Here is a 72,089-nt window from a genome sequence, read left to right on the forward strand (position 1 = left end):
GTCACTGTCTAGGTGTCATTTTTGCTTAAATGTTAATATTCAACAACAGACGGGGCACACACTGACATGCATGACCCATTTGACATGTGGGGCCGAGTGCTTAATTCGCCCAAAAAAGAGGCGCGAGGCGGGACTCGAACCCACGACCTCGCGCTTGCTTCGCTCGCTTGCTACCGCTGGGCTAGAGAGGGACAGTTGCTCAGGTATGGGAATTTATCTATACATTATATAAAACTACGGCTCTCTCGTATCATTGACAAGTGGGACCTTCCGACCAGGTGGCATCGAACAGAGCAACACTGACAGGCGGGAACCATTTGATAGGTGGGTGAGCCACTGACAGGTGGGTGAGTGAGCGTTTAATTCCCTAAAAAATGTGCACTTTAATTCCTAAAAAATGTGCGCTAGCGGGGACTCGAACCCACGAACTGGCGCTCGTTCGCTCGTTCGGTACCGCTGGGCTAGAGAGGGAATGTTGCTAATGTGTGGGTAATTTTCTATATACTATACAAAACCAGGGCTCTCTCGTATCAGTGACAAGGTGTACAATGGGTGGCATCGAACAGAGCAACACTTAGCGTTTTTCTAGGTCTTCTGACCAGGTGGTGGCGGGCGGCGGCGGAAGCAACTAGCAGGGGTCGCTCGGACGAGGGCGGGGCCGGTGGGCGGCGGGCGGCGGCCAACGGGCGGGGCCGGCAGCCGAAGCAACCAGTAGGGGCCGCTCGCCTTGCCCACGACCTCGCTGCAGGTGACCCCGCCCATGGCCTCGCGGCGGAAGCAACCAACAGGGGCGGAGGCGGGGGCGGGGGCAGGGCCCATGATAGGAACGGCGACCTCGCCACTCGCCTCGCCCACGCATGGGGGACTCGTCGCCTCCGAGCATGGGGGAGTCGCCACCGCCGCAAGCAGACCTCGCCCACGTATGCACCCCTCTCCTTCCCCCCTCCTCTTCCCCCTCTCCTCTCTGTTGATGTCAATGATTTGATGTACCCCCCTACTGGACCTCGGGCCGCGCACCTCCTGGCCTTGACCACGGCATCGTGACCTGGCATACCAGCGACGGCTGTCGCCGCATTGGGAACGGGACCCATCGGCGCAGAGCAACAAGCTATCGCGTAGAAAGAAAGGGGAGGCCGAGCCTTAACGGGACGCGCGTTCATAAAATTTTCACAATAAGGAAAATAGGTACAAAGGCATTGCGGATCCTTACATGCCCCCACGGGGTGATTCATGATTCTTCGCAGGAAACAAAAGCTAATGCTAAGGGGGATCCTATCTACATCCTCCCATGGCGGATGCCATCATCAACAGTGGGCCGCGGGAGGCCGGCGCCAACCCCATCCAGTTCAGCGTCGGCGGCGGCCGGAAGCCGTAGCCTTGCCCTGGGCACGGCGAGAGCTCGGGGGTACGTAGCTGTCGTCACTCGTCTTCAGAGTCTCCTGGTGCTCAGGAAAACTGCTGGATTCCCAAGGGCAGCTGCTGCTGGGGTAGTCGCGGGCGGAACACGCATCGGCCTCGTGCTACTCTCCAGAGCAGCACTCCAGGCGGCGGCCCTCGGCGTCAAAGACCTTGAAGAGAAGCTTGGAGGCAGGGTCGTACTCGAGGTGAATCGCGAGGGCACCACTCGCGCGACAGATCCGCGCAATCTCGCCGCAGCCGCGAGTCATGAAGATTTTGCCAATGGGAACCGCTTCGATCTTCGCTCTGATCACCGGAGCGCCACAATCAGCATGCTGCAGTCAGAGCTCGAGAGGCCCCCTCAGCGGCATCACGTCAGAGAAGAACCATGTGAAGCGGATCCAGGAGTTTGGAGACGACCACGTCCAATCAACCGCCACGCGTCAACCGAGGCTGCAGGCTTTTGGGGCCTGCGGCGCTTCGAGCTTGACCCTTGGCTTCGCCGTGAAGCCAAGCCCGCGCACACCTTGGGACCGGGGGCTACTGTCGGTGTTCTGGGAACGGGGGTCCCCAGACTTGCCTGCCTGCGGCCCACGGCGGGGCTGAGCCAGCAGGCCGTACGGCCCATCTTCACCAACAAAGCACTGAAGACCCTCGCGAGGGGCCAAGCCTCGCGAGGTGGACGATGCAAGACCTCCTCCGGAGTGGCCTAGTTGGGCAGGCTCACGCAGAGCGGAGATATCAAGGTGGGGCGAACCTCATGAGGCTTTCGTGACGTGAGCCGTGACGATCAACACTAGGCGGGCGCCAGCGCGCATAGCGTCCTTGTTTCCTCTTTGGTGCAAAGGGGGCAAGCGCAGCCGCGAAGTACCGAGGCATCAGGCAAAGGTTGCCATTTCAGTGCAACAAGACCAAGACCAAGGACTGCAAGACAGAGGTCATCTGGAGCCCGGCGCAGCGTCACCACCAGAACTTTGTGCCGGCGAAGACTACTTTTGTCCGGTTAGCTTGTACTAGCTGCCCCCTTCAAATTAGCCCGCCATTGTTGGCTCCCTTCCTGCTTGATATTTGGGAAGAGGACCAGGGCCTCTATAAATAGGACTAGCCACCACAGCGGAGAGGAGGAGACACACAAGCTCACCGAGTCCGAGAACGCCTCAACCTCAGGAGGCCGTTCTTCCCTTGCATTGTTCATCATCAGCCCAAGAGGCAATCCACCACCACCACACTGGAGCAGGGTGTTACACCGCAACGGTGGCCCGAACCAGTATAAACCCTGTGTCGATCTGTGTTGTGAGTTCGTCGAGTTCATCCGTGAGATCCTAGCAAGCTAGAGCGTAGATCGGTTGGAGGGATAGACTTCGCGTGCACCCCAGTGTTCGAACCTTAAGGGTTTGCCGGGACCCCCAACCCCGACAAGGTCTATCGTTCCGATGCCATAAAAATCAACAACTCCGAAGGCGCAAATCCGAAGGTGGTGAGCGGTCAAAGAATCAAACATTATATCTCAGGTAATCCCATAAATGTTGAAACTAATATTATTGAAACCGTAACCTTGGAGGAATACATAAGGGACACTTTCCGGAACGTTTTAGACTCCGAAAAGGAATAGGTATGTGGTACGGTAAGTAAACAGACTCCGAAAAAGTTCTAATGGCAATTTTTCTCCGTTTTGGAATATTTAAGAAAATAGGAAAATAAGAAGCATACCGGAAAGGACACGAGGCTTCCACGAGGGTGGAGGGCATGCCCCTGCCTCGTGGGCACCTCGTGTGCTCTCCGGACTCTGTTTTCTTTCACGATACTTCTTTTGGTCGGTAAAAAATCACTATATAATCTCCCGAGGGTTTTGACCACCGTATCACGCAAATATCTCCTATCTTTGTTTTGAGCTATTTTTCTGACAGATCTAGGTCGCCATGTCGTCTTCAAGTACCCCAAGGACAAGTTATTCGAGAAGGTCATCAACCCCTACCTCGTGGAGGTGCCGCAACACCCTCAAACCAATGAGATGCGTGAGGGGTTGTTGCACATTCGTGATGTTGAGGGACCAAGGAGGACCTGAAGCACGGAGACAAGGCTCAAGGCATTGGAGCAACAAGTTTTCAAGTGCCAGGAGATGGTGGAACATGGACTCGACCCCAACCATATAATGATCATGGAGTTCACCAACAACCACAAGCTAGATGACAAGAACATTGGGGAGGCCATCTTCAAGCTTCATGAGAAAATCGAGCACCTCCAAGCCCAGATCTATGACCTGCAAAATCAAAACTGTGAGTATGAATATAGATTCAAGAGGATGAGTGTGGCTACAGATTTAAGGATCCCGGAGACTCGATCATCCTTCTATGATGGCGAGTTGATGCCTTGGAAGAGGGACAACAAGCCTACATCATCAACAACTCCATCTCCTTCACCGTCAAAAGAGACATAATCACATGGGTATGGGCACTCCCCTTGGAAACTGCCCAGCTTGGGGGAGTGCCCCGGTATCGTATCACCATCACTTTTATCTTTACCATTTTTCTTAGTTCGATCCTTTTGATAATATCTTGATCTAGTTGAATAAAGTTTTAGTATGATCTAGTTGTGAGTTTTGCTTTATGATCTTCTTATGTAATCGAGTCCGTGAGTTATATATAATATGATTAGTGTTGAGTCAAGGGCGTGATTATTTTTCTATGATCTTGAGGGAATAAAATAAAAGAGTAGAAATAAAAAGGAATAAAGAGATCATATAGATCTTATGGAGAGTAATGAGCTCACATATAAAGAGTATGATGAATAAAAGTTGTTGAGAGTTGACAAACATAGTTTTGGTCATCGTTGCAATTAATAGGAAGTAATAAAGAAAGAGAGCTTTTCACATATAAATATACTATCTTGGACATCTTTTATAATTGTGAGCACTCATTAAAGTATGATATGCTAAAGAGTTGACATTGGACAAGGAAGACAACGTAATGGGTTATGTTCTCTTACATCTGAGATAAATTATATTGTCATGGATCATCCAACATGTTGAGCTTGCCTTTCCCTCTCATGCTAGCCAACTTCTTTGCACCAAGTAGAGATACTACTTGTGCTTCCAAATATCCCTAAACCCGTTTTTGCCATGAGAGTCCACCATACCTACCTATGGATTGAGTAAGATCTTTCAAGTAAGTTGTCATCGGACGGAATAAAAATTGCTCTCTAAATATGTATGATCTATTAATGTGGAGAAAATAAGCTGTATACGATCTTGTGATGTGGAAGAAATAAAAGCGACGGACTGCATAATAAAGGTCCACATCACAAGTGGCAATATAAAGTGACGTTCTTTTGCATTAAGATTTTGTGCATCCAACCATAAAAGCGCATGACAACCTCTGCTTCCCTCTGCGAAGAGCATATCTTTTACTTTTATCCTCTACCTTATATAAGAGTCATGGTGATCTTCACCTTTCCTTTTCACATTTTATCCTTTGGCAAGCACAATGTGTTGGAAAGATCCTAATATATATAGCTAATTGGATGTGAGTTTTCATGAACTATTATTGTTGACATTACCCTTGAGGTAAAAAGTTGGGAGGCAAAACTATAAGCCCCTATCTTTCTCTGTGTCCGATTAAAACTTCATACCCATAAATATTGCGTGGGTGTTAGAAATTTTGAAAGACTAAATGATAGTTGAGTACGTGGACTTGCTGAAAAGCTCTTATATTGACTCTTTCCTTTGTTATGATAAATTGCAATTGCCTCAATGACTGAGATTAGAGTTTGTTGGTTCTCAATGAAGTTTATGATTCACACTTGAAATTGTGATTGAATTGTTACTTTAGCCTAAGAGATCATATGACAATATATATATATATATGTAGCTGTTCTAAGAATGATCATGATGCCCTCATGTCCATATTTTATTTTTATCGACACCTCTATCTCCAAACATGTCGACATATTTTTTGATTTCGGCTTTCGCTTGAGGACAAGCGAGGTCTCAACTTGGGGGAGTTGATACGTCCATTTTGCATCATGCTTTTATATCGATATTTATTGCATTATGGGATGTTATTACACATTATGTCACAATACTTATGCCTATTCTCTCTTATTTTACAAGGTTTACTTGAAGAGGGGGAATGCCGGCAGCTAGAATTCTGGGCTGGAAAAGGAGCAAATATTAGAGACCTATTATGCACATCTCAAAAAGTCCTGAAACTCCACGGGATTATTTTTAGAATAAAAAAATACTAAGAGAAGAAAGCACCAGAGGGGGGCCACCCACCATCCACGAGGGTGGGGACGCGCCCTACCCCCTAGGCGCGCCCCCTGCCTCGTGGGCCCCCTGGTGTCCCTCCGATGCCAATCTTTGGCTATATGGAGTTCGTCGTCGAGGAAAAAATCATAAGCAAGCTTTCGGGAAGAAACTCCGCTGCCACGAGGCGGAACCTTGGCGGAACCAATATAGGGCTCCGGCAGAGCTGTTCTGCCAGGGAAACTTCCCTCCGGGAGGGGGAAATCATCACCATCATCATCACCAACGATCCTCTCATCCGGAGGGGGTCAATCTCCATGAACATCTTCACCAGCACCATCTCATCTCAAACCCTAGTTCATCTCTTGTATCCAATCTTTGTACCCAAACCTCAGATTGGTACATGTGGGTTGCTAGTAGTGTTGATTACTCCTTGTAGTTGATGCTAGTTGGTTTACTTGGTGGAAGATCATATGTTCAGATCCATTATGCATATTAATACCCCTCTGATTATGAACATGAATATGCTTTGTGAGCAGTTACGTCTGTTCCTGAGAACATGGGAGAAGTCTTGCTATAAGTAGTCATGTGAATTTGGTATTCGTTCGATACTTTGATGAGATGTATGTTGTCATCCCTCTAGTGGTGTCATGTGAACATCGACTAGATGACACTTCACCATTGTTTTGGCCTAGAGGGAGGCATTGGGAAGTAATAAATAGGTGATGGGTTGCTAGAGTGACAGAAGCTTAAACCCTAGTTTATGCGTTGCTTCGTAAGGGGCTGATTTGGATCCATATGTTTCATGCTATGGTTAGGTTTACCTTAATACTTCTGTTGTAGTTGCAGATGCTTGCAATGGGGGTTAATCATAAGTGGGATGCTTGTCCAAGTAAGGACAGTACCCAAGCACAGGTCCACCCACATATCAAATTATCAAAGTACCGAACGCGAATCATATGAACATGATGAAAACTAGCTTGACGATAATTCCCATGTGTCCTCGGGAGCGCTTTCCTTCATATAAGAGTTTGTCCAGGCTTGTCCTTTGCTAGAAAAAGGATTGGGCCATCTTGCTGCACCTTATTTACTTTTATTACGTGCTACTCGTTACAAATTACCTTATCGCAAAACTATCTTTTACCGATAATTTCAGTGCTTGCAGAGAATACCTTACTGAAAAACTGCTTATCATTTCCTTCTGCTCCTCGTTGGGTTCGACACTCTTACTTATCGAAAAGGCTATGATAGATCCCCTACACTTGTGGGTCATCACACAATGTAAACATCACCTGCACACAAATAACAAATACTCACAACCCGGCGTGTAAAAGGGGTTGTCAATCCCTTCTGGGTAGCGGCAATCGATAGAACTTCAAATAATCATGACGATATCCAGGCAATCGATGTCCAAGATTAGTAGACCAACTCATGCCTGCATCTACTACTATTACTCCACACATCGACCACTATCCAGCATGCATCTAGTGTATTAAGTTAATGGAGAAACGGAGTAATGCAATAAGAACGATGACATAATGTAGGAAAGATCTATTTATGTAGAAAAAGACCCCATCGCTTTGTCCTTAGTAGCAACGATACATACGCGTCGGTTCCCCTTCTGTCACTGGGATCAAGCACCGTAAGATCGAACCAACTACAAAGCACCTCTTCCCATTGCAAGATAAATAGATCAAGTTGGCCAAACAAAACCCAAATATCAGAGAAGAAATACGAGGCTATAAGAAATCATGCATATAAGAGATCAAAGAAACTCAAATAACTTTCATGGATATAAAAGATAGATCTGATCATAAACTCAAAGTTCGTCCGATCCCAACAAATACACTGCAAAAAGAGTTACATCATATGGATCTCCAAGAGACCATTGTATTGAGAATCAAACAAGAGAGAGGAAGACATCTAGCCACTAACTACGGACCCGAAGGTCTACAAGGAACTACTCACGCATCATCGGACAGGCAGCAATGGAAGTGGTGAACCCCCTCTGTGATGGTGTCTACATTGGATCTGGTGGTTCTGGACTCTGCGGCGGCTGGAATTAATTTTCGTCGACTCCCCTAGGGTTTCTGGAATATTGGGGTACTTATAGAGGAAAGAGGCAGTCTGGGGGGCACTCGAGGTGGGCACAACCCACCAGGGTGCGCCTGGGCCTCCTAGCACACCCTAGTGGGTTGTGCTCCCCTCGAAGCACCCCCCAGGCGCTGCCTTGGCACATTGGGTGTCTTCTGATCCATAAAAAATCTCCGTGAAGTTTCATCGCATTTGGACTCCTTTTGGTATTGATTTCCCGCGATCTATAAAACATTCAAAAAAACAACAACTGGCACTTGGCACTATGTCTACAGGTTAGTACCAAAAAATGATATAAAATGACTATAAAATGACCAAGATTGATAGTATGACAACATGGAACGATAAAAAATTATAGAAATGTTGGAGACTTATCAGCATCCCCAAGCTTAACTCCTACTCGTCCTCGAGTAGGTAAGTGATAAAAACAGAATTTTTGATGTGGAATGCTGCCTAACATGTCATATCATATTCTTCTCTTTATAGCATGGACATTTGGATTTTTATATTTTTCAAAGCAATAGTCTAGTTTTGACATGATAACTTAAATAATCAAGCATATCAACAAGCAACCATGTCTTTTAAAATATCAACGCTAAAATAAGCTGTCAACAAGCAACCATGTCTTTTAAAATATCAACGCTAAAATTATTTTCGCGAGCACAAAATTTTCTATTTTTTCAGCAAGATCAAACAACTATCACCCAAGAAGATCCTAAAGGCTTTACTTGGCACAAACACGAATTAAAACAAAAAACACAATCATAACAGTAGCGTAATTGTGCAAACACTCAAGTACATAAATAAAAATATAAAAATAAATTTTATTCATTGGGTTGCCTCCCAACAAGCGCTATCGTTGTACGCCCCTAGCTAGGCATAAGATTTTATTGATGCACATGAAAGATAATAACTGAAACACAAAGAGAGCATCATAATACATGTGACAAACACATTTAAGTCTAACATACTTTCTATGCATATGAATTTTATAGGCAAACAAATTATCAAGACAAGAAATAACTAGCATATGCATAAGAGAGAAATAAAACATTGACAATCTCAACATAATGAGAGGCAACCTAGTAACATGAAAATTTGTACAACCATATTTTCCTCTCTCATAATAATTACATGTAAGCTCATAATAAAATTCAACAATATAGCTATCATAGAAAATTTTCTCTTCATGATCCACATGCATGCAAAGTTGACAATCTTCCAATATAGTGGGGTTACCATTGTGACGCCCGGATAATAAGGCCACAGTAATCCCACGTTAACGATGTCACGTCACCACCATTACTGTTTAGATGCCGCGTTAGTTCGAAACCGATTCGAATTCAAATGCAAAATTAGTCAAAGAATGAAAGTTTTCGAACGGTAAAACTAAAATGTTCCGAGTGTGTCGGATATTTCATAAGTAATGTGGGTGATGAAACTACACTTTTATAAAATAATGTAATGCAGCAAAGTAATTAAAACATCATTTAAAATAATTAATCAATACTTCTTATTCGATAAATAATTGTAAACTAAGTTAAAATAATGTTGGGACAATTTATCTCAGCGGGTTTTGGTAAGATACTAATTTACAATTAAGTTTTGTAATATTCCCAAGTCATTTGAGATCTAAACTAAAACAAAATAGTAAATTAAATAAACAAAAGTCAAAAGAAAAATAAAAGACAAAGCTCCCCCCCCCCACATTGGGCCTCGGCCCAGCTGGCTATCCATCCAGCCGGCCCAGCCGACCACCCTGGTGCCCACTGACCTACTAAACCACCGACACCCCCACCGACACCACAACCCCCTCCCCCGAAATATCTCCTGGATCGGATCGGGAAGGAGCTCCCGATCCCGATCCGTCGGCGCCCCGCCCGCTGGTCGGCCACTGCCTGGCCGGCCATCGTCGCCACCACCTCGCCTCCTCCCCGTCAGCCTGCCTCCTCGCCTCCTCATCCCTTTCCTCGACAGAGCGCTGTCCCCGTCCGCCTCCTCGACCCCCGCTGCCAAAACCCCTACGGCCACCATGAGCCCCTCCTCTCCTCCTCTCTCCCTTGTGCCTGACTACGCCTCTGCGCGCTCACCCACGCGTGGCCGCGCCAGACACCGCGCCCCGCCCCTCACGCCCGCTCTGGCCACCGCCTTGCCACACCGCTAGGAGCCGCCCGAGCCTTGCGCTGTGCCCCGTGTCCTTCCCTCTCCCTCGTGTGGCACTGTCGCTGCCTCTGCCGCTCCTCTGCTGCTGCTAGCGCCGCCGCCCCTACTGCCTTTGCTCCCTGCGCTGAAACCGCTGCTGCTGGCTGCCCGCGCCGCCCGCCTCTACCGCGCGTGCCCCACCCCCGCGACCACCCCAGCTCGACCACGCCTGCACCGGCCACCCTCTGCTCCCCGCCCGCGCGCACATGCCCCTCGCCTCGATGTGCTGGGCCGCGCCCACGCGCGCTCACCGCAACCGCTGCGCCCCGCCTCGCCGCGCCTAGCCCCTGTCGCTGCCAAGTGAGGCCGCCGTTGCCTCCCCCCCCCCCGCTCGCCATGCCCGACCTCCCTCCTCGGCGCCCATCGCACCGCTCTGGCCTCCTAGCGCGGCTACCCCCTACTTCGGCACCGTCCTCGCCTGGCGGCGCCACCGCTCGGTGCTCGCGGCCCCCACCGCCTGCTTCGAACCGCACTCGCCGCCCTCCCTCGTCTTCTCGCCATGGCCGTGCTCCGGTGAGTCACCCGTGGCGCCCCGGCTGGCTCCGCCGGGACTCGCCGATCGGGTTCCCACGGCCGGCGCCCGTAAACCCCACACCCGCTAAGGCCTTTGGCCCTATGACAAACGGGGCCCAGTCTAGAACATTTTAAAAAAGAGAATAAATAAATAATAATTAAAATAAATAATTAATTAATTAACTAAATTAATCCTGATTAGATTAGCTAATTATTTAATTAACCTCCCTAATCTACTAATTGACATGTGGGACCCACACGTCAGTTTGACCCAGTCAACACCTCTGTTGACTGGTGACATCATGTTGACGTTAGCAAGCACTATTCTGGATAATGTTGAATTAAAGTAATTAAATAAATCCTAAAAATGATTTAAATCTTTTATAATTAATATAAAATAAACCGTAGCTCGGATGGAAAAACTTTGTACATGAAAGTTGCACAGAACAACGAGACGAATCCGGATACGCAGCCCATTCGTCCACCACGCATCCCTAGCATAGAAAACGAGCAACTTCCCACCTCCGATTCAATTGTCCAAAAACGCGAACCACCGGGGATACTTTCACGGATGTTTTCCCCCTTGCCGGTATCACCTCCTACTGCGTTAGGGCCCACCTAGCACCGCTCATTGTCATGTCATGCATCGTTATGCATCTATTTGCATTGTTTTCATTCTTTCTTCCCCCTCTTCTCTCCGGTAGACTACGAGACTGACGCCGCTACTGGTGCCCCGATCGACTACGCTGTCGACGACCTCTACTTGCCAGAGTAACCAGGCAAGCCCCACCCCTTGATCACCAGATATCGCCTATTCTTCTCTCTACTGCTTGCATTAGGTAGTGTAGGATGTTACTGCTTTCCGTTAATCCTATTCTGTTGCATAGCCTGTCATTGTTGCTACAGTTGTTGATACCTTACCTGCATTCCTAAATGCCTAGTATAGGATGCTAGTTTATCATCAGTGGCCCTACATTCTTCTCCGGCTGCCATGCTGTAGTATCGGGCCGTGATCACTAGGGAGGTGATCACGGGTATATACTTATATACATATACATGATACATGTGATGACTAAAGACGGGTCAGCTCGTAGAGTACCCGTGAGTGATTCACAGATTGGGGGCTGAAAGGACCTTTGTCCCGACGGCCCTCTGGGTGGATCTTTGTGGCGGAGCGACAGTGCAGGTTGAGACCACCCAGGAGAGAGGTGGGCCTGGCCCAGGTTTGTGTTCGCGGTTACTTCAAGATAACACGCTTAACGAGATCTTGGTATTTGATTTGAGTCTGGCCACTGGCCTATATGCACTAACCAACTATCCGGGAACAATTATTCGCACTTGACGTCGTGGTATCAGCCGAAGCCTTCGTGACGTCAGCAACTGAGCAGCATGCGCCGGGTTGGACCGCGTAACGCAACTTCCTTTGTAATGGAGGTTGCTAGGTCTGCTCACCGACCGTGTACGCAACGTGCAGGTGTGCAATGGGTGATGGGCCTAGACCCCTGCGCCATAGGATTTAGACCGGCGTGCTAACCTCTCTGTTGTGCCTAGGAAGGGCTGCGACATGTTGATCTTTCGAGGCCGGGCATGACCCAGGAAAGTGTGTCCGGACAAAGGGGATCGAGCGTGTTGGGAAATGTGGTGCACCCCTGCAGGGAAGTTTATCTATTCGAATAGTTGTGTCCCTTGGTAAAAGGATGACCCGGAGTTGTACCTTGACCTTCTGACAACTAGAACCGGATACTTAATAAAACACACCCTTCCAAGTGCCAGATACAACCGGTGATCGCTCTCTCATAGGGCGCCGAGGAGAGGATCACCGGGTAGGATTATGCTATCGATGATACTTGGTGAACTTACCATCTACTCTCTTCTACATGCTGCAAGATGGAAGTTGCCAGAAGCGTAGCCTTTGATAGGACTAGCTATACCCCTCTTATTCCGGCATTCTGCAGTTCAGTCCACATATACTACCCCTTTCATTTGATACCAATGCATATATAGTGTAGCTCCTTTCTTGCGAGTACTTTGTATGAGTACTCACGGTTGATTTGCTCCCCCTTTTCGCCCTTTCTATACCCGATTGTCGCGACCAGACGATGGAGTCCAGGAGCCAGATGCCACCGTCGACGATGACTCCTACTACACTGGAGGTGCCTACTACTACGTGCAGGCCACTGACGACGACCAGGAGTAGTTTAGGAGGATCCCGGGCAGGAGGCCTGCGCTTCTTTCGATATGTAACCCTGTTTGTGCTAGCCTTCTTAAGGCAAACTTGTTTACCTATGTTTGTACTCGGATATTGTTGCTTCCGCTGACTCATCTATGATCGAGCTCTTGTATTCGAGCCCTCGAGGCCCCTAGTTTGTAATATGATGCTTGTATGACTTATTTTATTTGTAGAGTTGTGTTGTGATATCTCCCCGTGAGTCCCTGATCCTAATCATGCACATTAGTGTGGATGATTAGTGTACGATTGAATCGGGGGCGTTACAAGTTGGTATCAGAGCCGACTGCCTGTAGGAATCCCCTTCCACACTCCTTGGCCGAAGTTGAGTCTAGTCATTTAAAATTGTTTTACTAACATGGTTGTGCGGCCCATGGGTCCACGTCGCCATTGGGTGGTATTAAGATCTTTTATTCCTCGTCTATACTCTGGGACTCTGATCTCTCTTCTATTCTGGTTAAATGAATTTTGCTAAATCTAACATTAGGATCTCGTGATCACTTTCACCCGGAGAACACCTTAATACCGATGGTCGTCTGCTGCACCAGAAGATTTTGAAGATAGTCTCTGATATTCTCTCGAGACTTTGTGCCCTTTGCTTTTGCAATTCCCTACCACCAAAATATCCCTATGGATAAATACGTACACTTCCCATTCATACAATCATTCCCCGTTAATCCTGTTATTACAAGATACCCCGGAATTCTCTCTAATGTTCCGATAATACTTTGTGCCTATTGCCTTGCAGTTTTTTGCCACATGAATACCCCTACGGATAATTTCTCACACTTACCGAGTATCCACTCATCCCTAGTTGATTCATGTATGTCACCAATCTTCAAAATACCATTCGATCTTCCGAAAATCCTCAGTAGCCTATTGCTCTTGAAATTCTTGCTTGCTTGCATTATGGTTAATCCCATAAGTCTCGTAATCTTATTGGCATACCTTGCCATTATCATTTGGAGTCCGTTAATTCAATATGTTGTGGATGCTCGCAATCCTCTATCGGATTCTACAATTCATCCTTCTGGATCAGACGTCATTTTAAAACATGAGCTAGTTCTCGACCAATCAAATTTGCGTCGATTGTACCCCTAAGCTTACTCAACTTATCCATCCTTAATCAGAGCATTTGCTTATGATCCCTTGATTTGGAAATCATAATTACTTTGCATTTGATCTTTGAGTTAGTTAGTTGTTTCTATAATCTGATCTCCTGGCATTCTTTCTTCCTCTGGTTGAGTACCAATGCTCAAATCAGATCCCTTGTGGACCACCAGATCCTTTGTTGGATTTTATCCGACAGTCCTTCATAATCCATCACTTTGGAAGTCTTTCCATGATACATAATGCCATTGGTAAATTCTATTCCTTGATTTGACCAACCATGATTTGCCTTCGAGCTGGTAATACTTACTCTTGAAGCTTGTGGTATATGTTTCTAAGATGCCCTGATGGTTTGTGCCTATGCCTTCCTTAATCTGTGTGAACCCAGAAACTACTACGGGTCATACTCTACTGGTGTTATGTCAGATAAAAATTTCAATATTACAACTTCTTCGAAAATGAGAAGTGAGTGGAAGGTTATGCATTGGAGAAGTGGGAGTCGACCTTGAACTTTGTGTTCATGCCCATGGACCCGATGTGGAACTTATCATGGAAGCTTCTTGCAAAATATTTAATCATTTGGATAATTCTTTCAGCGTCAATATGGATAACCATATTGTTCTTCTTTGATCCCATTTCTCAGGCATGTTTAAGCATTTGTCTTCTGCGGATCAATATCTCATTCCAACATTTACTTTGATCTACCGTTGAGTATTACCCTCTGGTATCTCGAGAATATCACGAAACTACATAACTTCTGATGAGTTCTTCATCAACTATTGTTCTCGCCGATTCCAATTCGCCCTCCCCCGGGTTATGAGTTATTAGTCACTCGAGAACACCGATAACTGAATCGAGTCCGCACTACAATTCAACAAATCTTATTAACCATCATTGCTTACGAGTTTGAACTCGATCACATCATTCCTAGCCTAATTGGCTATATCATTATTGTGTGGATTTTAACTGTGCTACCTGGTCCTTATTCCTGCTTTCGATGATGAGCTAACCCTACGTCGATCTTCCTCGTCATATCATTTCTCCTTGAACAACAAGCTTGATTTCGTGTATGTGTCCAATCCTTGGATTCAATAACCTTTCCCTTCATCATTCCTTTGACTTGATGTCATCGCTGATCAATTACACCTACATGAAATCTCTCGACAATTGTGTCATGATCATCATCAACATTTTGAGCTCTTTCAGGATATCAATCAAATTCATGATGGGAAATACCATCTTTGCCCATCGATGATTTGTGTTATCATCGACCACATTATTGCCTCCCCTCCAACACAAACTTGATCTTGTTATGGAGCTCCTTGCTATCCAGCTTATTTTATGTTCCACCTTGGATTATTATCATCTTTTATATCAAGGATGTTGTGAGAAATGCTCGACCTCTTAAGAATTCTTTTTATAGTATTACTTCTCGCCATCTCCGTTCATTTCTTGGTCCTCGTGTGGTTTCTAATCGAAATACCGGCTATCAAACTTTAAGGTGTAAATTCAAAACTTCTAGTGACTCTATTGCTTGGAAGTGAATGGTCAATAGTTTCATTCTACTTCTTTTGTTCATTTAGTCACCATTCTAACATTGATCGTGCGACCCAGCCCATATTTCGGGTGCACCTTTCAATCAATGTTCAATTGTGTATGCTTTCCTCGAGCACACCATTATATCATCTGATCTAACAAATGTTATCTCCTTGTTCACATGATTGTGGAAACCCATCTTTTTGGAAATCTGGAGGAATGGTTGCTGAGCCATCAGCCACCTCCTCACCCTCTCCTTGGCTTAATGATGAACTCTTGTTTTGGAACTCGCTTCCATAGTTCGTTTCTCGAGAATCTTACAATGTCATCTCGTCAATTGGTGTTGCGCCTTTTCTTCTCAGGCATCCCGAGTCTGAGGTATCCCGACACCAATTAGATCTAAACCTCAATCAGATATGATGGTGGGAACATATTTCCAAGAGTAATAACAATGGTTTTTATATGACCCGGTAAGGTGATATCGTGCCTAGCACACCTGACCGGAGGATGTATTATTACTGTTTCCATTTTAGCAAGTCTATCCTTTCTTCATGTGGGAATTGCAAGACTTATTCTACAAGTCGTTCCTGATGGATCCTTTGTGTTTCTAAAGTCTGATCTTCACCTGAAGACCATGTCAATGCTATCTCGAAGCATGTCTTTGATACTTAGATTTTTCAGTAAGAACATTTGAAGCACAATGCTAAATGTTTCTTTCTCAATTATCCAAACACCGTTGTATGGGTAATGTCATGAAATTTCTCTCCCCTTACCTAAAGGGTTTTCTACAATTATATACTTTCATGAATATCATGCTCTCCTTGTCCTTGGGAAGGATATACGCTCGAGTTATGTGTTTAAACACATTTTTTCCTTTCCATTGTTTTGTTTAATCTGATAATCACATTTTCCTTTCCATTGTTTTGTTTAACCTTCTTGAGGTTTATATGATCTAAGCAGTAATAAGTCACTGCTTTTGTAAGCACCTCGGTGTACAACTCTGTCAGTAAGACTGTGCTACTAATGTTGGTGACATTTTGGTAACCACCAATGGACGAGAACTTTGCCTATTGGTCCGCCTCTTTTCAACGAGCAGGAATATGGTTCTCTTTGTCCCTCGCCCTTGGTACCAACGATGCTGCCAACATAACTGACAGGCTATCCTCTGACATGCCTTGCTACCACGACTGTGCAAGATGTCACCACTCTTTCTACTTTTAACCCACATGGTGGGCCCATAACCCACAGTTCCACATGATCGAGACCTGACTCTCCTGTACACCCTTGTTGCCAAAGTTATTCCTCACACTTGCTTCATATGTAATTCACGAGCCACCTTTCTAGAGATGATCTACTCTAGTATCAGACACAATACTTTTTATGATTGCTCAGAACCCCTTTCACCCTCTGTTTCAGGTAACGAGCGATTGCCTGCCCACTTGAAGCTTCTCATGGCACCTTCTTACCTTGCTCTCGATACTTTCTTAAGTTTTAATTCAAGAGATATGCTCTGCCACCTTCCCCGAGATATCTACCAGATAAGCAACCGTGTAGAGTTCCGTTCTTTTGAAGTTTCCTCCTTATCTTTTGTGTAAGTATGATGGAGATCCTGAAGGAAGAATGAAAACTTCGTCACAATGCCATGAAGCGAGAAATAAAAGCAGAAACGAAAATGATCAACTTCTTCGAGAAGAGCAACCAAGACCGAGAAGATCCGTTAGAATTTTGTAACCAGAACTTTCCCCCTTATTCCACCTCTTAAATCTCGGGGCAAGATTTCTTGTAGTGGAGGAGAATTGTAATGCCCGGATAATATGGCTATAGTAATCCCACTTTAACGATACCACGTCACTACCGTTACTGTTTAAATGTCGCGTTAGTTCGAAACCGATTCGAATTCAAATTCAAAATTAGTCAAACAATAACAGTCTTCGAACGGTAAAACTAAAATGTTCCAAGTGTGTCGGATATTTCATAAGTAATGTGGGTGATGAAACTACACTTTTACAAAATAAGTTAATGCAGCAAAGTAATTAAAACATCATTTAAAATAATTAACACATCATTCAAAATAATTAATAAATAATTTTAATTCGATAAATAATTGTAAACTAAGTTAAAATAATATTGGGACAATTTATCTCAGCGGGTTTTGGTAAGATACTAATTTAGAATTAAGTTTTGGAATATTCCAAAGTCATTTGAGATCTAAACTAAAACAAAATAGTAAATAAAATAAACAACAGTCAAAATCAAAATAAAAGACAAAGCCCCCCCCCCCCCCACATTGGGCCTCAGCCCAGCTGGCTATCCATCCAGCCGGCCCAGCCGACCACCCTGCTGCCCACTAGCCTACTAAACCACCGACACCTCCACCGACACCACAACCCCCTCCCCCGAAATATTTCATGGATCGGATCGGGAGAGGAGCTCCCGATCCCGATCCACCGGCGCCCCGCCCGCCGGTCGGCCGCCGCCTGGCCGGCCACCGTCACCACCATTGTCGGTGTTCTGGGAACGGGGGTCCCCAGACTTGCCAGCCCGCGGCCCACGGTTTGGCTGAGCCAGCAGGCGATACGACCCATCTTCACCAGCAATGCACTCAAGACCCTCGTGAGGGGCCAAGCCTCGCGAGGCGGACGACGCAGGACCTCCTCCAGAGTGGCCTAGCTGGGCAGGCTCACGAGGAGCGGAGATATCAAGGCGGGGCGAACCTCATGAGGCTTTCGTGACGTGAGCCGTGACAATCGACACCAGGCGGGCGCCAGCGCGCACTACGTCCTTGTTTCATCTTTGGTGCAAAGGGGGCAAGCGCAGCCGCGGAGTACCGAGGCATCAGGAAAAGGTTGCCTTTTCGGTGCAACAAGACCAAGACCAAGGACTGCAAGATGGAGGTCATCGTGGAGCCCGGAACAGCGTCACCACCAGAACTTTGTGCAGGCGAAGACTACGTTTGTCAGGATAGCTTGTACTAGCTGCCCCCTTTCAAATTAGCCCGCCGTTGTTGGCTCCCTTCCCGCTCGATATTTGGGAAGAGGTCCAGGGCCTCTATAAATAGGACTAGCCACCAAAGAGAAAAGGGGATGAGGCTCGAGGAAACAAGGAGGCTCGAGGAAATGACAAAGCTCGAGGAAACAACGAAGCTCGAGAGAGACCACCTCACACACAAGCTCACCGAGCCCAAGAACGGCTCAACCTCGGGAGGCCTTTCTTCCCTTGTATTGTTCATCATCAGCCCAAGAGGCAATCAACCACCACTACACTGGAGTAGGGTGTTACACCGCAACGGTGGCCCGAACCAGTATAAACCCTGTGTCCATCTGTGTCGTGAGTTCGTCGAGTTCGTCCGCGTGATCCTAGCAAGCTAGAGCGTAGACCGGTTGGAGAGATAGACTTCGCGCGCACCCCAGTGTTCGAACCTTAAGGGTTTGCCGGGACTCCAACCCTAACATTTGGCGCGCCAGGTAGGGGTGCGTCATAGCTTCCTCTCCGTCGCTCATCGATCCGTCGCCTCGTCGTCTCCATGGCGGACGCTCGACGTGCTCGAGCTGAGCGTCGGGCCGCCCTCGCCGCCTGCGTCGCTCAGACGGCACCCGTCGGTGGGCCACCTCGTCGATCTCCATCCCCCGCCGCCAACGCATCCACCGGCCCAGTGGGAAACGAGCAGCATGTGTCCTCGCAACATCCTTCGGTGCGGCAGGACGGCCGCACCGCTACTCCATCACTCGCTCGTGCTGGCTCTTCGTCTCACGCGCACCGTGCTCCCCTGGAGGCACGGGCCGCGCTCATCGCGGCAAACGAGCTCCTGCGTTACCGCCTTGTCGATGACGTCTATGAAGAGTGGCTCGACCGCATCGCCGAGCTTGTCCGTATCGCGGGGGGCTCCCTAGAGCCGTCTCACTCTCTGCCTCCCCCTCAACAGGCTGCGAGCAACGGGGCCCGTGGCGCGCCACCACCACCTCAACCCCAAGACGGTGCCTTGGTGCCAAGGCGCGCGCCTCCACGACGCGATCCGCCGCGCCCGGCGCCCGCGCGTGAAGAAAGGAGCTGCCATGAAGTCCCGCGACCGCGAGAAGCCACACCATCGCTCCCCATGCCACCTCGTCAAGACCGCGCGCCACCTGTAGTGGAGCAGCGCGGACCTCGCCAAGACCAAGCTCCGCCCCCGAGGCGGGCCCCGGCAACCACGGCAGGCTGCGACGCCTTCACCCCTGAGCTGCGTATTATTGCCTGGCCAGGCAAGTTCAAGCCAGATCTGCCTCCACGGTATGATGGCACCGCCGACCCAGCGGAGTTCCTGCAGCTCTATGAGTTGAGCATCGAAGCGGCCAATGGCGACGAGAAGGTCATGACGAACTGGTTTCCCATGGCTCTCAAGGATGGGGCCCGCTCCTGGCTCCTAAACCTGCAGCACGGCTCGATCTCCTCCTGGGACGAGATGCGCGACCGCTTCGTCGCCAACTTCCAGGGCACTCGTGACCGCCCATCGGTCACGGGCGACCTACGCCGCATCAAGCAACGACCAGGAGAGACCCTCGAGAAGTACATCCAGCGCTTCAACGGCACCCGCCTCAAGATTCCCAGGGTCTCGGACAAGGCCATCATCTCGGCGTTTTCCGACGGCGTCCGCGACGTCAAGATGAAGGAAGAGCTAGCCATCCATGAGGAGCTCTGCACATCTCAGGAGCTGTTCAACCTGGCGACCAGGTGCGCAAGAGCTGAGGAGGGGCGCCTCTCTCTCCTGGAGCTGCCAGCTGTAGGAGTGGAAGAAAAGAAGGCCAAGGCCAAGGACGTGAAGTGCAAAGAGGCTGTCGTGCTTGCAGCAGAGCCGGACACCAAGCGAGGCAGAGATCAGCCCGAGTCATCCAAGAACGGCCGACCCTTCTGTGCCTTCCACAACCTGAACACCCACAACACCAGCGAATGTCAAGAGCTCAGAGCTATTCGAGAAGGACGCTTTGGTCGACTCCCCGAGCGCAGCAACCGGGGCTACAACTGCGGAGGAGGACACGGAGGCGGACACTGGGACGACCGTGGCCCGCGCCAGGAGTGGCGCGACCGGCCTCGCAAGGACCGTTGGCAGGATCAACCTTGCGAGGGCGCCTGGAGGGACCCGCCTCGCGAGGATCGCCCGAGGGCAACGCCGGTCTTCCCCCGTTGCCGCCGCCAAGGAGGAACGACGACCATCACTAGGACGAGGGGGCTGGGGGCTTCCAGGAGCTGCGTGCAGTCGCTTGCATCCTGGGCGGTGCTCAGGCCCCAGCTTCTCAGCGCATCTTCAAACAGTTTGCTCGTGAAAGTAAACGCGGCGCTCCCCAAGCTTGAGGCCACGCGCCCGCTCTGGTGGTCCCAATGCGCCATCACCTTCAGCTCGGCCGACCAGCTCAAGTTCGCAGCCGCCGCTGGCACACTCCCTATGATGTGCTCACCAGTCATCAGCAATGTGCAAGTCACCAAGACTCTCATCGACTGCGGTGCAGGGCTCAACGTCCTATCCGCCGACACATTCGACAGCTTCCAAGTGCCCTATGACCAGCTCCAGCCAACCAAGCCTTTTTCAGGAGTGACTGACGGTTCCACCACACCAATAGGGCAGGTCCGCCTACCTGTCACCTTCGGGGAGCGCAAGAATTACGGCACCGAGCTCATCGACTTCGACGTCGCACACATCTGCCTGCCGTACAACGCCATCCTCGGGTACCCAGCCCTGGCTAAGTTCATGGCAGTCACTCACCACGGCTACAACGTCCTCAAGATGCCAGGATGCGGGGGACCATCACGGTCCCATGTCAAGAAAGGGATGTGGTATGCTCCCTTGAGCGCGCCTTCCAAGCCGCGGCAATCGACAAACCTGACTACAGAAGTGAGGGCCCTCCGGAGACCATCCCCAAGAAGAATCTACCGTGTCGTGCAGGACCCCAAGAAGACGGCGTCGCATCAGAGCCTCGTCAGGATCGGCGCCCGGTCCAGGGGTGCCTCCCTCCACCGCATAGGAAAGCGCGCTTGGCACCCTCCTCGGGCAAGGCTCGGGGGCTCTCTTCTAGAGGGCCTCAGACCTTGCCACTCTCACGAGGGAGGCGCTTGGGCACCACTTGGAAGCGTGCTTCGCGACACGTGTTCCATAGGAGAGCACGAGGCGAGGAATGCCCACCACCAAGGAGTTCATCACCAAGACCGCCCAAGAGCTACAAGATGCAAGAGCCATGCGCGGCGACAGCCTCTCATAGAGTGTGGCTCACCACCCAGGCGAGGGTGCTGAGTTATGCTCCTGCATCGACATCCCATGGATCAACATGGCAGCATCTCAAGAACGCTTCTGGCCATCACGCGCGGGCCGCTGTGAGGGTCCACCGCATAGCTAGGTTCGCATGCCCTTCGGCTTGCCGGGCGCGGCGTCAGCCTATCAGCGCAACCTACGGGAAGTCCAGGCGGCTCAGGGGGCCAGGTTCCATGCCGTTTGGGAGGAGATGGCAACGGCCTTCGGGGAACCTCCTGAGCTCCTAGAGCCTCCTAAGGCTCAGGGTCCCAGTGACATCTTGGCTTCAGCTGCACCAGCTCTACTTCGACTAGAGACCTAGGTGACATCTTCCAAGTTCGTCTAAGCTGGGAGCGCCCTTCGGGCTACACTATTCCCAGGCCGCGTGGGTCCGTCCCCGCGGCATGTATCCCTTTTACTTATGTCTTTAGGTCACCTTGCTGGGGGCGCCCCTCGGGCTGCATCATCCCCACGCCGCTCGGGCCAGACCCAGTGGCATGTATCTTCCTGCATTTATCCAAGTCGATCTGCTCTTCATGCTTAACCTGGCGACGGCTATAACCTGTCGAACTGCTATCTCCCGTTTGATTGCCACCCACCTCGGGCCCGTTCGCCCCATGCAATTTGCTTGCACGTTAAAAGGTGGGCACCCGAGCATCGCGACTCAGGAGCTCTTTCTGGCTCTCCAGCCCTCACCCTGGCCTTGACCACGGCATCGCGACCTGGCATACTAGTGGTGGCTGAGCTTTCTCGAGGGCCGGGACCTGAGGACGTAGAGTGCTTGCATCTAACCTCCTTGCAGGGACATACAGCTACCAAGACTCAAGACCAGGTGAGGGAGTCCTGGATTAGGGGGTATCCGAAAAGCTGGACTATATCCTTTGGCCGGACTGTTGGACTATGAAGATACAAGATTGAAGACTTTGTCCCGTGTCCGGATGGGACTCTCCTTGGCGTGGAAGGAAAGCTTGGCAGTACGGATATGTAGATCTCCTTCCTTGTAACCAACTCTGTGTAACCCTAGCCCCCTTCGGTGTCTATATAAACTGGAGGGTTTAGTCCGTAGGACCAACAACACACAATCATACCATAGGCTAGCTTCTAGGGTTTAGCCTCTTCGATCCCGTGGTAGATCAACTCTTGTACTACTCATATTATCAAGAACAATCAAGAAGGACGTACGGTATTATCTCCATCAAGAGGGCCCGAACCTGGGTAAACATCGTGTCCCCCGCCTCCTGTTACCATCCCCGAGATATCTACCAGATAAGCAACCGTGTAGAGTTCCGTTCTTTTGAAGTTTCCTCCTTATCTTTTGTGTAAGTATGATGGAGATCCTGAAGGAAGAATGAAAACTTCGTCACGATGCCATGAAGCGAGAAATAAAAACAGAAACGAAAATGATCAACTTCTTCGAGAAGAGCAACCAAGACCGAGAAGATCCGTTAGAATTTCGTAACCAGAACTTTCCCCCTTATTCCACCTCTTAAATCTCGGGATGAGATTTCTTGTAGTGGAGGAGAATTGTGATGCCCGGATAATATGGCTATAGTAATCCCACTTTAACGATACCACGTCACTACCATTACTGTTTAAATGTCGCGTTAGTTCGAAGCCGATTCGAATTCAAATTCAAAATTAGTCAAACAATAACAATCTTCGAACGGTAAACCTAAAATGTTCCGAGTGTGACGGATATTTCATAAGTAAAACAAAATAGTAAATAAAATAAACAAAAGTCAAAATCAAAATAAAAGACAAAGCCCCCCCCCCCACATTGGGCCTCAGCCCAGCTGGCTATCCATCCAGCCGGCCCAGCCGACCACCCTGCTGCCCACTTGCCTACTAAACCACCGACACCTCCACCGACACCACAACCCCCTCCCCCGAAATATTTCATGGATCGGATCGGGAGAGGAGATCCCGATCCCGATCCGCCGGCGCCCCGCCCGCCGGTCGGCCGCCGCCTGGCCGGCCACCGTCGCCACCATTGTCGGTGTTCTGGGAACGGGGGTCCCCAGACTTGCCAGCCCGCGGCCCGCGGTGTGGCTGAGCCAGCAGGCGATACGACCCATCTTCACCAGCAATGCACTCAAGATCCTCGTGAGGGGCCAAGCCTCGCGAGGCGGACGACGCAGGACCTCCTCCAGAGTGGCCTAGCTGGGCAGGCTCACGAGGAGCAGAGATATCAAGGCGGGCCGAACCTCATGAGGCTTTCGTGACGTGAGCCGTGACGATCGACACCAGGCGGGCGCCAGCGCGCACAACGTCCTTGTTTCCTCTTTGGTGCAAAGGGGGCAAGCGCAGCCGCGGAGTACCGAGGCATCAGGAAAAGTTTGCCTTTTCGGTGCAACAAGAACAAGACCAAGGACTGCAAGATGGAGGTCATCGTGGAGCCCGGAACAGCGTCACCACCAGAACTTTGTGTAGGCAAAGACTATGTTTGTCAGGATAGCTTGTACAAGCTGCCCCCCTTCAAATTAGCCCGCCATTGTTGGCTCCCTTCCCGCTCGATATTTGGGAAGAGGTCCAGGGCCTCTATAAATAGGACTAGCCACCAAAGTGAAAATGGGACGAGGCTCGAGGAAACAAGGAGGCTTGAGGAAACGACAAAGCTCGAGGAAACAACGAAGCTCGGGAGAGACCACCTCACACAAGCTCACCGAGCCCAAGAACGGCTCAACCTCGGGAGGCCGTTCTTCCCTTGTATTGTTCATCATCGGCCTAAGAGGCAATCAACCACCACCACACTTGAGTAGGGTGTTACACCGCAACAGTGGCCCGAACCAGTATAAACCCTGTGTCCATCTGTGTCGTGAGTTCGTCGAGTTCGTCCGCGTGATCCTAGCAAGCTAGAGCGTAGATCGGTTGGAGAGATAGACTTCGCGCGCACCCCAGTGTTCAAACCTTAAGGGTTTGCCGGGACCCCAACCCTGACATTTGGTGCGCCAGGTAGGGGTGCGCTGTAGCTTCCTCTACGTCGCTCATCGCTCCGTCGCCCTGTCGTCTCCATGGCGGACGCTCGCCGTGCTCGAGCTGAGCGTCAGGCCGCCCTCGCCGCCTGCGTCACTCAGACGGCACCCGTCGGCGGGCCGCCTCGTCGATCTCCGTCCCCCGCCGCCAACGCATCCACCGACCCGGTGGGAAACGAGCAGCATGCGTCCTCGCAACATCCTTCGGTGCGGCAGGACGGCCGCACCGCTACTCCATCACTCGCTCGTGCTGGCTCTTCGTCTCACGCGCACCGCGCTCCCCTGGAGGCACGGGCCGCGCTCATCGCGGCAAACGAGCTCCTGCGTTACCGCCCTGTCGATGACATCTATGAAGAGTGGCTCGACCGCATCGCCGAGCTCGTCCGTGTCGCGGGGGGCTCTCTGGCGCCGTCTCACTCTCTGCCTCCCCCTCAACAGGCTGTGAGCAACGGGGCCCATGGTGCGCCACCACCACCTCAACCCCAAGACGGTGCCTTGGCGCCAAGGCGCGTGCCTCCGCGACGCGATCCGCCGCGCCCGGCGCCCACGCGTGAAGAAAGGAGCTGCCAAGAAGTCCCTCGACCGCAAGAAGCCGCACCATCGCTCCCCATGCCACCTCATCAAGACCGCCCGCCGCCTGTAGTGGCGCAGCGCGGACCTCGCCAAGACCAAGCTCCGCCCCCGAGGCGGGCACCGACAACCACGGCAGGCTGCCGCGCCTTCACCCCTGAGCTGCGTATTATTGCCTGGCCAGGCAAGTTCAAGCCAGATCTGCCTCCACGGACGATGGTACCGCCGACCCAGCGGAGTTCCTGCAGCTCTATGAGTTGAGCATCGAAGCGGCCAATGGCGACGAGAAGGTCATGGCGAACTGGTTTCCCATGGCTCTCAAGGATGGGGCCCGCTCCTGGCTCCTGAACCTGCAGCACGACTCGATCTCCTCCTGGGACGAGATGCGCGACCGCTTCGTCGCCAACTTCCAGGGCACTCATGACCGCCCATCGGTCGCGAGCGACCTACGCCGCATCAAGCAACGACCAGGAGAGACCCTCGAGAAGTACATCCAGCGCTTCAACGGCACCCGCCTCAAGATTCCCAAGGTCTCGGACAAGACCATCATCTTGGCATTTTCCGACGGCGTCCGCGACGTCAAGATGAAGGAAGAGCTAGCCATCCATGAGGAGCTCTACACATCTCAGGAGCTGTTCAACCTGGTGACCAGGTGCACAAGAGCTGAGGAGGGGCGCCTCTCTCTCCTGGAGCTGCCAGCTGTAGGAGTGGAAGAAAAGAAGGCCAAGGCCAAGGACGTGAAGTGCAAAGAGGCAGTCGTGCTCGCAGCGGAGCCCGACACCAAGCGAGGCAGAGATCATCGTGAGTCATCCAAGAACGGCCGGCCCTTCTGCGCCTTCCACAACCTGAACACCCACAACACCAGCGACTGTCAAGAGCTCAGAGCTATTTGAGAAGGACGCTTTGGTCGACGCCCCGAGCACAGCGACCGGGGCTACAGCAGCGGAGGAGGACGCGGAGGCGGACACTGGGACGACCGTGGCCCGCGCCAGGAGTGGTGCGACCGGCCTCGCGAGGACCGCTGGCAGGATCAACCTCGCGAGGGCGCCTGGCGGGACCCGCCTCGCGAGGATCGCCCCCAGGGTAACGCCGGTCTTCCCCCGTTGCCGCCACCAAGGAGGAACGACGACCATCACCAGGACGAGGGGGCTGGGGGCTTCCAGGAGCTGCGTCCAGTCACTTGCATCATGGGCGGCGCTCAGGCCCCAGCTTCTCAGCGCATCTTCAAACAGTTTGCTCGTGAAGTAAACGCGGCGCTCCCCAAGTTTGAGGCCACGTGCCCGCTCCGGTGGTCCCAATGCGCCATCACCTTCAGCTCGGCCGACCAGCTCAAGTGCGCAGCCGCCGCTGGCACACTCCCTATGATGTGCTCACCAGTCATCAGCAATGTGCAAGTCACCAAGACTGTCATCGACTACGGCGCAGGTCTCAACGTCCTATCCGCCGACACATTCGACAGCCTCCAAGTGCCCTATGAGCAGCTCCAGCCAACCAAGCCTTTTTCAGGAGTGACTGACGGTTCCACCACACCAATAGGGCAGGTCCGCCTGCCTGTCACCTTCGGGGAGCGCAAGAATTACGGCACCGAGCTCATCGACTTCGACGTCGCACACATCTGCCTGCCGTACAATGCCATCCTCGGGTACCCAGCCCTGGCCAAGTTCATGGCAGTCACTCACCACGGCTACAACGTCCTCAAGATGCCAGGAAGCGGGGGGACCATAATGGTCCCATGTCATGAAAGGGATATGGTATGCTCCCTTGAGCGCGCCTTCCAAGCCGCGGCAATCGACAAACCTGACTACAGAAGTGAGGGCCCTCCGGAGACCATCCCCAAGAAGAATCTACCGTGTCGTGCAGGACCCCAAGAAGACGGCATCGCATCAGAGCCTCGTCAGGATCGGCGCCCGCTCCAGGGGTGCCTCCCTCCACCGCATAGGAAAGCGCGCCTGGCACCCTCCTCGGGCAAGGCTCGGGGGCTCTCTTCCGGAGGGCCTCAGACCTTGCCACTCTCACGAGGGAGGCGCCTGGGCACCACTTGGAAGCGTGCTTCGCGACACGTGTTCCATAGGAGAGCATGAGGCGAGGAATGCCCACCACCAAGGAGTTCATCACCAAGACCGCCCAAGAGCTACAAGACGCAAGAGCCATGCGCGGCGACAGCCTCTCATAGAGTGTGGCTCACCACCCAGGCGAGGGTGCTGAGTTATGCGCCTGCATCGACATCCCATGGCTCCACAGGGCAGCATCTCAGGAATGCTTCTGGCCATCACACGCAGGACGCTGTGAGGGTCCACCGCACAGCTACGTTCGCATGCCCTTCGGCTTGCTGAGTGCGGCGTCAACCTATCAGCGCAACCTATGGCAAGTCCAGGCGGCTCAGGGGGCCAGGTTCCATGCCGTTCGGGAGGAGATGGCAACGGACTTCGGGGAACCTCCTGAGCTCCTAGAGCCTCCTGAGGCTCAGGGTCCCGGTGACATCTTGGCTTCAGCTGCACCAGCTCTACTTCGTCTAGAGACCCAGGTGACATCTTCCAAGTTCGTCTAAGCTGGGAGCGCCCTTCGGGCTACACTATTCCCAGGCCGCGTGGGTCCGTCCCCGCGGCATGTATCCCTTTTACTTATGTCTTTAGGTCACCTTGCTGGGGGCGCCCCTTGGGCTGCATCATCCCCACGCCGCTCGGGCCAGACCCAGTGGCATGTATCTTCCTGCATTTATCCAAGTCGATCTACTCTTCATGCTTAACCTGGCAACGGCTATCACCTGCCGAACTGCTATCTCCCGTTTGATTACCACCCACCTCGGGCTCGTTCGCCCCATGCAATTTGCTTGCACATTAAAAGGGGGGCACCTGAGCATCGCGACTCAGGAGCTCTTACTGGCTCTCCAGCCCTCACCCCCTGGCCTTGACCACGGCATCGCGACCTGGCATACTAGCGGTGGCTGAGCTCGTTCGAGGGCCGGGACCTGAGGACGTAGAGTGCTTGCATCTAACCTCCTTGCAGGGACATATAGCTACCAAGACACAAGACCAGGTGAGGGAGTCCTGGATTAGGGGGTATCTGAAAAGTCGGACTATATACTTTGGCCAGACTATTGGACTATGAAGATACAAGATTGAAGACTTTGTCCCGTGTCCGGATGGGACTCTCCTTGGCGTGGAAGGAAAGCTTGGCAGTATGGATATGTAGATCTCCTTCCTTTTAACCGACTCTGTGTAACCCTAGCCCCCTCCGGTGTCTATATAAACTGGAGGGTTTAGTCCGTAGGACCAACAACACACAATCATACCATAGGCTAGTTTCTAGGGTTTAGCCTCTTCGATCCCGTGGTAGATCAACTCTTGTACTACTCATATTATCAAGAACAATCAAGAAGGACGTAGGGTATTATCTCCATCAAGAGGGCCCGAACTTGGGTAAACATCGTGTCCCCCGCCTCCTGTTACCATCCACCTAGACGCACAGTTCGGGACCCCCTACCCGAGATCCGCCGGTTTTGACACCGACATTGGTGCTTTCATTGAGAGTTCAACTGTGCCATCACCATAAGGAATGATGCCTCGTCTCATTGTTAAAAACAACATTACCGCCGGGGAAGGCCTGGTTGTCAGCCAAACTCTCCGGCTAGGCGGTTTCATCATGACCGCCCGTTCGGCTGCTGCACCGACGATGACTTCTCGGGTCATCGAAAACAGCCTCCACGTCGGCTCGGAATTTGTCGAGCAGATGGATCCAATGGAGCTCTCATCCCTAAAAGAGCTCTTGGATCACATCGCCGCCTTGGGAGTCACTACGGACTATGATTGGATTGGGCTTAAACCCGATCAAAGGGAGATTAACTCTCCACCGGTCACCCATCATATTGCGGTGGTGGAGGAATAATGCGGCGATTCTTCCTCTATGTTGAGGACTAACTATGTCCGGATTCCTGAGCTCTCCGAGCCGGATACCCGTTTATGGGTGGACATCACCCAAGCCCTGAACCTAGAGTCAGGCAGCGGGCCAGACTTATCGGGCAACATCCCGGAACCCGAACTTTCAAGATTGGAAACACCTCGGCCCCTGGGTCTCAGATCGGGTAAGGGTTCGGACTCAAATCCACCCACCCACCCAAACATAAACGATCTTTCCCACATCAAGCAACCACTCCAGGAAACAGTACATCATTATTGGGCCAAATTCCTCCTTGTGATGAACAAGGTTAAGGACTGTCGCGAGGAAGACGCAGTCTTATTTTTCCACAATAATTGCACGGACAAGGGAATCCTTAACGCCATAAGTCGCCGTGACATATCACGCTTCGCTGACTTGGTGTCCATAGTACGAAAGTACTGTGCGAGGGAAAGCGCCTGGAAAAACAAAATGAAATTTTGGGATAATCCGGCTCCAAATATACACCCACTCCGAAGTAAAAGGGTGCACTATCATAAGACACCCGAGTTAATTACAATGAAGCAAAAACCCTCTACAGGGCATGGAACCGTATTGGAGGGATGGCTCAACGGACCCTGCAAAATTCATAGTACAGCGGATACCATACCAACACACAGCCTTAGAGCATGTTGGGTACTCCGGCAGGTGGCCAAATGTGGGGAGGATCTTCTCATCCCATATGCCACAGAGCACCATCCCGGGGATAACAATACGGTATTAACAGTCTTTGACACCTTCGCATCAAATAACAGGCGCAAGCGAACACTCCGCAGCCTTGTCGAAATCTGCCATGTGGCAGCAATAAATCCATGGAGTGACACGACTATTACCTTCAATGCCAGTGACGACCCTAAATTCCGAACAGCCTGGGCACCAACTGCACTGGTCCTTAGTCCAATTGTGGACGGCGTTCGACTCACCAAAGTACTCATGGACGGCGGCAGTGGATTAAACCTCATCTATGAGGAAACTCTTCAAAAAATGGAAATAGACTGGAACCGCATTGAGCAAAGCAGCACAACCTTCAGAAGAATCATCCCCAGTCGGGAAGCATGCTGTTCTGGGAAAATCACACTAGATGTGGTATTCGGCACTCCGAAGAACTATAGGTCTGAAGAAATTACATTCCAAGTGGCCCCGTTCAGTAGCAGATACCACGCCCTTTTAGGGCGGGAGGCGTTCACGATCTTCCAAGCCATACCCCATTACGGCTACATGAAGCTCAAAATGCCCGGGCCCAACAGAACCATCACTCTCGCTAGTGATCCGGACACACCACTCCGCGTCGAAAACAAAACAGCCGCATTGGCCCTCGAGGCATTATCCAAAGCCCTTTCGGCCGAGGAATTAACTGCGCTACGCTCCACAGTGGACAGGTACAACGTGATACTTGACAAGAGATCCAAGTCCACATCTTTTAAACCAGCGGATGAAATAGTCAAATTCCAAGTCCACCCAACGGACCCTACAAAAACAGCCTCCATCGGGGCACAGTTAAACCCCGCCGTATACGCTGCACTACGAGAGTTCCTGTGTGAGAATTGGGACATATTCGCCTGGCACTACTCAGACATGCCAGGAATCCCACGCAGGCTGGCCGAGCACAGCCTTAATATTCTAAAGGGATTCAAGCTGGTCAAGCAGACTCTTTGGCGTTTCTTCGAACCTAAGAGACAAGCTATTGGAGAGGAAATAGCCAAGTTATTGGAGGCCGGGTTCATTAAAGAAATAACACACCCAGACTGGCTAGGAAACCTGGTGATGGTACCAAAGAAGGACAAATCCTGGCGCCTATTTGTCGATTTCAAGGACCTCAACAAGGCTTGCCCAAAGGATCCCTTCCCCCTCCCCCGCATCGATCAAATTATCGATGCTACCGCAGGACACGATTCATTGTGTTTCCTCGACGCATACTCCGGCTACCACCAAATCAAGATGGCGGAGTCCGACCAAGCCGCAACGGCATTTATCACACCATACGGCCCCTTCTGTTTCAACACAATGCCTTTTGGGCACAAAAACGCGGCGCAACATATCAGCGCATGATTCAGACATGTCTGGAGAAACAGATCGGCAAAACAGTAGAGGCATACGTAGATGATTTGGTCATCAAAACCAAACACGTCGACTCTCTAATAGACGACTTGAGGCTCACATTCGACAACCTCCGAACATACGACATCAAGCTCAATCCGGAAAAATGCGTTTTCGATGTACCAGCTGGAAAGCTCCTGGGTTTCATTGTCTCCAGTAGAGGAATTGAAGCAAATCCGGCCAAAATCCAAGCTCTGTCACAGTTGGCTATCCCAACGGACCTCAAACAAATCTAGAAATTAACCGGATGTGTGGCGGCTCTAAGCCGCTTTATCTCCCGCTTAGGAGAAAAGGCATTAGCCCTTTATCGCCTCCTTCGGTGCACCGAACACTTTGAGTGGACGGATGCTGCCATAGCCGGAATAAAGGCCATACTGGCAACCAACCCAATCCTGGCCTTGCCAAACACCGGTGAACCAATGCTGTTGTACATTGCGGCAACTCATCAGGTTCTAAGCGCAGTGCTCGTCGTCGAACGAGAAACGGACGGACATAAATTCCCCCTTCAAAAGCCGGTATATTATGTATCCACTGTCCTCACTCCATGCAAATCACGGTACCCACGTTATCAAAAGATAGCCTATGCGGTATTCATGGCATCCAAGAAGCTGCGACACTACTTTCAAGAGTGTTCAATTACAGTAGCCTCGGAAGTGCCACTTAATGATATTATAAACAACCGCGATGCCATGGGTCGGATTGCCAAATGGGCCATTGAGCTCCTCCCGTTCGACATAACATACAAACCCCGGCGAGCCATTAAATCGCAAGTATTGGCTGACTTTGTCACCGAATGGACGGAAGCCGAACTCCCTAAAGAGTACGGCGCATACTCCAATTGGATCATGCACTTCATCGTCTCCAAAATTTTGGCTGGTATGGGGGCTGGCGTCGTCCTGACGTCCCGAACTGGAGATACAGTTCAATACGTACTACAGATACTGTATACAGACTCCAACAACGCCGTCGAATACGAAGCCCTGTTACATGGTCTTCGGATGGCAGTTTCCATGGGCATTCAACGCCGGGAGGTGCATGGGGATTCAAACCTCGCAATATCCCAAATAAATGGAGACTTTGATGCCAAGGATCTAAAGATGGCGTCCTATCGCAACACTGTCCTACAGATGTCAACTCGGTTTGAGGGGCTCGAATTTCACCATGTGGCTTGGGAAAACAATCAAGCGGCGGATATCCTCGCCCGCATCGGCGCAAAAAGCGATGCGGTCCCCCCCAACATCTTTTTGGACAGGTTGTTTAAGCCATTTGTGGTATGGGAAGGGGACACTGGTAACAATAGTCCGGACCCGGCCAAAATGCCCGATACCGAACACTCTGACATAATCGAAGGCTCTGCCACCGAAATAACACCTTCAGCCCACGTAATAATGGCCATCATCGCCCCGTGGACAGAACCATTCCTGGCCTACCTAACTAGGCAGGAACTTCCCAAGGACCAATATGAGGCACGCTGCATAGTGCGGCAATCTAAAGCCTACAGGGTCCACGAGGGAGGGCTGTATAAAAAAAGCACTATCGGAGTCCTTCAAAGGTGCATCTCCGAAGAGGAAGGGCGGAAGCTTTTGGCAGAAATTCATGCCGGACTCGACGGCCACCGCGCCGCAGCCCGGGCCCTTGTAAGCTAGGCCTTCCGTATAGGTTTTTATTGTTCAACTGCCGGGGTGCTGATCCACGGGCACCTATGGGACCGGCGGGCCGGGTCCCTTTCGGTTCGGCGGGGGCGGAGATCGTGCAAAGAGCAAATCGAGGCGAAGCACGCGAGCGATTTACCCAGGTTCGGGCCGCACGGATGCGTAAAACCCTACTCCTGCTTTGTGGTTTTGTATTGATTTCTAGCTCGGGAGCGCGGAATGCTACCGTACACACCAGCGGCTAGCAAGACCGAGCGTGAGTGTTCGAACTGGCTAACCCCTCTCTACGTTGCACACGGGCCTCCTTTTATATGCTCAAGGGGCTACCGACAGGTGGCAACGGAGGTAAAGGGCAAAAATGGAAAGGTGCTGTGGTAGGCACAGCTACCTGCTACAGTGTATCATACCTAACCCTGACTGTAGGGGACAAGGGTCTTAAATGCCCGTCTGTGTCGCCTAAACAGTGCGAAAAGGGACCGCCAGGGACGCCACCGTTCGCCACGATGGCGATCTTGTCAGCGCCGCTTGCCACCGCACGTCCCTAGTTGCACAGCCTTCCGCCACGTACGCCTGGAAGGGACCCAGAGTGACACGTTGGTGGATGTGCTGGAGCGCGGGCGCGGAGAGGTGGCTTGCCGCGGCGAGCGCCTTGCCGCGGTCGTTGTCTTGTCGCGTCCGGGAGCTTGTCGCTCACCGGGTCTTGCCGGAACGCGTGGTGCGCCGCGGCAAGTTCCTTGAAATGCCTTGAGTGGCCTTCCCGGCAAGCTCCTCTTGCCGGGGTCTTGTCTTCTTGACTTGGACACTTTGTTCTTGAATGGCTCCAAAGGAACCACGGAGGATCTTAGCGGTCACCCGGCAAGCCTTGCCGCGGGATGCTACGACTGCCCGTGCACAAGTTCGGGATACTAGGGTACCCCTACTCTAGTACACCGACAGGAGCCCCCGGGCCTGGGCCATACACGGTGCCGAGCGCTGTTGGGCCAGGCCCAAAACAGGGCACGGGCACGCGCGGCCTAGGTTACGCCGTATCTCACTCCGTATCCACCGCGCCCTCCCCGAACGGCACGCGTTGAATGCGACGTCGTGGGTGAGGTCGTGGGGGTTTCTTTATTCGGAAATGCGGAACGTCCGCCCCCTCCCCCTTTATAAGCAGGAGAAACAGGGGCAGTTGGCCCACTCGCCCGTTGCAATCCCAATCTCAGAAATCTCCGCCGCTCCCTTGCCTCCCCAAAGCTGAGAGAGAGAGAGCAGCGCTCCGCCCCCCATCGCCACTAGCACCACCAACACCGTCGACCTCCTCCACTACTTCCGCCATGGCTCCAAAAGCCGACAAGGGGAAGACCGTGAAGACGACCGAGGCGCAGCAGCTCGCGGCGCTGCGGAAGGAGCGGTCCGTTTTCCCCCCCAAGCTCGGCGCGAAGGAGCTGAGGGAGAACTACTATCTATTCTGGTCGGCGGAGACGCGCGCGCATCCGCGCACAAAGGTTCTCCCCGCCGCTGCTTGGAAGAAGGCTCCGAATGGGTACCCCTTCTTCGCATTGTTCTTCTATTGCGGGCTCTGCCCGCCCTTCTCTGATTTCTTCTGCGACATCATGAACACCTATGGATTCCATCTCCTTGACTTCACCCCCAACGCCGTCCTGACAATGGCAGTTTTCGCACACCTTTGCGAAAACTTTGTTGGAGTCCTTCCCAACGTAGCCCTCTTCCGCCACTTTTTCATACCCCGAGTAGAGAGAGGAGAGCCTCTATCCGGCGGGATTGCCTGGATCTCAAGGCCCGGCAAGAAAGAGACCTATCTGGAGGGAGAATTCCGCGGCAAGTGGGAGGAGTGCAGAGCTGATTGGTGCTGGATTGACGAGGAGAGCCCGCAGCCATTTACCATCCGACGCCGAACCCCAGTAGCACGCGGCAGCGATTGGAGTGACATGGCTCCGGAGGACGCCAGGCTGAAGATTGCAGTCACCAGGATCCTGCGCTTGAGGCTTGCCGGGCTTACTGTTGGCACTGTTGGCGCAGACTTCCTTCGCCGCCGCATCGCCCCCCTACAGGAACGGGGGAGGCCCACTTGGGAGTTCAAGAACGCGGCAGACATCATGAGGCTGCGGCCAGGCCTCAATTACAACTTCACAGTCCTGGAGCTCAACGCGATGCTGCAGGAGATGTTCAAATATGACCCCCAGCATCCCGAGGTGTTCAGGTTGCCGGGGGGCGTCGTGCCTTTGTGCAACAATTCCGCGCTCGACCGCATCCGTGCAGTGATGCCGGAGTGCGACTCGCACGGGATTGTGCCAACTTGGCAGGAGCCTGCAGACGAGGTCGTGCAGCAATTCTTCGACGACTTGGTGGAAGTGCCAATCCACCTTGACGAGAAGGACGGCCTCACCCGCGACACCACGGATGCGGAGATGGCGCTCATCGCCACTAGGCTAGAGGAGGCAGCGGCAGCCGCAGCCGCGGGCGAGTTCGGGTTCACTGTGGAGGAGGCCGATGCAGCAGAAGCGGCAAGCCGTGCCGAGCGAGGGGAGCCTGCCGGCAAGAAGGGACTTGCCGGGCAAGACACCGAGCCGAGCGAGCCCGCCAAGGACACGAGCGGCTCGTTGCAAATCGACTCTTCTTCCACCTCGTCTTCAGACAGCCCACCAGAAGCAGAGCCTCCATCCCCACCAAGAAGGCGTCTCCGCAAGGTTGGTGATGTGGCAGAGCGGCAAGCGGGCCAACAGTCGCCACGCCGCGTGACACGCTCGACCACGGCAAACACCGTTGCCGCGGGAGCGCCTCATGCTACGACGGCAACTGGAGCAGAGTCTAGCCGGACCACCGCTTCAGTCCCTGCCGCTACTCACGCCGCACCGACAGCCGGAGCGGGGTCGTCTCGGACCGCCGCCACTGCTCCCGCCAAGCGGCCAAGGGAAACTTCTCCTCCGCCTCCTCGCGCCGGGCGCGTGCCAGGCTTCGACCTCTCCGCGTTAAGCTCCGACGAGGAAGAAGAAGAAGAGTAAGCTTCTCTTATTGTACTTGCATTTCTTCAACTCTTGCTGTTGGTCTTGTTTCTCACTTGCTTTTCCCTGAATCTGTTCCTCTTTAGGACTCTGGCCCAGAGAGCGGCAAAGAGAGCTAAGGCCCCGGTGATCATCATCGGGGACGAGCCTACTGCGACAACAGGTGGCGCGCCCGAGACAACCTTGCCGGAGCCGGCGACTTTCCTCCATAGCAGCCCCCAGCGTAAGTGTGTGAATTATTTTCCGCGGCGAGGCGCGCATGGGTACTTGTCTTTGCTGATATCTGCTTGTTGACTTGTGTAGGAGCCGAGCAGCCCCTCCAGGAGCCAAGGGAGAATCCCCCGACAAGGGAGAATTCTCTGGCAAGGGAAGGCTTCCCGGTGAGGGAGAAGTCTCCGGCAAGGGAGGGTTCTCCGGCGAGGGACAGCGCCAGCGGCCCCCCGACGACGGAGGCCGCAACCGCAGAGCCTGGTGCAGGTACTCCCCTTGTTTCAAAGCTTCTCTTGGATCCTTCTTTCTTGATCTTTATGGGTTTCTGCTGGATTCTATTTGACTCTTCTCCCCTTTTCCGGCCGTCAGATCCATCCGCTGCAGAGGAGATGGAGACAGAGGTCGCCGCCGACGAAGCAGCCGGTGCTGGAGACGCCACCGGCGCAGAGGCCGCCAAGGCTGACGCCGCAGCAACTGGCGAGGAATCTGGCGATCGTACTGACGGCCCAGAGGCCGCAGGAGCGCCAGGCGCTACGCCGACCGCCGACCCATCCGCCGAAGCCGCAGCGCCAAGTTCCAAGGAGCCCCAGCCGGGCGTTTATTTGAAGGCCGGCGACGACGTCTTCATCAATCTTCCCTGGGCATCAAGCTCCAGAGCGCCGGTCGAGGGGGAGGTCTTCGACGGAGAAGTGCTCGCCTCCGCGGGGCTGAAGCTGGTCGACGCGCCAAGCAGCAGCAGCAACGAGCCCGAAGAAGAGCGGCTGCTGCGCAGGTTGATGTCGCTCTACCGCGCGCGACAAGCCAAGCTGGAGTCCCGCGAGGCGCTTGTCGCGAAGGCGGGAGCAGACATTGAAAAGCGCGCGGACGAGCTCGGGGGTTTCCACCGGGAAGCCCTCTGATCCCTGGCGGAGGAGCGGGAGCAGCTCGCTGAAGCGCGGAAGGCCTTTCTCCTCGAGAAGGCTGAAGCCGAAGAGCGCCAGCGACTTGCCGCTGTGAAGCTAGCCGCGGAAGAGGGCGAGCTGGCACAGTGGAAGGTCAATCTCGACGCCCACGAGGAGGAGCTTGCCTCGCGCGAGGAGAAGCTTGGCGGAGCCCTCAAGCAAGTGGAGGACGCTGCCGCCGCCGCCGAGGCCGCCAAGGAGGAGTTGAATACGAAGGTGGCGCGGCTAGAGGCCGATCTCTCCGAGAAGGGCAAGGAGCTCAGCGTCGCCAAGGCCTCCAACATGGATCTTGAGTTGAAGCTAACCACTTTAACCAAGACTCTGGACAGCGCCAAGAAGCGGGAGGCGGCCTTGAAGGAGGAAATGAAGGCCGACAAGGCGCTGCTGGAGAGCGCTGCCACCACCCAGAACACCTTCAGGGAGACTGTGACGCACTGGACGAAGAGTCTGGTGAACGCCGCCACAGATATCGACAAGGAGCTGGCGCAGCTGGGGATGGAAGATCTTGGGTATCCCTCCAACGACAACCTCCAGCCCAGCGCCAAGCTCGTCCTATTCTTCAAGGGCATGGCGACGGCCCTTCAGCGACTCCGAGAGAGGATCCCCAAGCAACTAGATGACGAGTCGCGCGAGATCTGCGCAGGAGCCCTCGAGAAAGTGTTGATGAAGGTGGCCTTTCGCAATCCGGGCCTCCGCCTCACCAACATCCTCAGGTCCTTGCCACCAGAAGCTGATCTGGAGGAGCTCAAGGCCCTTGTCGCACCCATTGTGGACAAGGTGAGCGGGATCAAGTGGGTCGAAGGCGATCGCGTAGATTAGGCCGCTCATTTCTTCTTTTCTTGTCGCTGCCCATCATGTCATGAAAACAATCTGTTAGAGCTGCGACAAGCTATCTTTGTAATGTAACTTGATTGTGGGCAATGATTGCAACGTTACTCCCTTTACTTGATTCCTCCCTTTGTATGTTTTTGCCCTACGCTTTTAGGGAACTTGCCGGTGCAGGCACCTGAGCCGCGAGCGCTGAGTGCGGAACGTCAGCAGCCTGCTGGCGGTGCCGCTACCGGCAAGAAACCTTGTCGCAACTAGTTGCAGCTCACTTAAGTTGCTGAGCGAACTCGAAACAAAGTAAGGGCGCTAGCGGCTCACTTAAGTTGCTGAGCGGACTCGAAGCAAAGTAAGGGCGCTAGCAGCTCACTTAAGTTGTTGAGCGGACTCGAAACAAAGTAGGGGCGCAACTAGCTATGAGTTGGTTCCTCCGCGCACAGGTTTCCCATACAAAGTGTGGTCGTTCAAGGGAGATAACTTAAAATTTAAAAAATTGATTGCTCAAACTTTGGCAACTTAGCTTTTCTGTTGTTTGCTGTTGTTTGCTTCTGGGCAAGGCGAAACTTTCTTGAACGACGCCTGGCCCATACCATCCATCGTCTTCTCCTTTCCCCCCCGGCAAACTTGTGGGCGAGGGGAACCTTGCTTTCAAAAGGAAGAAGAGACAATACAGATATGGAGCTTTACGGCTCGTTATTCCTTACCGTGGAGTAGGTGCTGCACAAAGTGTCAGATCATATATGCCAGAAAATAGAAAGCATAAAATTGACAAAATGTGCGGAGCACATGAGCTTTACTTATGCACGGGATCTGCGCCCGGCTTTGTACGAAGGATTACATGCAACAGCGGCAAGACTTGTACAAAAGGTGGTTGCCGGAACAGGTTCCGACAACCGCGCCTTACGGGTAAAACTTACGAAGATGCTCAATGTTCCAGGAGTTGCTCACCGGAATGCCATCTTCGGTCTCAAGGCGGACAGCGCCAGGCCTAGTGACTCGTTTCACCCGGTAAGGGCCTTCCCACTTCGGCGTCAACTAGTTGGAATTCTTGGCGGACTGAACGCGCCGAAGAACAAGGTCGCCTTCCTCGAGACTTCTGGCGTTAACTTTGCGGCTATGGTAGCGGCGCAAAACTTGCTGGTAGCGAGCAGCTCGCACAGCAGCCTGAAGACGGTCTTCCTCAAGGAGCAGCGCGTCATCTTGTCGCATCCGCTCTTGCTCGAGCTCATCATAAGCGAGCACTCGAGGTGACCCATATACGAGTTCCGTGGGGATAACTGCCTCTGATCCATAGAATAGAGCAAAAGGTGTCTGTCCAGTGGCTCGATTTGGCGTCGTTCTGATCGACCAAAGAACCACCGGCAGCTCCTCGATCCAGTTTCTTCTGCACTTGTGCAGCCTGTCGAAAGTTCTGGTCTTGAGCCCGCGCAGCACTTCAGCATTTGCCCTCTCCGCTTGACCGTTGCTTCTCGGGTGAGCAACAGAAGCGAAGCAGACCTTGGCGCCAAGATCTTGGACGTACTGCATGAAGGTGCGGGTCGTAAATTGCGTGTCGTTGTCGGTGATTATCCTATTAGGGATTCCGAAGCGGCAAACAATCGACCTGAAGAACTTGACTGCTGACTGTGCTGTCACCTTCCTCACTGGTTCCACTTCCGGTCACTTTGTGAACTTGTCGATTGCAACGTACAAGTACTCAAAGTCCCCGACAGCTCGGGGAAAGGGGCCGAGGATGTCGAGCCCCCAGACCGAGAATGGACAGGATAGAGGGATCGTCTGGAGAGCTTGGCTGGTTGGTGTATCTGCTTGGAATGAAACTGACACGCTTCACACTTGGTTACTTGTGCAGTTGCATCCTGGAGGGCTGTTGGCCAGAAGAAACCTTGCCGGAAAGCTTTGCCGACAAGTGCTCTTGCGCCAATGTGGTGACCACATATGCCTCCATGTATCTCTGCCAACAACTTTTGTCCATCTTCCCGGTGAATACACTTCAATTTCACACCGTTCAGCCTTCTTCTGTACAGTGTCTTATCGACAAACTGGTACATACTTGACTGCCGGGCTACTTTTTCCGCTTCTTCTTGCTCTTCGGGAAGTTCTCCTGTCTGAAGGAAACGGACAATCTGCTGTGCCCATGCTGGAGCTTGTGGCTCGACAACAAGGACTAAAGGCAAATCTGCTGCTGCGGGAACATCCGCTTCTACGGCGAGAACCTGAGCCTCTGCCAGAGCTTGACGTTGCCCGGCAAGCTTACCGGAGCAAAACTTGTCGGGAGCTTCTGCTTCAACGGAACAAACCCTAGGGCTTGCCGGAGCAGACTGCTCCTCAGCGCTCTTGGCGTTGATCTTGGGGACCTTCTTGGCGACGGCTTCGGGAAGCTCTGCCGGCAAATAGTCACCAGGAACCAACTTCCTCTTCTTGCTCTGTCCAGTTGATGGTGTTACGGATGGCTGAGTCAGCTTGAGCACAAAGATCCCTGGTTCCACAGGTAACTTAAGCGCGGCGCACTTTGACAGGCCATCGGCAATGTTGTTCTGAGCTCTTGGAACATGCTCCATCTGTAGGCCTTCAAAGTGCTCTGCTAGCTTTCTCACTTCGTCGACGTAAGCTTCCATCAACGGACTCTGATAACTCTTGTTTACTTGGCGGACGACAAGCTGTGAGTCACCCCTGACAATGAGCTTCTTGATCCCAAGGTCTGCCGCGATCAGGAGACCGGCAAGCAAGCCCTCATACTCTGCAGTATTGTTTGTTGCTTGCTGCTTGGGAAAGTGCATCTGGACTACGTACTTGAGGTGCTCTCCGGTGGGTGCGACAAGCAGCACACCAGCGCCGGCGCCTTGCAGCGAAAAGGCACCATCGAAGTACATCAGCCACTCTTTGCTTGGTTCCCTGTCGGGGATGCTCGTTTCTGGAATTTCTTCATCTGGTGTTGGCGTCCATTCTGCTATGAATTCTGCCAATGCTCTGCTCTGGATAGTTGAAGTGCTCTCAAACTTGAGGCCAAAGCTTGACAGTTCCAGTGCCCACTCAACAATCCTGCCTGTCGCTTCTGGATTCTGCAGTATCCTCTTCAGCGGAAAGCGAGTGACAACTGTGATCTCATGTGCTTGGAAGTAATGGCGCAGCTTTCTCGAGGCCATGAGAAGGCCGAAAAGCATTTTCTGCACACCAGAGTACCTTGACCTAGCCCCCTGGAGAAGGGAACTGACAAAGTAAACTGGGCGCTGCATCATCCTCTTGTGTATCTCCTCGTGCATCCGCGCAGATTGATTTTTGTCGGGACCAGAGCTTGTCGGGGGAGCGCCCTGCTTGTCACTGGATGTACTTGCCGTGGTTGCGGGCTCGTCATCTGCCTCCCTCTCTGCTACTAACGCAGCACTAACCACTTGATTGGTTGCCGCTATGTACAGCAGCAACTTCTCTTGTGGCTTAGGTGCGACAAGTATTGGAGGGGAGGACAGGTATCTCTTCAAGTCTTGCAGCGCAGCCTCCGCTTCCGGAGTCCATCTCATTGGACCTGCCTTTTTCAATAATTTGAAAAAGGGCAGGGCGCGCTCAGCAGACCTAGAGATAAACCTGCTGAGAGCAGCCACACAACCGGCAAGTCTTTGTACATCCTTGACGCGCTTCGGTGCTTCAATCTGCTCAATGGCCTTGATCTTGTCGGGATTGGCTTCAATTCCCCGCTGAGACACAAAGAACCCGAGAAGCTTGCCGGAGGGGACTCCAAACACACACTTCTCTGGGTTGAGCTTGAGGCTGATCTTGCGCAGATTTGCAAAGGTCTCGTCTAGATCTTGAATCAGGGTTGCTCTGTCCTTGCTCTTGACCACTATATCATCCATGTAGGCTTCCACATTTCTGTGTATTTGCGGCTCAAGAGCGACATGGACTATTCTTGCAAATGTTGAACCAGCATTTTTTAGTCCGAAAGGCATCCGTACGAAACAGTACGTGCCACATGGAGTAATAAACGCGGTCTTCTCCTCATCCTCTTCTGCCATGAAGATCTGATGATATCCTGAGTATGCGTCAAGAAATGAAAGCAAATCACATCCGGCTGTGGAGTCAACAATCTGGTCAATGCGCGGCAAAGGAAATGGGTCTTTGGGACAAGCTTTGTTAACATCAGCAAAATCGATACAAAGTCTCCATTTCCCGTTTGCCTTGCGCACGACTACAGGATTGGCCAACCACGTAGGATGGAGCACTCCTCTGACAAGGCCTGCTGCTTCCAGTTTCTTGATTTCTTCTGCAATGAATTCTTGGCGCTCCACTGCCTGCTTCCTGACCTTCTGCTTGACGGGCCGTGCATGAGGACAAACGGCAAGGTGGTGCTCAATTACTTTCCTGGGAACACCGGGGATGTCAGACGGTTGCCATGCAAACACGTCGACATTCACCCGTAGGAAAGCAACGAGCGTGCTTTCCTATTTAGGGTCGAGCGTGGCACTGATGGTGAAGGTACCACCAGTGCCGTCCTCCTTTGCGGACACATTTTTCGTCTCTGGCGGAGCTGCCATCGTCTTCTTACGCTTGCTGGTGGAGCTCGATGGCGCGTACTCGACGGCAGCGCAGCACTCCAAAGAAGTGCGCTTGCCGGAGTGGGCATCAGAACTCTTGTCGGACTTGGTCTTCTTTCCCACGGGAGCTTCAGCGGCAAGTGGCTTGCGATCTGCTGCGGCTGCTGCTTCCCGATAGATCTTGTCGGCACAGATGAGCGCATCCTTCTTGTCACCAGGGACAGAGATGACGCTTATCGGGCCTGGCATCTTCAGCATGTTATATGCGTAGTGAGAGGCTGCCATGAACTTGGCGAGTGCTGGACGGCCAAGTATCTCATTGTAAGGCAATGGAATATCAACAACGTCAAATGTGACCCTCTCAGTCCTGAAGTTCAGCTCGCTGCCAAATGTTACTGGCAGCGTGACCTTCCCCTTCGGCTTGCTCCTTCCCGGATTGATTCCTTGGAATGTGCCGGTCTCTTCAAGCTCGCTATTGGCGATCTAGAGTTTTTGGAGTACAGCGGAGGAGATCAGGTTTAAGCCGGCCCCGCCGTCAACTAGCATCTTGGTGACCTTGAGGTTGCGGATAGTTGGTGAAACCAACATCGGCAAACACCCGACCGCAGTTGTGCGATCAGGGTGGTCCTCAATGTCAAAGATGATAGGCGTGCTGGACCATTTCAGAAGTTTGCGCGATTCGACAGGTGGTTCCGCTGCATTGACTTCCCGCACCCACTACTTGAGATTGGCGGTGTGAAGTGTGCAGGGAAGCGCCGCCGTCAACGCACAAGACCTCTGTGGCTTTCTGAAACTCCTGCTCACTGGTCTCGACATCATCCATGTCTTCGTCGTCGTCGTCGTCTTCATCGTTGTCGCGGCCACGGGGAGGTCTGTCTCTTTGCCGCTGCTTGGCCTTGCCGCGGCGTCCTCCCCGGCCGGCACGCTTCTTGCCGGATCCTGCAGCACCTCCTTGGGCCCTCTCCTTGTCACGTCGCTCGTACTCAGCCTTCTGCTCCTGGACAAGCTGCTCGACCTTCTTGCAGCTTTGGAGGTCATGGCCCTTGGTGCGGTGAATCTTGCAATATTGCTTGTCGGAGCCGTCCTGCTTGTCGGCGACTGCCACAGCCTGACAGTTGGTGCACGCGGCAACTTCCTTGCCGGAGCTACCTACTGTAGCCTTCTTGGCGCCACCTTCATTGCCGGACTGCTCAACGACTGGCACCTCTTTGCCTTTCTTCTTCCTGTTGCGCCGCCGGTTTTTCTTTGCCGGGGCAGCATCTTCGCTGTCAGATCCTCCCGCTCCTGCATTCTCTTCGAGGAGTCTCCTCCCTTCCTCAGCGCGTGCACACTTGTCGGCCAGGGCATATAGCTCACTGACGTCTCTGATCCTGCACATCGCCATCTCCTCCCGCATCCTGCGGTTACGCACGTTCTGACGAAACGCGCTGATGACCGCGGCGGGGTGGACGTCTGGGATGTTGTACTGTACACGGCTGAACCTCTGAATGTACTTGCGCAGGGGCTCTCCTTCCTTCTGGACGAGCAGATGGAGGTCACTCTCTTGGCCATGGGGTTTGTGGCCGCCTGTAAAGGCGCTGATAAACTGATGGCATAGATCTGCCCAGGAGGATATGGAGTTGTCCGGCAAGTACATGAGCCAGGACCTGACGTTGGGATTGAGCACCAACGGGAAGTAGTTGGCAAGGATCTTGTCGTCCCGCCCCCCAGCAGCCTGCACCGCGATGGTGTAGATGCTGAGGAACTCCGACGGATGCAACTTGCCGTCGTACTTCAATGGTACATCTGGTTTGAAATTCTTCGTACTGGGCCACTGGACTTGCCGCAGCTCACGAGTGAACGCAGGGCAACCTACCGCGTATGGCAAGTCGCCTGGTTCCCCTGGTGCATGCATGTCAACAGAGGGCCCAGCGCGCTGGTCTGATTGACGCCGCGCTTCTCTCCGGCGCTCGATGTGAGTACGAGCGTCTTCTTGTTGTCATTCTTGAAGAACTTGGCGCTGATCGCGACGAGCTCGCGGATCTGACGACGTGGTGGAGTCGCTGTCGAGGTGGACCCGGCGAGTCGGCGATCTTGGCCTTCGGGGTGGAGAGTGCACAGTAGTTGCACCCCCACCAGTCTTGTCGTCTCTGGCTCGTGCCTGGCTGGCTTGCCGCGGCTGAGACGTGCTCGGCTGCCGTGGAGTGTCGCCGTTGGCGAAGCCGATGAGACTCTGGATAGTGGCCCTCCAGTCGTCGATCTTGTCCGCTGCTGGAGGGTAGTCTAGGAGTAGCTGAGCTCGCGCCAAAGCTTCTACTGCGGTGGCGGGTGGCAGTGGCGAACGGTGCGAGGAGCGGGATATGCTCGGACTTCTAACTACGTTAGAAGGAGCAGTATCTCGTCCAGGCGACCGTGTCTCGCTCGCGCCAGCAGGTTGACGTGCATGGTGGTCCTGAGCGCTCCGAGATCCACCAGCTCGATCTTGATCTAGCGAACGCATGGTACCGTAAGTACCATGACGCTGCCGGTCTCGCGCCTCCTGAGATGGGCGCGGTCACGGACGCCGAGGTCTTGGAGTGCGCCCGGTCATTGTGGGAGCCGGCTACGCCGCCGATGGGCAGCGCAGCCTTGTCCTGGGACATGGCAGCACCGTGAGTTCCCTCGCCGACGCGTGTCCTTCTGCCGGTGCCTGCCCCACCAACCGTTTGCTCCGGCGGTGGCTGGCTCGGCGCGGGCGGAGCAGCTGCCTCCGAAACTTTCTTCTTCGGCGGCATGTTGATGAAGATGATGAAGATCTAGCTCGCGAGAACGCCGGATCTGGTTCACTCAACTTCGACGCCCCCTACCTGGCGCGCCAAAGATGCCGGGGTGCTGATCCACGGGCACCTATGGGACCGGCGGGCCGGGTCCCTTTCGGTTCGGCGAGGGCGGAGATCGTGCAAAGAGCAAATCGAGGCGAAGCACGCGAGCGATTTACCCAGGTTCGGGCCGCACGGATGCGTAAAACCCTACTCCTGCTTTGTGGTTTTTTATTGATTTCTAGCTCAGGAGCGCGGAGTGCTACCGTACACACCAGCGGCTAGCAAGACCGAGCGTGAGTGTTCGAACTGGCTAACCCCTCTCTACGTTGCACACGGGCCTCCTTTTATATGCTCAAGGGGCTACCGACAGGTGGCAACGGAGGTAAAGGGCAAAAATGGAAAGGTGCTGTGGTAGGCACAGCTACCTGCTACAGTGTATCATACCTAACCCTGACGGCAGGGGACAAGGGTCTTAAATGCCCGTCTGTGTCGCCTAAACAGTGCGAAAAGGGACCGCCAGGGACGCCACCGTTCGCCACGATGGCGATCTTGTCAACGCCGCTTGTCACCGCACGTCCCTAGTTGCACAGCCTTCCGCCACGTACGCCTGGAAGGGCCCCAGAGCGACACGTTGGTGGATGTGCTGGAGCGCGGGCGCGGAGAGGTGGCTTGCCGCGGCGAGCGCCTTGCCGCGGTCGTTGTCTTGTCGCGTCCGGGAGGTTGTCGCTCACCGGGTCTTGCCGGAACGCGTGGTGCGCCACGGCAAGTTCCTTGAAATGCCTTGAGTGGCCTTGCCGACAAGCTCCTCTTGCCGGGGTCTTGTCTTCTTGACTTGGACACTTTGTTCTTGAATGGCTCCAAAGGAACCACGGAGGATCTTAGCGGTCACCCGGCAAGCCTTGCTGCGGGATGCTGCGACTGCCCGTGCACAAGTTCGGGATACTAGGGTACCCCTACTCTAGTACACCGACATCGACGGCCCGGGTAGATGCACAAGACTTGGTCCAACGCTGCGTCGGTTGCCAGGTTTTTGCAAACCAAAGCCACATGCCACCCACTGCCCTCCAAACAATCCCCATTACCTGGCCCTTCGCGGTCTGGCGGCTTGACATGGTTGGACCCCTTAAAGGGGGAACCCATAAGAAAAAATACTTACTTGTCATGGTGGATAAATTCACCAAATGGATAGAAGCCAAACCTGTTAAAATGGCCGAATCCTGACCGGTGATAGACGTCATATCCGGGGTTGTACACTGTTATGGCGTCCCCCACAGCATCATCACTGACAACGGCACGAACTTCACGGCCAACGAGGTAAAACTCTGGTGCAGCAACATGGGCATTAAGCTCGATTATGCCTCTGTCTTTCACCCACAAACTAACGGCCAAGTTGAGCGAGCAGATGGTCTTATCATGAGTGGCATCAAACCCAGATTAGTGCGGTCCTTAAAGGAGTCTAACACGCACTGGGTAGAGGAGCTCGACTCCGTACTCTGGGGGCTGCGGACCACGCCGAATCGTACTACCGGATACACACCCTTCTTTATGGTGTACAGCGCAGAGGCGGTTCTGCCCTGCGGCATAATTCATGACTCACCTCGAGTGCGCATGTACGAAGAAAGAGAAGACGAGCTCGATCGATAGGACAGTCTGGATACCCTGGAGGAGGAGCGCGACGTGGCAAAAGCCCGTTCCGCATTCTATCAGCAACAGGCTCGCAGATACCAAAGCAGAGAAGTACGGGCCAAAACTTATAATGTTGGCGAGCTAGTTTTACGCCTACCGGAGAAGAAAAAGACCAAGCTCGAGCCCAAACGGGAAGGTCCCTTCATTATTGACCAAGTTCTGACTGGTGGAGCGTACCGTCTGCGGGATGCATCGAATAATCGACTTGAGCCGAACCCATGGAACGCAGCCAGGCTCCGAAGATTCTACGCCTAGTGCCGGACTCTATATTCGTCTCCTTCCTCTATCCATTTCTTGCATATACATTATCTGTGTTTTTTCTCTTTCTTTCTTTTATTCTTTCTCAAGGCCTTCAAGGGCCAACTTGCTTGCACACTATTGACGTGCTAACCGCGCTCATTATACTTGGGGGCTTCTTACACAGAAGCTTAATTATTTATCTGGGCTTCATGCCCCGCACATGTGTTATTCTTCCGCATGTACCTTTCTTCGCCATTATATGCATCGATATGACTGATGTTTTGGCCAAGCTGGGTTGCCTGGCTCTTGTATTTATGCCATACGTTCCCATTAATTTGGCTAGGGCATAAGGGGAGCACCTCTGCGATTGTTACTGCCGGGTCAGCCGGATGTGTACCTCAGACTGGGTGAAGCCGAAAGCTAGAATTCTTAAGGGAATATTCGGTCGGTGAACAAAAGATGATTTTTATTTATTTTCCATATGTGCCCCCAGATGTTTTTGCCTGCGTCTCCTCTCGTAGTCCGGACATGCACTTTAGGGCATGCGTACCCAGGGAAAGGAACCCTTAACGGAACTATTCTCCCTGGAAGATGTTTCTTACTACCCATGTAATATAACATAACTAGTTGGGTACTTGTCTGTTCAAGAACTAATGACCCCTACGCCTGGTTTCCATGCATACCCCGGTTCTTATATAACTGAGCGGGTATTCGGAGACACTCCGGACTATCGGGTCCCGAGTTTGAAGCAAAAAGGTCCGCCATGACAATTGATTTACAATCCGGCTAGAAGGCATTATACATGTCACTTTAATTACATAGTCATGTAGACTGACTAAATTCCTCTTCTATACCATCCAACACGCTGTCTAGCCTACAATCCTGTTGGGAATACTTTGCGGCTAATTCTACTTGCCCATACACTAAGCTAACGGGGATCTGTTTCCCATCGGGCCCCACAGGTCCAACCTCGGCCATGTGGTTTGGGTCAGCCTTGGTATACCACGTCTTCACCATGGCCCAGGCTTCCCTGGCACCTTGATGGCAGGCTGATATCTTCCATAATCGGAAGCGCCGCCGTGCTCCCTTGAGCTTCTCCGCAAGCTCTCCAATGCCTGCTGGCAGGGAGACGGATGGCCACAAGGCCTGGACAATACCTTGCATCGCCTGCCGAACTTGTTCGTGCAGTTGTGAGAGCTCGGGTAGAAGATCACCCACAGACCCGGGCATCTCCTCCGCGGGACGACCCGTCAGCATACCTGCAGACATAACTTTGTTAGTCAGCTTCTCTGCCACACTCTTTTAAGGGTTCGTTCAAGCACTTACTGAAAATGCTGCGTCAAAGCCGCTTATTCTCCTTCACGAGTCCGCAAGCTGGGCACGAACATCTTTCAGTTCCACGCTCAGCTTGGTATTGGCGTCTTGGAGATTGTTTTTCTCCCGCATGATCTTAGTCAGCACGCGTTCGCCAGCCTTTAGCTATCGTACGACATGCTGGTCCTCCGGATTCTCTCCGGAGTCATCTGCAATATCTATTGTTAGATCTGTAGCCATGCCGCACACTATATGGTACCTATCATTCTTTGAAACAAATGTTACCAGCTGGGGACTTTTCAGGTTCCTTCAATGCGGCAACGGCGGCCCGAAGTTGGGTCTTGCATTCCTCCAGCTCCCGTGACAGTGGAGTATTCTTCTCTGTAAGAACCTGCACAATAAATGATCGTTAAATTAGTTGTGCCAGCTGTTTCAAGTCTCAGGGGCTACTAATATATATAATCATTAAATTTTCTTACCCGTACATCCTTTACATACTGGTCCATGGCTCTGGCTAGACCATTTTGAGCAGCACGGATGTACGCATCTCCCAAGTTGAATGCATCAAACGCCTCTCGGGAGAAACAAGCGTCACGGAGTACGGCTCGGCGATGCCCGTGATTCATGGCGCTCTCCACTTTGGAATTCGTAGCGGATATCTTATCCGCATCCTCTGTAGAAGGAGCATCCGGCGTGTACCTCGTGTTAGCTTCTGCCTTTGTGTCCGGCCCTGTAGCCCGACTGGTAGAGGCGTGATCAGCGACCCCTCCGTATATTGTCCGGCAAGCATTCTTCCTTCTAGGAAACACGGGTGTTATTATGTTTTTAAAGACGATAACCACGGAGTGAGGTGTTGCATCATACCTCTGCGCCAGCATCCCCGTTCGGACCACCTTCCTTTTTAGCCTGTCTGGCTTTGAGACCCCTTGTTGGCGAGTTGCCGCGGGCTCGGCATGGCGTCCCATGGGCCTTCCCCATAAAACACCATTTGTATATGGTAGGTGAAGTGCATAAAAGGAAATCCTTTCCAAAGGTTGGGACTCCGGTCTCATTTACCTGCGAGGCTGGGAGTAGCCCAGGGTAGTCGGCTATAATGGCCACCATGGCGTCATCACAGCTTAGCTGATAGAAAATCCTATCAATCAGCTCCACGAATATGTCCGGATCCTCTTTCAGGCCGGGGTCGAGGACCCGCTCAGGATCCTCCGGTTGTGGAGATGGGCTATTGATCTCCACTACCGCCTTACGCAGTTCCTGCGATGAAATGGCAAGGTAAATATTTATCATGAAAACAAGGGTAGAATGAAAGTAAAAAGAGCGGAAGCTCACCCAGATTTGAGGGTTGTTCATGGAGAATCCATCCCGTGGCTTGATGCGGAGGAACTCCTCTTCTTCCCCCTTATACAGATCAGATAGAATGTTTGCTAGAGCAGCAACTGAGTCTGGTCCCTTGTGCCCGCAGCGAGTGGCATCATCTTCCCCGTTGAAGTGCCACATGGGCTGGCCTCGATATTGAAGTGGCTGCACCCCCCGCATAATGCATATTGCCATAACCTCGGTTATGGTCAGTCCTGATTTGGCCAGCAACTTTATCCGGCCCATCAGATAAAATACGTCTCTATCATCTTCCTCCTGTGGGCTCCGTGGGCCAGCTTAGGCGTTTCTTCAAAGGGGCGTTGTCGAACTCAGGAAGACCAATCCGGATAGGATCCGGGAGAGGAACATCCTCCATATAAAACCACTTCGAAGGCCAGTCCTCGGACGTCTTCTTCGGGGTACCGGATAGGTATCCGGTCCCGGCGATGCGCCATACTTTGGCTCCGCCCACTTGATATATTGATCCCCTCTGTGTACGGGGCACAAGGTAGAACAACTTCTTCCACAGCGCGAAATGAGCTTCGCAACCCAGAAACAGCTCGCAAAGGGCTACGTAACCGGCGATGTGCAGTATGGAGGCAGAGGTGAGGTTATGCAACTGGAGGCCGTAGAACTCCAGGAGCCCTCGGAGAAATGGATGGATTGGAAATCCGAGTCCCCTTAACAAATAAGGGAAAAGGCATACCCGCTCTCCCTCAAAGGGGTTGGGAAAGCTCTCCGCTTGCTCGCCGCCATTTTAGGTGGCGAGCCCGGCTCGAACCGGGACCATATACACTGGAGGGAGGAATCCCTGGGTCTGTAGCTTCACTAATTGGCTGTGCGGGATGGAACACTTCTCCCAGTCTCCGGGTTTGGGGCTGCTGGAGCGAGAGGAGGAGCTGCGCTGGCCGGCCATGTTGGGATGGATTTTTTCGGGCGCGCTCCGACGAATGCTCGCTGAGGGAGGATGGTGTGGTTTGGATATGAGGATCCTCGTCTCTTTAATAGACAGTTCATTCACATAGATGGGGTGGTAAATGTAAAAACACCCTGGCTCCTCACATTCGCTCGACATGTGGAAGATGGCCATTATTGGACGTAGAAGCCAAGAAGCGCAACATTTACGAGAAGCCGAACACTATTTAGCAGGTACTCAGAGTTTGAAGAAGAACCCACCTTGCAATGCCGAGGACAATCTGCGCCGGACTCATCGTCATTGAAGCCTGGTTCGGGGGCTACTGAGGGAGTCCTGGATTAGGGGGTATCCGGACAGCCGGACTATATCCTTTGGACGGACTGTTGGACTATGAAGATACAAGAATGAAGACTTCTTCCCGTGTCCGGATGGGACTCTCCTTGGCGTGGAAGGCAAGCTTGGCAGTACGGATATGTAGATCTCCTTCCTTGTAACCAACTCTGTGTAACCCTAGCCCCCTCCGGTGTCTATATAAACCGGAGGGTATAGTCCGTAGGACCAACAACACACAATCATACCATAGGCTAGCTTCTAGGGTTTAGCCTCTTCGATCTCATGGTAGATCAATTCTTGTACTACTCATATTATCAAGAACAATCAAGCAGGACGTAGGGTATTACCTCCATCAAGAGGGTCCGAACCTGGGTAAACATCGTGTCCCCCGCCTCCTGTTACCATCCGCCTAGATGCACAGTTCGGGGCCCCCTACCCGAGATCCGCCGGTTTTGACACCGACAACAGATGCAACCCACCTTGAGGTAGGGCCTGTAAGTCCCGCGCTGGCTCGCGAGTGCCCAGATACACCTCGCAGCCTTGCCATGCAAGCCACGTGTCAGGGCGGGGATGTACATGCCCCGAGGGCTCCTCCCGGAGTGGGGCCCCCATCCCACGCCCAAGTAGAAGCTCCATGCTCCAAGCTGGCTGTCAACACTTCCGAGGAGAAGCTATGCCCGTGCACAAGCAGAAGCACTATGCTTTGCGCTGGTGATAAACAATTGAGGGCGACCCCACGGCCGTACCAACCTCAGGGAGCCCAGAGCTCAACGCCCAGTCCCACCACGACAACTCCCCTCGGGGGAGTCGCGCGAGGGGGCTGGGCACGGGGGCTGCGCTCGGGTCACGCCCAAGCACACGCCACCCAACTAGGTCCCCCAGACCTGGGCATCGCGCGCCCCTCCCGAGGCCTCGACGAGGGCAGGTATGGAAATTGTTTGAACGTCAAGGGGGACTCCTGAGCATCGCGACTCAGGAGCCTAACTGGTCACATAGCCCCTCACTCCTTGGTCCGTCCTGGTCTCCGGTCGGCCCAACGGCGGTTGAGGTATGCGCGGGGCCGGGCTTTGCCGACGTAGAACATTAATCTATCTTCGTGAACTCTCCCTATATGTTGTTCGCATGTCAAGGGGGATTCCTGAGCATCGCAACTCAGGAGCCTAACTGGTCACGTAGCCCCTCACTCATTGGTTCATCCTGGTCTCCGGTCGGCTCAACGGTGGTTGAGGTATGCACGGGGCCGGGCTCTGCCGACGCAGAATAAAGCAAATAGGAAGGAAAACGCAACATCTCGAAGCAAATATTACAAGCACATTGTTCTCACAATATCAAATGAAAATTCTAAACGCCTCCACAAGGCCTGATGTATGTCGCAGGAAAGGAACGAGAAGAATAGCCGCAGGTCACCCTCGGATGTCGCCGTCGCCTACGGAAGGTGCTTCCCCACGGTCGACGATGCACTCGCCTTCACCACCAGCCGCAGGATCCGCGCCATTGCCAGACAAAGGATCGGAGACAAAGCTGCTGAACTTCCCCAGCAAAGCCTCCACGTGACCTTGAACAGCTGCGGCGGCGGTGTCGCAGAGGTTTTCAGCTACAGGCTCCAGCAGCTCGTCGAGGCGGGCGTTGGGGTCGCGGAGGTGCAAATGGCTCAGGACGCGAGTCAGTGCGGCCATGGACAGAACCTGAGCTTCTACCTCCGCCATGGGACCAAGGCCCTCAACGACCTCCTCAAGCGCCTTCACCACGAGAGGAAGCCGCTGGGCAGGGTCGTCCTCGTCACTGTCCAGCGACTTCTCCAGGCCACACTCATACAATGTCTTCAGCACCTCGCGAGATCTCTTCTCGAGATCGGTGAAGGCCACACGGTCTTCGGCCAGGACTCGCGCCTTGGCGGCATGGTCGGCCTCCCTCGCCTCTATCTTCTGCTCCAGCTCCTCCAACCGGTTGCGCTCGGCGGCCTGCTCCCTCCCCAGCTCCGCCAGCTCAGCATCACGGTTCTTGACGGCTTCCTCCCGGGCCTTCATCTCCTTCTCCTCTGACTGGCAGCGGCGTGCCTCTTCGGCGTGCTTGTCGCGCATGCTCTTCAACTTGCCCTCCAGCACTTGGCAGCGGTCGCGGGCAGCCTTGGCATCTCTCAGAGCTGCCTCATGATCGTCTACAGCGCACGCGGCCCCTTGCTTCTCCCTCTTGGAATCTGCAACAGCCTGGCCCAGCACCGCGCGTACCGCCAGGTCAGAGTGAAGCCAGCCGGAGGCCAACTCCAGACGCCCGGCCACCAGGCGCGGGTCAGCGCTCAGGAGATCCGCCTGCAGTTGGGTCATCTCTGAAAAGGCACGCTCCAAGATGGCAACATGAGCAAAGGAACCGAGGAGTGGAGGCGCAACAGTAGGAGTGAGTGGCGCGGTCACCAGGACTTGCGAGAGCGTGGGCTCCAGAGCAGCTAGGACCTCATCAGTCGCGCCAAGCACCGGCACCTCTGGAGCCGTCGGGGCTGACTCCACGCGGCGATGCTCCTCTTGGCCTCACGAAGACGACCGGGATAGGGAGACACGGGCGATGTTGCCCCCTGGCTCTGCGGAGGGAGGCACAGCTACCTTCCCTTCGTTCCTCTTCTTCGCCGAAGATGTCGGCCTAATCAACCAAGGGCGAGTGTTAGGAAGAAACAAGCACCAGCAAGGACCAAGCAAAGTTCGAAGCACCTACCGGTCCACTACAAGGTACTCCACCTTTCGCTTGAGGAGCTTGAGGCCCGACAGCTTCGGGACCTGGGAGGCAGGCGCTCGGGCTCCGGTGGCGCCATGCGGTGCAGAGGCGGAACCGGCCCGAGGAGGTGTTGGAGTGGGGGCGGCACCACGATCCACCAGCAACGACCTACCCTTTGTCGGGACTAGGGGTTGCTCCTTCCCTCCTTGGTAGGTGTCGGCCTCAGCATCATCAGGAAGGGCGTGAAGAATCTCGGCCTTGCTCAGAGGGGAGGTCTCCTCCAGCTCTTCCGGGGTCTCCTCAGAGCCCTCCTCCTCCTCCCCCTCTCCGCGGGACTCGCCAGAAGACACCTCCACCGGCTTTGGCACTGAAGGAGCTCCCGAAGCACCGGTGGCACCAGCCTGCGCGCATCTAAAGTCGGCCTGGAGTCGACGAATTCCTCCCTATCCATGCATTGTAACAAGGGAATGAAGGCGCTAGGCGGGTGAGGGAGTCCTGGATTAGGGGGGTATCCGGACTGCCAGATTATATCATTTGGCTAGACTGTTGGACTATGAAGATACAAGATTGAAGACTTCGTCTCGTGTCCGGATGGGACTCTCCTTGGCGTGTAAGCCAAGCTTGGCAATACGGATATGTAGATCTCCTTCCTTGTAACTGAATCTGTGTAACCCTAGCCCCCTCCGATGTCTATATAAACACTACAAGAAATATGTCAAGTAGTGACCTTCTGTCAGTGACCCTGGAAGAATTGGTCATAAATTTATGACCATTTTAGACCAATAGGTCAAAAGCTGTTGGGGGGGCTCCAAACCCTAACCTATAATGACCATTCTGGTCAGAAAGGTCATAATGCCATTAGAGGAAATGGTCGTAAAGCGGGAAGCACTGTCCACTGCCTCACGCCTAGCTGATAACGACCAATATAACATGGTCACTACACTTGAGTTTGAATGAATTAGGATGATTAGGCAGCCACCTCGGCAACCTCGCTTATGTGTCACTGTCTAGGTGTCATTTTTGCTTAAATGTTAATATTCAACAACAGATGGGGCACACACTGACATGCATGACCCATTTGACATGTGGGGCTGAGTGCTTAATTCGCCCAAAAAAGAGGCGCGAGGCGGGACTCGAACCCACGACCTCATGCTTGCTTCGCTCGCTTGCTACCGCTGGGCTAGAGAGGGACAATTGCTCAGGTATGGGAATTTATCTATACATTATATAAAACTATGGCTCTCTCGTATCATTGACAAGTGGGACCTTCCGACCAGGTGGCATCGAACAGAGCAACACTGATAGGCGGGAACCATTTGACAGGTGGGTGAGCCACTGACAGGCGGGTGAGCGAGCGTTTAATTCCCTAAAAAATGTGCGCTTTAATTCCTAAAAAATGGGCGCTAGCGGGGACTCAAACCCACGACCTGGTGCTCGTTCGCTCGTTCGGTACCGCTGGGCTAGAGAGGGAATGTTGCTAATGTGTGGGTAATTTTCTATATACTATGCAAAACCAGGGCTCTCTCATATCAGTGACAAGGTGTACAGTGGGTGGCATCGAACAGAGCAACACTTAGCATTTTTCTCGATCTTCTGACCAGGTGGCGGCGGGCGGCGGCGGAAGCTACCAGCAGGGGTCGCTCGGACGAGGGCGGGGCCGGTGGGCGGCGGGCGGCGGCCAACGGGCGGGGCCGGCAGCCGAAGCAACCAGTAGGGGCCGCTCGCCTTGCCCATGACCTCGCTGCAGGTGACCTCGCCCACGGCCTCGCGGCGGAAGGAACCAACAGGGGTGGAGGCGGGGGCGGAGCCCACGATAGGAACGGCGACCTCGCCGCTCGCCTCGCCCACGCATGGGGGACTCGCCGCCGCCGAGCATGGGGGAGTCGCCACCGCCGCAAGCAGACCTCGCCCACGTATGCACCCCTCTCCTTCCCCCCATCCTCTTCCCCCTCTCCTCTCTGTTGATGTCAATGATTTGATGTAGATTTGTTAGGAGAATCTCCACACACACATAGAGGGATTTAATGTAGGTTTGTTGTAAGCTTGGAAAAATCTCTTGGAAATGTCATTGATGAATTAGGTAGAAATTGTGTAGAGAATTTATGTTGATGAAATTATTAGGAGAATTGTTGTTGATGAAATTGTTAAGAATTCTTTTGGAATTCAGGCAATTGTTACTGGTAAATTATGTTGTCAGCAATCAATAGAACAGAGCTTGAGTTGGTCTTTCCCTGAAACAGGATCCTGGGGTTGATATAGATTTGATGTTACACCTCTGAAATTTCAGCCTCAAATCTGTGAAAGGACCTGTATATTGATGCAGATTAGATGTAAACTAGGAAAACTCTCATTGATGTAGATTTGATGCAATCTTGGAAATGGCATTCATGTAAATTGACAGTGCTGTTATTGTTGGTGGTTTAACCAAAATAGTTCTTAGTGGCAGCATATATTGTTATTGTTGGTTGTTTAACCACCTCTGTTTTTTGTGAACCATCATGTTTTAGTTAGATTTTCTTTTCTCCCATGTTAAATTTGTATTTCCATTTGAACTACTTTTTATTGCTCCCATGTGAAATCAGTAAACCATGTGAACTGGACTAAAGTAGTGAGAAATTGGAAATAGCTGAATGTTGTGCTTAGGCAGTTAGCATATAAAGTTGGGTGCCTACCTTATTTTCTGGAATTTTAGCTTCCATTACTTTCATTAATTAATGTTGATGCACTTAAATTGATTTGCTAAGTTGCAACAATTTGTTGTCTTTGGCAGATGGACAGAAGCTGGATTAGAAAAGGAGTTAGAAAGTTTTGGAAAGAACATATGAAAGGAGTTGATGATTTCATGGCATTTGTTCGGGCAAATTTTGCCAACGATGCTCACATTCTTTGCCCATGCTGCGAATGCCTCAACCGTCCAAGAATGGCTCCAGGAAGAGTGGAAGATCATCTGCTTCTTAATGGGATGTCCAGCAGATATGATAGATGGATATATCATGGAGAACCTTTAGACAGTCAGCCTCAACATTTTGAAGCTGATACAGAGGCCCCTCATATGATGGGTGGTGGTGATGCTGGCATTGATTTCATGGAAAAGGTTTTGCGAGATAATGTTGTTTTGGAGGAAGAGGATGGGCATGAAGATGATAGGATTTCTGACCTATTGAAGGATTTGTATGATGCTGAAGATCGTGCTGATGGACAGAAGTTGTTGTTTGCTGAGGTGTTAGAGGAGGCGAAGCGCGCAGCTCATGAAGGGGGTAAATTTTCAAGATTTACCTTCACCGTGAAGTTACTCCACATCAAGTCTTTCTACCAGATTAGCAATGCCGCATTCAACGCAATACTCCATCTTTTGAGCTTGCAATTCCCTGATAGTTGTGTTCCCAGATCTTATGATGAAGCATTGAGCATAATCCGCAGGCTGGGGTTAGGTTATGTGTCAATACATGTGTGCCCAAATAACTGTGTATTGTTTTGGAAGGATTTAGCAAAGCATGACAACTGTCCAAAATGCAATGCATCTAGGTGGAAAGATGCTGATGGGAAGAAGTCAATACCGGAGAAGGTACTGAGGCACTTTCCCTTGATACGAAGGCTGCAGTGGATGTTCATCTCGAAGAAATCATCGCGTGAGGTACAGTGGCACAAGTTGAAGCGGCAACCTGTGGATAATGAGCTGAGCCATCCAGCGGACGGAGAGGCATGGAAAGAGTTTGATCGTATACATTTAGATTTTGCTGCAGATCCAAGGAACATAAAACTTGGCATTGCCACAGATGGGTTTAATCCATTTGGGAACATGAGCACGTCTTATAGAATGTGGCCAGTTTTTGTGGTGCCGTAGAACCTGCCACCATGGGCATGCATGGATCAGTCCAACTTCATGATGTCATTACTTATCCCGGGTCCAGAGTCTCCGGGAAAGGATTTTTGATGTCTTTATGGAGCCCCTCGTAGAAGAACTACTCCAGCTCTGGACTGGTGTACCTACATATGATGCCTTGAGTCCGGAAGAAAAGTTCAATCTACGTGCTGCAATCATATGGTCCATCCATGATTTCCCGGCTCTGCACACTCTGTCTGGGAGGATCACAGCGGGTTATAAGGCTTGTGTCCATTGTGAAAAAGACCCTTGCTCAAAGAGAATAAGGAGCAAGATCTGCTATATTGGGCACCGCCGCTTTCTTCCTCGAAACCATCGCTGGCGAAGAAGCAAAGATTTTAATGGTGAGAATGAAACCCGTGACAAGCCAGCTAAATTCACTAAAGAAGAGCTGGAGCAGCAACTTGAAAAGGTGAAAGATGTGAGACCAGGAAAGCTGGCGAAGAAAAGAAAGCGTGATGAAGGTCAATGTTGGGACCGGAGGTCTTGTTTGTGGGACCTGCCATACTGGGCTGATCTGAAATTAAGGCATAATCTCGATGTAATGCACATTGAGAAAAACATATGCGAGAATCTGCTAGGGACGTTTCTGAACATTGAAGGGAAGACAAAGGACACGGTTTGTTCTAGGCTTGATTTGGAGGACATGGGCATAAGAGAAGATTTGCATCTACAGCACAATGAAGATGAAGATTCATTTGAAATGCCACGAGCATGGTATACAATGAGTAAAGAACAAAAGCTTGCATTCTGTGAATTCCTAAGAGCGGTGAAATTTCCAGATGGTTATGTTGCTAACCTAGCAAAGTGTGTTACTTCTGATGGATTCAAGCTTTCAGTACTGAAAACCCATGATTGTCACATCCTCCTCCAAAGGATTTTACCGGCGGGCCTCCGAGGAATCATGGACAAGGATATATATGAAGCGGTTGCTGAGCTGGGAAATTTCTTTAGAGAACTGTGCTGCAAAACACTCAACTTAACTCTCCTGGAAAGACTTGAAAAAGAAATCCCAATTATTATTTGCAAGCTCGAGAAGATTTTCCCTCCAGCTTTCTTCACCGTGATGGTCCATTTGGCGGTGCACTTACCAAAAGAGGCAATGCTTAGAGGCCCTGTGCAATACGGTTGGATGTACCCAATCAAAAGAATGTTGCTTACTTCTAAGCGTTATGTGCGAAACACGGCAAGACCTGAAGGTTCAATTGCTGAAGCATATTTCGTTGACGAGTGCTTGACTTTTTGCTCTAGATACTTTGGTGATGTGGAAACAAGATGGAACCGGCCGAGCAGAAATAGAGAGCGGTCTGATTCGCAAAGTGGTGATGTCTCTATTTTCAACCATGGTGTGAACTTTCTTGGAGCCTCACAATACTTGGAGGCTGGTGATGAGTATGACAAGATGGTTTGGTTTGTGCTCAACAATTGCGCCGAGGTTCTACCATATATCGAGTACGTTATATCTTGTGCACTCATTATATTTTTTTTGCTTGGGTTGGCACCAGCCTAATGTTTTAATTCACATGTTTTGTTGGCATTGCAGGAAATGCAAGGAAGAGTTAAATCAGGAAGAATGCAATATCCATGTTGATAAAAGGGTTTCCAAGGGGTTTGCTAAGTGGTTTAAGAATCATGTGAGATCTTTAGCCACATGTTTTATATTTTCTGTGTTATTCACCAATTGTTAAATACCATTGTTTGCTAAATGGTTTATTTGTGCAGATTGGAAAGTTGCATGAGGAGAAGAAGGTCAGTGATGATCTATTTGCTTTGGCATATTTACCGGATAAGCGAGTGAGAGTGTATTCAGCATTCATTGCTGACGGTGTCCGGTACCACACCATTTACTGCGAGGAAAAAAGGAAGACACAAAATAGTGGAATCGTCACTGAGGGGTCACATGATGGTGAGATCATTGACTTCTATGGTCAGTTGAGAAGCATCGTAGAGTTGCAGTACAACTCTAGTGGAGGCATCCATCGCTCGGTAGTCTTATTTCGCTGTGACTGGTTTGAGTTTGGTAGCAAGAAGAAGAGAGACTCTTTTGTCAAATATGATGGCCACTTCAAAAGCATCAACACTGCAAGGTGCTGGTATAAGAGTGATCCCTTTATTCTAACAACACAAGCAACAATGGTGTTTTATCTGCCAGACACTCTTTTGCACAGAAAATGGCGATTTGTGCAAAACTTTCAGCACAAACACTTGTGGAGTGTGACTGAAACTGAAGTGGAAAAGGGCCCCGGTGATGGTGGACTAACATACCAAGATGATGACTCTACGGAAGTTCTGGTGCAAAGCAGAGTGCCAAGGGACCGGGAACGTGTGATCGTTGGTGCTGCAACTGTTGAAGACATCAAGAAAAGAAGAAAGGTGGTAGCGGATGGACATGAGAGCGAGGATGAGGAAGACCGGACTGATCATACTATGCTGCAATATTGTAGTGATGATGAGGAAAACAGGAGTGAGCATAGAGTTCCTTGTTTTCGTATCGACGACGATGAGTAGCGAATGGACATGAAGGTTATACTATTACTGCATGTTCCTTGTTTTGATTGGTGATCAACCTTCTCTGTAGTTTTTGTTGATGTGATCCTGATGTAGTTTTTCTACTACAATTCTCTGCAGGTAGCAAAATGCATGAGACTTTGGTGATGAAGAGGCAGATGGTGAAGATACAATGCAAAATCATGTAGTTTTGGTGCCATTTTGGCTGATGGTGAAGATACAATGCCTTAAAACTCTAGTGCCATTTTGGCTGATACTTTGGTGCCATTTTGGTGGCATTTTTTGCTGTTTTGGCTGATGTTGTTTTGGTGCTGTTTTGGTGCCATTTTGGATGGCTGCAGTGACTGTTTTGGTGCTGCTTTAATGCTTGAAGATTGATCTCTTAATATGGTTGCAGTGATCATTAATTTCAGAGAAAAATATGGCTGTTATTTTTTTGTTTTGTTTCAGAAACAGGAGAAACCAAAGGGCCCACGTCTCCCCTCCAGAGTTTTCGAGGGCCAAAGGGCAGGACGTTTGAGTTTTCGAGGCAACTCCCCACGTCTCCCCTCCACTGGCAACTCCCCACGACGTAGAGGGGGTTTTCTTCCAGTCCAGGTAACTCCCCTCCTATTCCATTGCCACTCCATCTTCCTCCCTCTGCCTCCCTCCTCATTCCATTGCCGCTCCATCTTCCTCCCTCTACCTCCCTCTACCTCCACCATCAAGCAACTCCCCTCTGCCTCCACCATCACTGCCAGGAGGGCAATGGCGGAGGAATCATGGAGCAACTCCCCTCCGTCTGCCAAGAGAATGGCGGAGGCATCGTGGAGCAACTCCCCTCCGTCTGCCAAGCATCACCGTGGTGAGGCGTCTAGCAAGGAGCCGCTGGTGGTCGATGACGATGTTCCGGTCCCCGGGCAGAAGCAGGACTACACCGTGGCGCTCAAGGTTGATATCGACCTGAAGGAGAAGCTGGATGTCGTATGCACCAGCAATCCAGACGAAGCCGACAAGAGGATCCGCGAGATCAGGAGGAGGCTCAGCGGCATGCTTTCTCGGTCGATCGGTGTTGATGTCGAGTATACCAGGGAAGACGAACCTCCGCAAATGGCCGCAGTTCTGTAGTTATGCGTGGAGGATCTCGTCCTGGTATACCACATCACCGCGGCAACCAAATGGTAAAAACATCCAGTTCTGAAGTTTCTGAAGTTCTGAAGTTTCTGTCTAATTAGTAGTTTCTGAAGTTTCTGTCTAATTAGTAGTTTCTGAAGTTTCTGAAGTAGATGCAATAGTTCTGAAGTAGATGCAATACTAGTTCTGAAGTTCTGAAGTTTCTGTCTAATTAGTAGTTTCTGAAGTTTCTGAAGTACATGCAATAGTTCTAAAGTTCTGAAGTAGATGCAATACTAGTTCTGAAGTTCTGAAGTTTCTGAACTGGCTGTACAAGTGTAGTTTTTGAAGTAGATGAATTTGATGCACCAGATTAATTTGATGCAGGCCCAAGGAACTCCGCCCGCTCCTGCAGGAGAAGAAGCTGTACACCTTTGTTGGCTTCTTCATTGGAGGTGACAAGGAGAAGCTGAAGTTGTCTGGTTTGGAGATCAACCCCGACAAGTTCGTCGACTTGCAGCGCAAATGGAGAGTTCCAAACAAAGGAAAGAAGTGGCAGTCTTTGGTTGAGTTTGCAGCCAACCTCATCCACCCATCCTACAAGGAAATGAAGCGGAAGATCAACAAGAAATTGGAACACAAACTATGGGGGATCAGCCCACTGCCAAACAACCTCATTGAGTACGCAGCGAAAGATGCGTACATCACCTACGAGGCATGAAAGAAAATCGAAACCATCAAAGAAGGTTTGAAGCAATGGCAAGAGGCGGAGGATCATGGGGATGACCCCTACTACTAGGGATATTGAGTTGTTTGTGGTATTATGTGTCTCAGTTTGTAGTTATGTGCTTGAACAAGTTTGCTTTTGTTATGTTGAACAAGTTTGCTTTTGTAATGATGAACAAGTTTGCTTTTGTTATGTAGTTATGTGATTGTTATGATGCTGGTGCAGAACACTTGTTGTGATTGTTATGATGCTGGTGCAGAAATGAAAAAACACTTATGGTTGTGATGTGATGCAAAATCCTTCAAGTTTTGGTGATTATTTAGTTCAAGTTTTGGTCATATCATACAGAAAGTTGTCTAGTAGTTTTTGTGATCATTTAGTAGTTTTTTTGAACTGAAGATGCTATTTTAACTGAATTTTGCTTCAACTGAACTATGCGCCAGCGGGGACTCGAACCCACGACCGTGCGCTTGTTTCACTATGTTTCTACCACTGGGCTAGGACGAGACTATTGGTCTTCCATTCTATGCCAACCCTTTTAAATATATAAAACTAGTCGGTATCAAGCATAGACCTCACTGACAAGTGGGCCACTCGACCCATTTTGCCATTGTACCGAAGCCACCAAAAATATGCGCGTGGCCAAAATATATGCGCGCGCGGGGGCTCGAACCCACGACCGTGCGCTTAGTTAACTTTGTTTCTACCACTGAGCTAGGAAGAGATTGTTGGTTTTTTACTCTATGCCCACCCTTAACAATGAATATTCAGTTTGGTAATTGATGCGAATTGAAATTTTTTATGCATCCTCATGGATGAAAGATAAAATTATGGGTTTTTGTGCATGCTCATGTATGAAACAATATAAGTTTCATTTTTTGAATGCTAAAAACATGACTCTAACCCTAGCCACGGACGACCGCCGTGACGAAATCCGTCGGTTTTTGAAAACACCATAAAAAAATCAAAAAAAAATCAAAAAATGGGAGACCTCCGCGTCACATCATCAAATGTGGCCTGCCTACTAGCAAAAATACTAAACTTGCAATACCGGCGTTTTCTTGAAAAAGTGTTCTCAAAAACGACCTACCATGAACGAAGATTCAAGGCTTTCAAGCCAAACTAGTAATGATATGGCCGCATATGTTGAATAGTTTTTGATAATATGCCCAAATTTGGCGCATTCCTCCGTCTTGTGATGGCAAACAATGTTGCCAAAGCGAGGTTCCAACTTGTTCAACAAAAAAACCGTTTTTCATTTTTTGAATGCTAAAGACATGCGTTTTTCGTGAAGCAGCTACAAGGAGGGTCACCCCAAACGGCGCCATTCCATGTCTATCTCAAAGTAGACCCTATTTTACGGACGGTCGCCAAAAAGCATGCATTTCCGACCCTCGTAGCTACTCCCGGCAATTCAGACCACCTTCGGCCGATTCACCTGGAACCGGCTGGAATTTGAACTACGAGTCCTCCATAGCTTGCCTGTTATTTTCACTAAAAATGCTTTTTACCTTCACAGGTAGGAATTTCATCACAGAATCGACAACAGATTTGCACGGCTCAAACCCTAGCCACAGACGGCCGCCGCGACAAAATTTGCAGGTTTTTGAAAACACCGTAAAAAATTCAAAAAATATCAAAAAAAATGGGAGACCTCTGCGTCACATCATCAAATGTGGCCTACCAACTAGAAAAAATACTAAACTTGCAATACCGGCGTTTTGTTGAAAAAGTGATCTCAAAAACGACCTACCATGAGCGAAGATTCATGGCTTTCAAGCCAAACTAGTAATGATATGGCCGCATATGTTGAATAGTTTCTGATAATATGCCCAAATTTGGCGCATGCCTCCGTCTTGTGATGGCAAACAATTTTGCCAAAGTGAGGTTCCAACTTGTTTAACAAAAAAACCATTTTTCATTTTTTGAATCCTAAAGACATGCGTTTTTTGTGAAGCAGCTACAAGGAGGGTCACCCCAAACGGCGCCATTCCATGTCTATGTCGGTGTACTAGAGTAGGGGTACCCTAGTATCCCGAACTTGTGCACGGGCAGTCGCAGCATCCCGCGGCAAGGCTTGCCTGGTGACCGCCAAGACCCTCCGCGGCTACTTTGAAGACCATTCAAGAACAAAGTACTCGAACCAAGGCCCCGGCAAGAGGAGCTTGCCGGGAAGATAACAAAACCCCGGCAAGAGGAGCTTGCCGGGAAGGCCAACCAAGGCATACCAAGAAAGCTTGCCGCGACGCGCCGCGCGTCCCGGCAAGGCCGGGTGAGCGACAAGCTCCCGAGCACGACAAGACAACGACCGCGGCAAGGAGCTTGCCGCGGGAAACCCCCACTTCGTGCCCGCGCTCTAGCACGCCCGCCAACGTGTCGCTCGAGGACCCTCCCAAGCACACGTGGCGGGAGGCCGTGCAGCTAGGGGTGCGAGGTGGCAAGCAGGCGCTGACAAGATAACCATCGTGGCAAACGGTGGCGTCCCTAGCGGTCCCTTTCTGTACTGTTTAGGCGACACAGACGGGCAATTAATACCCTTGTCCCCTGCCGTCAGGGTTAGGTATGATAACACTGTAGCAGGTAGCTGTACCTACCACAACACCTTTCCATTTTTGCCCTTTACCTCCGTTGCCACCTGTGTAACCCCTTGAGCATATAAAAGGAGGCCCGTGGGCAACGTAGAGGGGGGTTAGCCAGTTCGAACACTCACGCTCGGTCTTGCTAGCCGCCGGTGTGTACTGTAGCACTCCGCGCTCCCGAGCTAGAAATCAATACAAATCCACAACGCAGGAGTAGGGTTTTACGCATCCGTGCGGCCCGAACCTGGGTAAATCGCCCGCGTGCTTCGCCTCGATCTGCTCTTTGCGCGGCCTCCGCCCCCGCCGAACCGAAAGGGACCCGGTCCGCCGGTCCCATAGGTGCCCATGGATCAGAAACCCCGGCATCTCTGGCGCGCCAGGTAGGGGGCGTCGAAGTTGTGTGAACCAGATCCGGCGTTCTCGCGAGCTAGATCTTCATCCTCTTCATCAACATGCCGCCGAAGAAGAAAGTTTCGGAGGCAGCCGCCCCGTCCGCGCTGAGCCAGCCACCGCCGGAGCAAACGGTTGGTGTGGCAGGCATCGGCGGGAGGACACGCGTCGACAAGGGAACTCATCGGCAGCGTAGCCGGCTCCCACGATGACCGGGCACACTCCAAGACCTCGGCGTCCGTGCATGCACGGCGCCCTTCTCAAGAGGCACGGGACCGGCAGCGTCATGGTACTCACGGTACCATGCGTTCGCTAGACCAAGATCGAGCCGGTGGATCTCGGAGCGCTCAGAACCACCATGCATGTCAACCTGCTGGCGCGAGCGAGACGCGGTCGCCTGGACGAGATACTGCTCCTTCTAACGTAGTTAGAAGTCCGAGCATATCCCACTCCTCGCACCGTTCGCCACCGCCACCCGCCACCGCAGCAGAAGCTTTGGCGCGAGCTCAGCTGCTCCTAGACTACCCTCCAGCGGCGGACAAGATCGACGACTGGAGGGCCACTATCCAGAGTCTCATCGGCTTCGCCAACGGCGACACTCCGCGGCAGCCGAGCACGTCTCAGCCGCAGCAAGCCAGCCAGGCACGAGCCAGAGACGACAAGACTGGTGGGGGTGCAACTACTGTGCACTCTCCACCCCGAAGGCCAAGATCGCCGATCCACCGGGTCCACCTCGACAGCGACTCCACCGCGTAGTCAGATCCGCGAGCTCGTCGCGATCAGCGCCAAGTTCTTCAAGAACGACAGCAAGAGGACGCTCGTACTCGCATCGAGCGGCGAAGAGAAGCACGGCGTCAATCAGACCGGCGCGCTGGGCCCCCTGTCGACATGCATGCGACGGAGGAACCAGGTGACTTGCCGTACGCGGTAGGTTACCCTGCGTTTACTCCTGAGCTGCGGCAAGTCCAGTGGCCCAGTACGAAGAATTTCAAGCCAGATGTACCAGAGAAGTACGACGGCAAGTCGCATTTGTCGGAGTTCCTCAGCATCTACACCATCGCAGTGCAGGCTGCTGGGGGACGGGACGACAAGATCCTTGCCAACTACTTCCCGCTGGTGCTTAAGCCCAACGTCAGGTCCTGGCTCATGCACTTGTCGGACAACTCCGTATCCTCCTGGGCGGACCTGTGCCATCAGTTTGTCGGCGCCTTCACAGGCGGCCACAAACCTCATGGCCAAGAGAGTGACCTTCACCTGCTCGTCCAGAAGGAAGGGGAGCCCCTGCGCAAGTATATCCAGAGGTTCAGCCGCGTACAGCACAACATCCCAAATATCCACCCTGCTGCAGTAATCAGCGCGTTCCATCAGAACGTGCGTAACCGCAGGATGCGGGAGGAGATGGCGATGTGCAAGATTCGGGACGTTAGCGAGCTATATGCCCTGGCCGACAAGTGTGCACGCGCTGAGGAAGGGAGGAAATTCCCCGGAGAAAGCACTGGAGCAGGGGGATCTGACAGCGAGGACGCCGCCCCGGCAAAGAAAAACCAGCGGCGCAGCAACAGGAAGAAGCAGAACAAAGAGGTGCTGGTCGTAGAGCAGTCCGGCAGCGACGGCGGCGCCAAGCGAGCCAAGGTCAGTAGCTCCGGCAAGGAGGTTGCCGCATGCACCAACTGCCAGGCTGTGGCGGCCGCCGACAAGCAGGACGGCTCCGACAACCAATACTGCAAGATTCACTGCACCAAAGTCCATGACCTCCGAAGCTGCACGAAAGTCGAGCAGCTTGTCCAGCAGCAAAAGGCTGAGTACGAGCGGCGCGACAAGGAGAGGGTCCAAGGGGGTGCTGGAGAATCCGGCAAGAAGCGCGCCAGACGGGGAGGACGCAGCGGCAAGGTCAAGCAGCGGCAAGGAGACAGGCCTCCCCGCGGCCGCGACAACGATGAAGATGACGACGACAAAGACATGGATGATGTTGAGACCAGTGAACAGGAGTTTCAGAAAGCCATAGAGGTCTTGTGCGTTGACGGCGGTGCTTCTCTGCACACTTCACACCGCCAACTCAAGCAGTGGGCGCGGGAAGTTAATGCAGCAGAACCACCTGTCGAATCGCGCAAGCTTCTGAAATGGTCCAGCACGCCTATCATCTTTGACATTGAGGACCACCCTGATCGCACAACTGCGGTCGGGTGCTTGCCGATGTTGGTTTCACCAACTATCCGCAACCTCAAGGTCACTAAGATGTTAGTTGACGGCGGGGCCGGCTTGAACCTGATCTCCTCCGCTGTACTCCAAAAACTCCAAATCCCTGACAGCGAGCTCGAGGAGACCGGCACATTCCAAGGAATCAATCCGGGAAGGAGCAAGCCGAAGGGGAAGGTCACGCTGCCGGTGACATTTGGCAGCGAGCTAAACTTCAGGACTGAGAAGGTCACATTCGACGTTGCCGATATTCCATTGCCTTACAATGGGATACTTGGCCGTCCAGCACTCGCCAAATTCATGGCGGCCTCTCACTACGCATACAACATGCTGAATATGCCAGGCCCGATAAGCGTCATTTCTGTCCCTGGCGACAAAAAGGACGCTCTTATCTGTGCCAACAAGATCTACCGGGAAGCAGCAGCCACGGCAGGTCGCAATCCACTTGCCGCTGAGGCTCCCGGGGGGAAGAAGACCAAGTCCGGCAAGAGTTCTGATGCCCACTCCGGCAAGCGCACCTCTTTGGAGTGCTGTGCCGCCGTCGAGGACACACCATCGAGCCCCACCGGCAAGTATAAGAGGACGATGGCAGCTCCGCCCGAGACGAAGGAGGTGTCCGCCAAGGAGGACGGCACTGGTGGTACCTTCACCATCAGTGCCACGCTCGACCCTAAATAGGAAAGCGCGCTCGTTGCTTTCCTGCGGGCGAATGTCGACGTGTTTGCACGGCAGCCGTCTGACATCCCCGGTGTTCCCAGGAAAGTGATTGAGCACCACCTTGCCGTCTGTCCCCATGCGCGGCCCGTCAAGCAGAAAGTCAGGAAGCAGGCAGTGGAGCGCCAAGAATTCATTGCAGAAGAGATCAAGAAACTGGAAGCAGCAGGCCTTGTCAGAGGAGTGCTCCATCCCACGTGGTTGGCCAATCCTGTAGTCGTGCGCAAGGCAAACGGGAAATGGAGACTTTGCATCGATTTTACCGATGTTAACAAAGCTTGTCCCAAAGACCCATTTCCTTTGCCGTGCATCGACCAGATTGTTGACTCCACAGCCGGATGTGATTTGCTTTCATTTCTTGACGCATACTCAGGATATCATCAGATCTTCATGGCAGAAGAGGATGAGGAGAAGACCGCATTTATTACTCCATGTGGCACGTACTATTTCGTACGGATGCCTTTCGGATTAAAAAATGCTGGTTCGACATTTGCAAGAGTAGTCCACATTGCTCTTGAGCCACAAATACACCGAAATGTGGAAGCCTACATGGATGATATAGTGGTCAAGAGCAAGGACAAAGCAACCCTGACTCAAGACTTAGACGAGACCTTTGCAAATCTGCGCAAGATCAGCCTCAAGCTCAACCCAGAGAAGTGTGTGTTTGGAGTTCCCTCCGGCAAGCTTCTCGGGTTCTTCGTGTCTCAGCGAGGAATTGAAGCCAATCCCGACAAGATCAAGGCCATTGAGCAGATTGAAGCACCAAAGCGCGTCAAGGATGTACAGAAACTTGCCGGTTGCGTGGTTGCTCTCAGCAGGTTTATCTCTCGGTCTGCTGAGCGCGCCCTGCCGTTTTTCAAATTATTGAAAAAGGCAGGTCCAATGAAATGGACTCCGGAAGCGGAGGCTGCGCTGCGAGACCTGAAGAGATACCTGTCCTCCCCTCCAATACTTGTCGCACCTAAGCCACAAGAGAAGTTGCTGCTGTACATAGCGGCAACCAATCAAGTGGTTAGTGCTGCGTTAGTAGCAGAGAGGGAGGCAGATGACGAGCCAGCAACCGCGGCAAGCGCATCCAGCGACAAGCAGGGGGCTTCCCCGACAAGCTCTGGTCCCGACAAAGATGGATCTGCGCAGATGCACGAGGAGACACAGAAGAAAATGGTGCAGCGCCCGGTTTACTTTGTCAGTTCCCTCCTGCAGGGGGCTAGGTCAAGGTATTCTGGTGTGCAGAAATTGCTTTTCGGCCTTCTCATGGCATCGAGAAAGCTGCGCCATTACTCCCAAGCACATGAGATCACAGTTGTCACTCGCTTTTCGCTGAAGAGGATACTGCAGAATCCAGAAGCGACAGGCAGGATTGTTCAGTGGGCACGGGAACTGTCAAGCTTTGGCCTCAAGTTTGAAAGCACTTCAACTATCCAGAGCAGAGCATTGGCAGAACTTATAGCAGGATGGACGCCAACACCAGATGAAGAAATTCCAGAGTCAAGCATCCCTGACAAGGAAGCAAGCAAAGAGTGGCTGATGTACTTTGATGGTGCCTTTTCGCTGCAAGGCGCCGGCGCTGGTGTGCTGCTTATCGCACCCACCGGAGAGCACCTCAAGTACGTAGTCCAGATGCACTTTCCCAAGGAGCAAGCAACAAACAATACTGCAGAGAGTGAGGGATTGCTTGCCGGTCTCAGGATCGCGGCAGACCTTGGGATCAAGAAGCTCATTGTCAGGGGTGACTCACAACTTGTCGTCCGCCAAGTAAACAAGAGTTATCAGAGTGCGTTGATGGAAGCTTATGTCGACGAAGTGAGAAAGCTAGAAGAGCACTTTGACGGCATACAAATGGAGCATGTTCCAAGAGCTCACAACGCCATTGCTGATGGCCTGTCAAAATGCGCCGCACTTAAGCTACATGTGGAACCAGGAATCTTTGTGCTCAAGCTGACTCAACCGTCCGTAACACCATCAACTGGACAGAGCAAGAAAAGGAAGTTGATTTCTGGTGACTATTTGCCGGCAGAGCTTCCTGAAGCCGCCGCCAAGAAGGTCCCTAAGATCAACGTCGAAGGCGCTGAGGAGCAGTCTGCTCCGGCAAGCCCTAGGGTTTGTTCCGTTGAAGCAGAAGCTCCCGGCAAGCTTGTCGGGGAACGTCGAGCTCCGGCAGAGACACAGCTTCTCGCTGTAGAAGCGGATGTTCCCACAGCAGCTGAGACCGACACCAAGAGCGTTGAGGAGCAAGATGCTCCGGCAAGCCCTAGGGTTTGTTCCGTTGAAGCAGAAGCTCCCGACAAGTTTTGCCTCGGCAAGCTTGTCGGGTTACGTCAAGCTCCGGCAGAGCCGTAGGTTCTTGCCATCGAAGCGGATCTTCCCGCAGCAGCAAAGTTGCCTTTAGTCCTCGTTGTCGAGCCACAAGCTCCAACATGGGCGCAACAGATTGTCCGTTTCCTTCAGACAGGAGAACTTCCCGAAGAGCAAGAAGAAGCGGAAAGAGTAGCCCGGCAGTCAAGTATGTACCAGTTTGTCGACAAGACACTGTATAGAAGAAGACTCAACGGTGTGAAATTTAAGTGTATTCACCGGGAAGACGGACAAAAGCTGTTGGCAGAGATACACGGAGGCATATGTGGTCACCACATTGGCGCAAGAGCACTTCTCGGCAAAGCATTCCGGCAAGGTTTCTTCTGGCCAACAGCCCTCCAGGATGCAACTGCACAAGTAGCCAAGTGTGAAGCGTCCCAGTTGCATTCCAAGCAGATACACCAGCCAGCTCAAGCTCTCCAGACGATCCCTTTATCCTGGCCATTTTCGGTCTGGGGGCTCGACATCCTCGGCCCCTTTCCCCGAGCTGTCGGGGGCTTTGAGTACTTGTACGTTGCAATCGACAAGTTCACAAAGTGGCCAGAAGTGGAACCAGTGAGGAAGGTGACCGCACAGTCAGCCGTCAAGTTCTTCAGGTCGATTGTTTACCGCTTCGGGATCCCTAACAGGATCATCACCGACAACGGTACGCAATTCACGAGCCGCAACTTCATGCAATACGTCCAAGATCTTGGCGCCAAGATCTGCTTCGCTTCTGTTGCTCACCCGAGAAGCAACGGTCAAGTGGAGAGGGCAAATGCTGAAGTGCTGCGCGGGCTCAAGACCAGAACTTTCGACAGGCTGCACAAGTGCGGAAGAAACTGGATCGAGGAGCTACCGGTGGTTCTTTGGTCGATCAGGACGACACCAAATCGAGCCACTGGACAGACACCTTTCTCTCTACTCTATGGAGCAGAGGCAGTTACCCCCACGGAACTCGTATACGGGTCACCTCGAGTGCTCGCTTATGACGAGCTCGAGCAAGAGCAGCTGCGGCAAGATGACGCGCTGATCCTTGAGGAAGACCGTCTCCAGGCTGCTGTGCGAGCTGCTCGCTACCAGCAAGCTCTGCGCCGCTACCATAGCCGCAGAGTCAATGCCAGGAGTCTCGAGGAAGGCGACCTTATTCTTCGGCGCATTCAGTCCGCCAAGAATTCCAACAAGTTGACGCCGAAGTGGGAAGGCCCTTACCGGGTGAAGCGAGTCACAAGGCCTGGCGCTGTCCGCCTTGAGACCGAAGATGGCGTACCAGTGAGCAACTCCTGGAACATCGAGCATCTTCGTAAGTTTTACCCGTAAGGCGCGGTTGTCGGGCCCTGCCCGGCAACCACCCTTTTGTACAAGTCTTGCCGCTATTGCATGTAATCCTTTGTACAAAGCCAGGCGCAGACCCTGAGCACCAGTAAATGAAGCGCTCACACCCCGGGGTTATAGCATGCATGCTAGGTCGAGTCTCGTCCTTGGTTAGGGTTGATAGTGCCTAACAGTGGCTAACCCCTAGCTTAGAGGTCGAGTGTCCGCCCCTTTGCTTTTCCTTCGTTCGCAGGGCTTGCATATCCTGGCCCGACCGCTTGAGGACGAAAAGGAGAAGAAGGGCGCGCCGGCACCTGAGCCCCGACAAGCCAGTTTTGCTGGAGGTTGCGAATACCAAGATTCATCCCCGGCAAGCCAGAGTTGCCGGGGGCTGCGATATCAGATAAGTCTTTCGTCCCTCTTCATGCATCCTCTTATGGACTGGGGATTGCGAAACCGCGTTTCTTCCCGAGAACTGCCGTGCTCCCTCAACTCTAGGCCCTGGGGCTCGTTCCCGGGGCCAAGTTTGGTCGTAGTCGCGGCAGCAAAGGGATGAAACGAGGAGGTCGCACCCACCTCGTTCCCGCCTCCGTCAAAGGCGTGAGAAAGGTCGAGTGACGTGGGAAGGCGGCAGGGCCTGTTGCCGGGAAATGAAATGTCTGTCCGGGGGATACCAAGGATTTGCTCCTTGGCGTGGGTTCAACCCGCGAGACA

The 72,089-nt window shown here is 52.3% G+C and overlaps 1 protein-coding gene across 1 annotated transcript; it reads left to right on the top strand.

Moving 5' to 3' along the window:
* Positions 1 to 55,488: 55,488 nt before the first annotated feature.
* Positions 55,489 to 57,482, top strand: LOC147973018 (uncharacterized). Its single transcript, XM_087524535.1, has 2 exons — positions 55,489 to 55,551; positions 56,409 to 57,482. Exons 1-2 carry the CDS (start codon positions 55,489 to 55,491, stop codon positions 57,480 to 57,482), a joined length of 1,137 nt encoding a protein of 378 aa, XP_087380661.1.
* Positions 57,483 to 72,089: the final 14,607 nt, after the last annotated feature.

This window comes from Triticum urartu, chromosome 5A (genome assembly GCF_056163025.1).
Source record: "Triticum urartu cultivar PI428250 chromosome 5A, HENAU_Tu73, whole genome shotgun sequence".
NCBI classification, from domain to species: domain Eukaryota; kingdom Viridiplantae; phylum Streptophyta; class Magnoliopsida; order Poales; family Poaceae; genus Triticum; species Triticum urartu.

Bases quoted from the DNA above. Each gene is read 5' to 3' on its own strand.
- LOC147973018 (XM_087524535.1), top strand. From the start codon at position 55,489: ATGGGGGACTCGCCGCCGCCGAGCATGGGGGAGTCGCCACCGCCGCAA. The intron at 55,552-56,408 runs GTATGCACCCCT...TGTCTTTGGCAG, and splicing joins CGCAAGCAGACCTCGCCCAC to ATGGACAGAAGCTGGATTAG.